Genomic DNA, 65,517 nt, shown 5'->3' with positions numbered 1-65,517 from the left:
TTATTCACTCATAAAAGGAAGAAATTTGGGGCCGGGGTTGTGGCTCAGTGGTAGAGCATTCGCCTAGCATGTGTGAGGCCCTGGGTTCAAACCTCAGCACCACACAAAAGTAAATAAATAAAATAAAGATGATATTGTCTCCAACTAAAAAATAAATATTTTTTTTAAAAGAAGAAATTTTGTCTTTTGCAGAAAATTGAATGGAATTTGTGAAGGAAAATAAATTCAACTCAGAAAGTCAGTGGTCATGGATATGGGAATAGAACAGACAGTAGAATGAATTGGATATAACTTTCCTATGTTCATATATGAATACACGACCGGTGAAAATCTACATCATGAATAATCACAAGAATTTATATATATATAAATTGTTATTGATATATATATATAAATACCAAATTTTAAAAAGTAAAATAGTATGTGTAAGCTAGAGAGTAAAAGGGGAAAAAGAGGGAAATCTCATGGAAATAGAAGAGAGATCACTATGGTATAGGAAAGGAACCAAGGGGAGGAAGGAGGGAAGGACAAGAGGAGGTTTTGGGGAAATACGAATGACTAAATCATATTTTTCTACTTTGTGCATGTTCACATATGTAACAACAATTTCTACTATTATGCATATAATGCATGAATAAAATGTTTAAAAGAAAAAAAAAGCGTATTTTTCCTTTCTGAAATTCTCTTCCTCCTCTACGATGTTTGTGAGTGGCATCTGCATTCAGAACCCTGGGCACTCTCTGCCTCATTTCTCTCCTTCAGTCATCCTCACATTCAGTGAGGATGCTCACATTCAGTCATCCTCAGACACTGCTAAGTAAATGTGCAGAGGTGGCAAGTGTTGACCCTTCTAGAGCTGGACATGTGACAACACAGTTAAACAACATTTCCCAGCTGCTGTGGTGTTCAGGTATGGCCCTGGAATTGCTGTCTCTGTTGTGGAATTATAAACAGAGGCAACACTTGACTTATTTTCTCCAGGCTCTTCATCTTCCTGCCTGTTGCAACCTTGGCATGCCACCAGCCTCACGTTGACAGTGAGCATAATGACAACATCCTGGAACAGGGGGTTCCCAAAACTTCTTTGTAACATGGACACCTTTGGTCATGCTGTGAAGCCTTTGACTATCTCCTAAAGTAAAGGTTTATAATATGTATATGCAACATATGGAGTCATAACAAACCCGATTTCATTGAGATATAATAATCAACATTTTAAGTAACTCCATTTGTTACGAGCTCTTATAACAGTTCTTTATTAACACATAAAAATACAAAACTTAGCAGCAGGCTTACATGTACAATAATTCCAAAGCTGTGATATGTATGGATGATATTTCTAGATTCTTTAATAATTGTGTCATATGCTACATGTATTTCTAAAACTCCTGTGATTTGGTGTTAGTATTCATAACTGAGAATGATAAACTTGATGTAGAGGCTAGTGACAATAAAAATTTAATTTTTTCCATTCGAGATCATAAACCTCTTACATTCTATCTACGTACCCATCTGAGGGTAACCCAACCTCAGATTGAGACCAACCAGAGGATGGCAGAGCTTCCAGAATACCTGGCTTCCTGGATGACCTCTATGGGCTGAACCTGCCTGCATAGTCCTAGGAGAGAAAAATGAACACCTGTCTTGTTTTCTTGTTTGTCACTGTCATTTCTTTTTCTTTTCTGTCTTTACAGTGGTACAGCCCATTTACGATCTGCCTAGTTAATATGTCTTCAATTGGTGGACCTCCTTCTATCATCACTATTGCTTCTGGCTACAGGTCTTTCAACATATGCTTACAAATGTCTTTGGTTAAAACAAAACAAATGTCACTGAGCAAGAGTCTACATGCATAAAAATACATGCATTTCGAGTGCACAATTTAGTGAGTGTTGAAAAAGTACATACCTAATGTTACCATTGCCCTCCCAAAGTTCCATTTAACAGTCGATTTACCAGAGTATGAGGGTTGGAGCAGCTGATGTCCTCCTCCATTAGTCTACTCTGCTTCTTGGTCCTTGGCAATCACAGACCTGGTTTCCAGTGCTACAGATGAGATTTGTTTTCCTGGGGTTACATGTAAATGGAATTATATAGAATGTACTTTTTTATCTGTCTCCTTAGATTCAATGTCTATTTTTGAGGATTCATCTGTGTTGTTGCACTTTTTGCTCCTCTGATTCTTTTCATCTTTGAATAGTATTCCATTTTATGAATGTACCATAACATTTGTGTCTTTTTATCATTTTATGAACATTTATTTCCTATTTGGGCTTTTGTGAATAAACTGCTATGAATGTTTACATATAGTTCTCTATGTTGCAGACAGATTTTCATTTCCTTTTGGTAAATATCCAAGAGTGGAATGACTGATTCACGTGGTAAGTAGATATTTACCTACCAAAAGCCAGTTTGACTTTATTTATCCTTATCTGTAGATATATTTGGGAAGAATTGCTCTACCAACAATATTGAGTATTCCTGATTGTGAACATGGTTTAAAGCTCTCTGTTTGAAGTTGAGAATTCTTGGTTTGATGATCTTCAGTAGATCTTGAGAAGCCTGGGCTTTCTACCAAGTACTCCAGTGACCTCTAATTACAGACTCTTCCCTGCTTAGCAACAGATGAGAGCCCTACTCAGTCATTTCAGGCTTCCTAGCTGCAGCTTTCTGCTATGCTTTGTGGAGTCTCCCTTGTGCACATGCAGCTCAGGGCTCAGTCAAGGATTTGAGTGGATTATACCTGGATCTGGGGGATCTTTCTCTCTGTGGCTTTCTCCTTCCTGCTGAATCCACAGCCACTCTCTGCTCTGAACTCTATCATGAAGCCTGGGTTGCAAGTGTGCAGTTCTCTGCTTGAATTCAAATTGTCCTAGATAATGACACTGAGGCTCCTTGGCTGGCAAAATCCCAAAAAGTCTAGCTTCCACCAGGCATGATTTCCTTCTTTCAAGGACCAGATGTCTTCCATTGTTTTTAGTTTTTGACCTTCTTTTTAGTGCTTTCACGTAATTATTTTAAACATATTTTTTTCCAGAGTATAATGTTGTTACATGGGAAATGTTTGTCTTAGATGAGCAACTTGCCAAACATTTCAGACTTTCATTGTAATTTTATCTCACTGTTTTATTTTTATTTGTAAGTTCTACCTGTTGTGTTTTCAATTTCTCTTCTCTTTTGTCTCTTTTTGCATCAATTAAAAATTTATAACTATTTAATTTCTTCCTCTCAGTGGGTTGTCAGGCTTACAGAATGCTTTAGTCATTTGTTTTATATTAGAAATTTCAGCCTCTGTCTTTGACTTAATGATGTCTAAATATGACTTTTAATTTTTCCTACAAATAAAGAAACTTACAAAATTATGCTCCATTGGCATTTACTTTCATCACCATTTTGTCATTTGTATTGTGAGGTGTTTAAATCTAGATACAGGAATGGTAGCAAATATACTATATTTTCTTTAATATTTATTCATTTAGATTTGTACCCTTAGTGGCTCTTCCTTTCATTCTACCAGTCATACCTGTCATTTAGAGGCATTTTTCTTCTGCTTGAGGAATTGTCTTTGTTATTCTGTAAGTCTAGATCTTCTAGTGACAAATTTTGAAAATATTCCTTTTATTGCTATATTTGAGGGATACTTTGCTGAGTATAAATCTATATTTTAAAGTGTTTTTGTTTGTATTTTTGTTGGTAGAGAAGGGGAGCATCAGCAGTTAAAATATTTTACTCCGTTTTTCTTTTATTTCTGTAAATTACTCTTTGCCTGTCTCTTATTTTCTCAAGCCTTTGCTGTCTTGGTAGCTCATTGATGCTTCTTAAGGAGTAAAAATAAAATATTTCAGTTTTTTTAATTGTTCTTAAAAGGAGGCTAAAGACTAGTCTGTTATTTTTAGAAACATATGTAATATATATGTATAAAGATATATTATGAACATATATGTGTTTTTGTACATTCATTATCTGTAGAGTATTTTAAAAAAACCTATGTGGCTAGTATATAGAAATACAAGTACTATTTTTATAGTTTTAGTTTTTATATTTTTTATAGTTCCTTCATATCAACACACATCCAAAACAAATATGATTAGAAGTGGCCATGTTAGGCACCTTTGTTTTGTTTCCTTGAAGAAATCACAGAATATTTTTCAGGTCCATAAAAACATGCACAACATTTTATTTTCATTGATTGAATATTTTTGTGTGTAGTTGTTGGGAATTAGATAGACTTTAATATGTGCTACAATAAAGTGGTTAAGAAAGATGTGCTGGATGTGTATTGAGAGATAGTCCTCAGAATTTAGAAGCAATTCATTATGTTTACATATAATATGGTGTGCTGCTGTCAAGTGCCATGTGAAGAAAGTAACAAGCATGATAAATGTTTATCAACAATTATTTATGTGAATTAAAATATATATTTAAGGCATTTTATATTCTCATACATATTTTAAAAACACAAATTAAAAAATAATCTTGCTTTTCTGGCTTTATGAGATCCTGCTGCCTACCTGGACTGGGTTGCTTCTGAACCAATCCAAACTCAATGTTCTGTCCTGAAGTTAGAACCCCCCTCTCCAGAAAGCTTTCCAGAACAATTCTAGACAACTCTGATGTCTGCCATATTCTGAAATCCTGTGGCACATTTGTACATTTTCCACCTGGACAGTGTCAAACATGATACAAGGCAAAGAAACAATATCAGCTATAAACAGGATTTCTTGGCATATTTTCTCTCTCCCCAATTAGATGTTACCTGAGTGACTTTGGATGGCTCACTCCCCAGAGAGCTCTGGATACTACTACAGGTTGGATCTTAGGAAAATACTTTATCTTCAAGCTGTGTCATACTCAAGATCAGCCTGTCCTTGTTAGAAGACAGGCTGTTGCTTCAAGATTGCTTTTCCACACTTTTCTTCTAAACTTTCCCCCTTTCTTCTGTTTCTCCTACTTGACAGAAGACCTTGGCAGAGACATGATCTTTCTAATTTCTTTTCATTCTCATATGCTCTAATGGCCGGCAGGACTAGAGATAGAGAATGACAGACTCTCCATAGTTTTCCTACTCACCTATAATGGTGATCTCCCCACCTGGTTAGTTGGAAAAGTCCTGTGAGTTCTTAACCTACCCTTATAGCCGTGTAAAATGCGTTAACTTTCTCTTTGTGAGCACATCAGCCGGTATCAATGTCAAATGGCTTACTATTATCTTAGGGTGTGGATATTAGTAAGCAATAAAAATCATACAATTACAGGTACAAAGTTTCAGTTTCACGATTAGATCAGATTATAAATTTCTGGTTTTGTATGGCACAGCATAGTGACGGTAGTCAATAATAATACATATTTTAAAATAGCTAAATGGATGAAAAGTGTTCTCACCACAAGGAAACGATGATGATAGATATGCTAATTAACTTGATTTGATCATCCCACCATGCATACATCAATCAAAAATACCCATGTTAAACCAGGAAGACATAGAAAATTTAAGCAGATCAATTTCAAGCAATGAAATTGAAGATGTTTTCAAAAGCTTACCAATGAAGAAAATCTCAGGACCAAATGGAGTCTTTGCCAAGTTCTTCCAGACCTTCAAAAAACAAACAAACAAACAAACAAACAAACAAATAACAAAAAAAAACCTCACACTATGAAGCTCATGTCACCCTGATAGCAAAACCAGACAAAGACACATCAAGGAAAGAAAGTTCAGACCAGTATTTCTCCTGAACATAGATGCAAAAATTGTCAATTAAATTCTGGCAAATCGGGCTGGAGATAAAGCTCAGTTGGTAGAGTTCTTGCCGAGCATGCATAAGGCCCTGGGTTCAATCAACACCAAAGGAAAAAAAAAGTAAATTCTGGCAATTTGCATACAAACACATATTGAAAAGATAGTGTACCATGATCAAGTGGGTTTCATTCAAGGGATGCAAAGTTGGTTGAACATATGGAAATCAATAAATTTAATTCAGCACATCAAGAGACCTAAACACAAGAACCACATGATTATCTCACTAGGTGCAGAAAGATTCAGTTCCATTCATACTCGAACACTAGAAAAACTAGGGATAATAGAAACATTAATCAATGTTGTAAAAGCTATATGTGCTAAATGAAAGGCCAACATCATTCTAAATGGGAAAAAAATTGTAAGCATTTGTTATAAAAACTGGAAAAAGACAGGGATGCCCTCTTTCACCACTTCTATTCAAAATACTCTTTGGAATCCTAGACTGAGCATTTAAACAAAAGAAAGAAATTAAAGAGATTTAATAGGAAAAGAACTCAAACTGTCCCTATTTGCTGACAATTTCATTCTATATTTAGAAAACCCAACTGCTTCAGAATGCTTCTTGAATTCATAAACTAATCCAGCAAATTATTAGGATATACAACTAACATCCATAATTTATTGCATTTCTATACAGAAAAATTGGGAAAATTAATCCATTCACAGTAGCCTCAAGCAAACAAACAAAAATCTTGGGAATCAATCTAACAAAAGAGGTGAAAATTTTCTATAATGAAAACTACAGAACACTAAGGAAAGAAATTGAAGAAAATGTTATAAAATGGAAAAACCTCCAATTTTCTTAGATAGGCAGAATAAATATTTTCAAAATGGCCAGACTACAAAAACCCTATAAAGATTTAATGCATCTTGGAAGGATCCAAGATGGTGGGCCAGGGGGAGGCAGCATTTTGTGTTGCCCTGTAACCCAGGTCTCAACTAGTGGGAATACTGCTTTTCTGAGAGTGATAGAGGACCCCTCCACAGCTGCTCTCTCACAGGAATCAGGGACGCAGTGCTATGCAGGGCACAGGGCCTCAGCGTTAGAAAAAGACTCCTGACTTGTTGTCCATGCAGGTCTTGCGGCTGCCTTAGCAGGACCATTGGCATCAGCCCTGGTGCAGAATTTTCAGACACTGCTCCCACGAAGGACACTCAGCTGCTACCCACATGCAGGAACTCTAGCTGTCACTTCCATGTGAACTCCCACCTATGAATGTGGGACTCCCCTGGTCACCTCTATCTTGGGACTCAGCAGCTACTGCCCATAGTTCTCTACTAACGGTAGCCTGCCTTCACCTGGGACATTACAGGCTCTGACAGCTGCAACACTGCTTGCCACAGAGCTCATCTCTGAAGGCATTGCACAGTGCCATCGCCTGACTTCTCCAACCTGACCCGACACCCCATCGCTGGAAGCAGCTGCCTCCTTCTTGGGTTACCTCCATCACCTTCCAGTTTGAAACATCAGATAGCCAGGTACCCATAGTTTTCCAATCCCCGCCAATCCCCTGCAGCCGCTAACATGATAGAGTGACTGCCCAATACAAAACAGCCCTCGTGACAGGTGTGCAGCCACCAGAGTGCAACACACAAGACCCCGGAGAGAAAGGTTCCTGATTAGGGAGTAGAAAGGGAGAGGATGAGGGAGATACCCTTTAAAGACTAATTTAGAGGGAAGAAACTGTGAGGTCTATAGGCAAGATGAGGAGATAAGACCTGGTACCCACATCACAGGAGCAGACCCCAAAGGAGATCCTTGAGGTGCAATCTTCCAACAGGACTGGTGGATTCCATACCCCACCAAGACCAACCCTCATACTCTGGTAACCTCCATCATCCTGAGGGCTGAGATACCAACTAAGAACAGAGAACACCACCTATTGGATGAGAAGGGAAGCAGGAAGGATACTGATCTCTGTCTAAAATAATCTTGTTTCTTCCTTCAAGATTTTTTCCTTTCTTCTCCCTCTTTATTTTCTCTACCCTCACATCCCCAACATATGTGAAACCAAGTACTTTGCATGAATTAGGATTGAGGACTGAGATGACTGAATTGTATATTACAGTTTTGTTGTATATTCTTTTTTATCTCCAATTTTTACTATTTAACATTTTTAAAAATATGTGTTTGTTTTATGTAATCTACTGTCTTTCCTCTTACTTGTCTACCCAAAATTACTACCTCTCTATTCTCCTGCTACTAGCCTTCTTCTTTAGATTTCTCTTTCACACTTCCTAAGATATAATAACTCTATACCTTCATCGCATACCTCCTCAGCATATCTTCCTATACCTCACTCCCAGGTCTTTGTCCACCATCAGAAACTGTAAACCCTTTTACAAACCTACTGATTATATTGTAAATAACAATTGGATTCACCATTTCTGTACATTGTGACCAAACTGTAAACATCTGGATAACAACTATTTATTTTTTGGTGATATGTTGTTTATATTGGGATCTGTTAACATTGTCCTTCCCCTCAAAGGAGAGGTATTGGAACCCTATAGGGGTACTAATAAGTCTATAGGGTACAAAAGGTAATGCCTCAGATTCATAAAGGTAGAAAGGAAGACACATGAGCAACTTGAAAAGACAAGGGAAGAAAGTGCCCCAAATAAATGAAGATACCACATTATTAGAAGCCATGGCCAGCACAGAAGATTTAATTACAGAGAAGGTGTTCAGGATATACATGATTAAAATATTCTGTGAATTAAAGGATGATATAAAAGAGCAAATACAGGTAGCAAAAGATCATTTCAAAAAAGAACTACATAAGCAAATACAGGAAGTAAAAGATTACTTCAATAGGGAGATAGAGGTTCTAAAACAAAACAAAACAACAACATCAACAACAATAAAAAACAACATACAGAAATCCTTGAAATGAAAGAAACAATAAACCAAACTAAAAGTTCAATTGAAAGCATCACCAACATATTAGACCACTTGGAAGACAGGACCTCAGACACTGAAGACAAAATATATAATCTTGAAAAGAATGTAGACAACAGTGAAACCATGAACAGAATATTCAATAAGTTTGGGGTAGCATAAAAAGACCAAATTTAAGAGTTATTGGGATAGAGAAAGGCATAGAGTTCCAAACCAAAGGAATGAACAATCTATTCAATGAAATAATATCAGAAAATTTTCCAAACCTGAAGAACAAATTGGAAAACCAAATTCAAGAGGTTTACAGGACACCAAATGTACAAAATCACAACAGATCTACACCGAGGCACAATATAATGAAAATGCCTAACATTCTCATAAGAATGAGGAGAGAATATGGGGATCATGGGAGGATTAAATGAACTCTATATAGGGCAAAGTGGTGGGAAGGGAAAGGAGGTGGTATGGGGGTATAAAAGATGGTAAAATGAGATGGACATCATTACCCTAAGTACGTGTATGAAGACACAAATGTTGAGTATATTTTCTATACAACCAGAGATATATACTCATATGAATGATGACCCTCTGAGGGTCATATAAATATAAAATCCTGATCAACATTTTAGATAACTCAATTTTTTACAGTCACATAAGAATTCATTATTATTACATACACTGAAAGCCAAAATTTATCAGTAATTCTTTTTTGCAGTGAAAATTTCCAAGCAGTGATAAGAATGGATGATATTTCAAGATTCTTTAAAAACACTGTCTTGTTATGAAGGTATCTCTCATTTCAATCTGTAGACCAAGCCGCAGGTACTGCTAAAACTGCTGTGATTCATTGTTACTATTCATAACCCAGGAGACTGCAAAGCTTCATTTAGAAACTAGTGAAAAATAAAGATGTAATGTTCCCTCTTCAAGTCACAGACATCCCAAATTGTATTGATGGTGTCCATCAACCCCAGCTTTAGACCATACATAGAGGACAGTAGAGGTTTCAGGATACCTGGCTTCCTGGATGACCTCAAGGGGATGAACCCAAGAGAACAGTCACAGGAGAGAGAAATAGACACCTAACTTTTCTTCTAACCATTGCATTTTGGTTTTTTTTTTCTTCTAAGTAATTCAGCCTGTTTATATATGTCGAGTCGATATGTCTTCAGTGATTGGTCCTCTTTCTATTATCACTATTGCTGGCTGGCACATGTGTCTCCAACATGTTGCTTACATTTCCTTTGCTTAAAGCAAACAAAGGGAAACCTTCACAAGCCTGGTGACCTGGAAGGCTGAAGTAGGAGAATTGCAAGTTGAAAGTCAGTCTGTCTCAGCAACTTAGGCCCTAAGCAACTGAGACTCTGTCTCAGAATAAAAAGTAAAAATGGTTCCGCAAGTAGCTTAATGGTAAACCTCCCTTGGGTTCAATCCACAGTACCAAACCAAACCAAACAAAACATTAGACATACAATAGAAATAAATGCATTTTAAGTGCACAATTTACTAATGTTGTCAAATGTACACACACCTCTATAGCCATCAAACATACATAATATAACCACTACCCCAAAAAGTTCACTGTGCACTTTCCCTGTGAATAGTCCCCACCCTTCTGCTACTCTTCTTCTTTGTCCCTGGCTATCAAAGATCTGTTTTTTGGTACTACAATGAGATTTGCATTGCTAGGGTTTCACATAAATGGAAGTATGCGGAATCTACTCTTCTGTGTCTGGCTTATTTGAGTCAGGGTCATGTTTTTGAGAACTCATCTGTGTTGGTTCACTGATCACTGTTCTATTTCTTTTCCTTATTGGATAGTATTCTATTTTATAGTTGTGTCATAACATCTTTATCTTTTATCATTTCATGAACATTTGAGTGATTTCAAGTGTGGGCTAATGTGAATAGAGATGCTATAAATATTAATTTGTAATCCTATGTGCACATAAAGATTTTCATTTCCTCTTAGTAATTACCCAGGAGTGGAATGATTGATTCACATGGTAAGTATATGTTTCAGTTTTGGTACATCTACCAAAAGTCTGCTGAACTTTATTGCAGTTAATCTGTAGATACGTTGGAAGAGAATTGCTCTAGTAGCAATATTAAGACTTCTAATTTGTGATGATAATTTAAAGTTCTCTGAATTTGTGAAGATTTTGTTTTATGCATCTTAATGGGGGACTTGAGAAGTCTAGGCTTTGTAGTCAAATCTCTCTACTTTTTTCCAAGTTGGTTGGGAATCAAACCCTGAACCTAGTGCATGCTTGACAAACACTCCAACCACTCCTTAGCCCCCATCCCTCCTTGATTAGAACTTAAGTTTAGACTGTCCCTGCTTGGCAACAGATAAGAGCCCTACTCAGTCATTTCAGGCTTCTTAGCTACTGCTTTCTGCTAGGCTCTGTGGAGTCTTCCTTGTGCATATGCAGCTCAGGGCTCAGTCAAGGATTTGAAGGTGGATTATACCTGGATCTGGGGGATCTTTCTCTCTGTGGCTTTCTCCTTCCTGCTGAACCTACAGCCACTCTCTGCTCTGAACTCTATCATCATTCCTAGGTCACAAAACTATAGATCTTTGCTTGAATTCAAATTGCCTTACACAGTGGACCCTGAGGCTCCTTGACTGGCAAAAGCCTTTAAAGCATAGCTCCCACCTTGCATGAGTTCCTGTCAAGAACCAAATTGCCTCCAGTGGGTGAAGTTTTTATCCTTTTAAATAACTCTTAAACACATGCTTTCCCCCACATTTTAATACTGAATGTCAGTCCCATATGAGCAACTTTGCCATTTTTTCACAACCAGAACTTCCTAGTGAGTTTGTGTTTCACACTGTCATTGATATATCTATGTAATTTTACCTTCTGTTTTTTATTTTCCTGTTTACCTGTTCTCTGTTTCATTCTCTTCCTCTTTGTCTCCATTCTATTATTTACAATATTTTAAATTATTCTGTTCCTGTCCTCAGTTAGCTTGCCATGTATAGTGAATGTTTTATTAATTTCTATGGTATTTTAGTTATTTTCAGCGGGTACCTTTGACTTTATAATGTCTAATATAATTCTGCACTTGCAATAATTCCTACAAATAAAGGACCCTACAAACATATAATCTGTCTACATTTATCTTCCTTACACTTTTTTGTCAGGCATCTTAATTCTAGAATGATATAATAATTATTAGTAGTATATAATATGTAATTATGTTATTTGTATAACCCTTATTCCTTTAGATTTGTACATTTTCTTTTTTCTCCCCTGTCTTTCTATAATGTCACTGGGGACATTTTTCTTGTTGGAGAAGTATTCCTCGTATGCTGAAGATCTAAATCTGCTGGTGGCAAATTCTCAAAATTACATTTGCATCTATTATTTTACTTTTCATTTTTGCTGAGTATGATTGTGTTTTGCTAGGTGTTTTCTGTTCCACTTGTTCATTTGTGTTTTGGTAGGAGAGACCATCAGCACTTTGAATATTTTACTTATTTTCTTCTTCCTTCCCTGATTACTCTTTGTTCCTCTCTTACTTTCTCTTGGGTTCTAGTAGTTCAATTTCTCATTGTCTTGGGAGTTCTGAGTGCTTCAAGTAGATTAAAACTCAGTTATTCAGCTTTTCTAGATTTGAAAAGGATGTCACAAGCTAATCTATTATTTTTGGACACAAATTATTATATATGTATAAATATATGCTACATAAATATGTGGATATAGTCACACTATGGAAATTTTTATTTCATAATGTTTTATTTAATTTTCTAAATAAATTTTTGTGGCCAATATATAGAAATACCAATGCTCTATTTATATGGTGCTTTTATATCAATGCATATCCAGAACAAAGATGATTAGAAGTGACCATACTGGACTCCTTTTTTTGTTTCCCATGTTAGTTTCAGTATTTTGTGATGTTTGATTAAATATGTGACATTGTGGTACATGATATTTATTTTTGGTTCTTTCTATTTGGTTGAAGTTCTCTTCTGAAAAACTGTTCACAAAGGGTTTTTCTTATCAATGGAAAGAAATTATGTTACTGTCAAAGTCCTCTTTTCCTGATTCACGGAGATAGCTGTCTGATTTCTTTTACTTTTATCTTTAAGCGTCATACATTGCATTAATGTATTTTCTAAAGTGAACAGATGGCTGAAAATCAAGCTGGGTCCTAATGTAGGTAGCAGTTTCAACACAATTCTGTTGCACTGTTGGTAAGAGTACAAAAATGGTCATTTTTAAAGCAGTTGGTCTATGTTCTGTTTGTTTTAAGTTCTGTCTGCCTATGCCTTTGTTGAAGCAATCTGATTTGAGTGTGTAACAGAGGATATGTTGGTCGGATCCATAAATAATCATATGAAAATTTTATTTCTGTTGACTGTGTATCTGTGTGTAGCTGCAGGGAATGGTAGACTTCAGTATGCATTAGCATGAAATGGTGGAGAAAAATGCAGTGGACATGCACTGGGAGACACTGCCCAGCAGTAGAAGCACCTCAGTGGGTTTACTTACAACATGGAGTGCTGTGGTATGGAAGGGAAGAAGGCAATAAGCATGAGAAATCTTTATTACAACATTATCCATGTGAACTGAAATACCATATAAAGCATACTAAAGGGTACACACATATTCAAAAACAGAGATCTTGTTTTTCAGACTTTATGAGATTCTGGGGCCCACCTGAGTTGGGTTGCCCCTGCACCAATTCAAACTCAATGATCTATCCCCAGATTAGAACCCATCTCTCTAGAAAGCATTCAAAAACAATCCTAGATCACTCTAATGCCTCCCATATTCTGAAATCCTGTGGCACATTTGTACATTTTCCACCCGTGTCCCACATGACCCAAGGCAAAGAAATTTAAAAAAAAATGTATCTGTTTATCAGGAGTAAACAGATATATTTTTTAAAACCTATTCTCTCTTTCCCCAACTAGATGTTAGCTGAGTGACTGTTCATGCTCTCTCCCCATGGAGCTCATGGAGCTCTAATGCTGGTTTGTTCTTAGGAAAATACTTTATCTTCAAGCCGTGTCATGCTTAAAACCATCCTGTCCTTGATAGAGGACAGCTTATTACTTCATGTTTGTTTTCCATGCTTTTCTTCTAAACTGTCCCCCTTTATTTTCTTTCTCTTACTTGACAGAGAACTTGGAGAGATGTGGTCTTTCTAATTTCTTTTCATTACTCTATGCTCTGATGCCTGGCAGGACTATAGATAGAGAATGGCAGAGTCTCCATAGTTTTCCTACTCAACTGTTGTGGTGATCTCCCTACTAGGGTAATTGGAAAAATCTTGTGAATTCTACACTCATTCTTGTAACTATTTAAAGCTTGTTTTATGCCTTGCTTAAAACACTTTGGTTTCTATCAGCCTGTATTCAATGTTATCTGGCTTGTTATTATCTTAGGGCATGGATTTGAATAATCAATACAAATCATATAATTACAGGTACAATGTTTCAGTTTGATGACTGGATCCAAGTATAATGTGCTGGTGTTCTATAGCCACGGCACTGCGACCTTAGTCAATAATAATGTATATTTCAAAATAAGTCAAAAGAATAAAAGGATATTTAATGTTTCCCCAGAGGGAGATGATAAATATTGTAGTGATAGATATGCCAATTAAGCCTGATTTAGTGATTTCACAATATATACATGTATCCAAAATCACACTCTTAACACTTTATTCAATTGTGTGTCAAAAAAATAAAATAAAGTTTTTAAAATAAGAACAGCAAAATTAGATGATGATGTAATTCCACTAGAAGTTTGTGAGATGTTCCATGAGATTTCTGCTTCTTATCCCATATGATACCCGAGTCCCTTAGAAATGTAAACCTTAGTTCTAACATAGCTATGGTGCTCGAGGTCATAGTGTGAACTTACCTCAGCGGGCTACCTTATGTGTGCTGAGTCTCCTTTGAAAACCTGGAGTCTCAGGACAGCTTAAAATAGGAGGAAGTAGTGCCATTGAACATGTGCAGAGAGCAGATGGGCAGATGAGAGAGTGCTATCAGCCTGGACAGGATCCCTAATCAGGGGGGAAGGCTTATTTATTTGGTGGGGCAGGGAAATGGGGTGTGGCTCATTTTCCTGCTGAGAAAAATCTTCTATGGTTTATGTTCTTCCTTCTAGTACCTTCCATTTGGTCAGGCAACTCTAACTTCTGCTCCAACTTCTTTTTTCATTTGTTTCACGGTTCCCTCCTTTCCATCTTTGCTTTTCCTTCCTTTATTTTATTTTCTTTCTTTTCTTCCCCACCTTTTCCTTCTTTTCTTCTCTCCCACAATCCCTCCCTCCATCCCTCCCTACCTACCTTCTTTGCTTGCTTGGTCCCTTCCTTCCTTCCTTCATCTTTCTTTATATCTTTCTTTTTTTCTTAATTCTTCTTCTTCACCAGTGATTGTATCAAGGGGAACTCTATCACTGGGCTGTATCTCCATTAATTTTTATTTTGTATTTAGAGACAGGGTCTCAGTGAGTTGATGAGACTGGCCTTACTTTTAATCCTTCTTCCTGATCTTCTGGAGCAGCTGAGATTACAGGTGTGCACCACCACAACTGACCTGTCTGTCAGATTTGTCCCATTTGTATTGCTTTTTTTTTGTCACACTCTTTTACTATAAATTTTGTAATTATACTATAACAATTATTATAGTATTATTTTATATCTTTTCTTATTGGTCATTATCTTTTACTTTTAAAAGAAATATTAAGACTTTTTTTTTAAAATTTTTTATTGTTGGCTGTTCAAAACATTACATAGTTCTTGATATATCATATTTCACAATTTGATTCAAGTGGGTTATGAGCTCCCATTTTTACCCCATATACAGATTGCAGAATCACATCAGTTACACATCCATTGATTTACATATTGCCATACTAGTGTCTGTTGTATTCTGCTGCCTTTCCTATCCTCTACTATCCCCCCTCCCCTCCCCTCCCCTCCCCTCTTCTCTCTCTGCTCCCTCTACTGACATTCGTTTGTCCCCCTTATATTATTTTTCCCCTTCCCCTCACTTCCTCTTGTATGTACTTTTGTATAACTCTGAGGGTCTCCTTCCATTTCCATGCATTTTCCCTTCTCTCTCCCTTTCCCTCCCACCTCTCATCCCTGTTTAATGTTAATCTTCTTCTCATGCTCTTCGACCCTACTCTGTTCTTAGTTACTCTCCTTATATCAAAGAAGACATTTGGCATTTGTTTTTTAGGGATTGGCTAGCTTCACTTAGCATAATCTGCTCTAATGCCATCCATTTCCCTGTAAATTCTATGATTTTGTCACTTTTTAATGCAGAGTAATACTCCATTGTGTATAAATGCCACATTTTTTTTATCCATTCATCCATTGAAGGGCATCTAGGTTGGTTCCACAGTCTAGCTATTGTGAATTGTGCTGCTATGAACATCGATGTAGCAGTGTCCCTGTAGCATGCTCTTTTTAGGTCTTTAGGGAATAGACCGAGAAGGGGAATAGCTGGGTCAAATGGTGGCTCCATTCCCAGCTTTCCAAGAAATCTCCATACTGCTTTCCAAATTGGCTGCACCAATTTGCAGTCCCACCAGCAATGTACAAGTGTACCCTTTTCCCCACATCCTCGCCAGCACTTGTTGTTGTTTGACTTCATAATGGCTGCCAATCTAACTGGAGTGAGATGGTATCTTAGGGTGGTTTTGATTTGCATTTCTCTGACTGCTAGAGATGGTGAGCATTTTTTCATGTACTTGTTGATTGATTGTATGTCCTCCTCTGAGAAGTGTCTGTTCAGGTCCTTGGCCCATTTGTTGATTGGGCTGTTTGTTCTCTTATTGTCTAATTTTTTGAGTTCTTTGTATACTCTGGATATTAGGGCTCTATCTGAAGTGTGAGGAGTAAAGATTTGTTCCCAGGATTTAGGCTCTCTATTTACCTCTCTTATTGTATCTTTTGCTGAGAAAAAACTTTTTAGTTTGAGGAAGTCCCATTTGTTGATTCTAGTTATTAACTTTTGTGCTATGGGTGTCCTATTGAGGAATTTGGAGCCCGACCCCACCGACTGTAGATCGTAGCCAACTTTTTCTTCTATCAGACGGCGTGTCTCTGATTTGATATCAAGCTCCTTGATCCATTTTGAATTCACTTTTGTGCATGGCGAGAGAAAGGGATTCAGTTTCATTTTGTTGCATATGGATTTCCAGTTTTCCCAGCACCATTTGTTGAAGATGCTATCCTTCCTCCATTGCATGCTTTTAGCCCCTTTATCAAATATAAGGTAGTTGTAGTTTTGTGGATTGGTTTCTGTGTCCTCTATTCTGTACCATTGGTCCACCCGCCTGTTTTGGTACCAGTACCATGCTGTTTTTGTTACTATTGCTCTGTAGTATAGTTTGAAGTCTGGTATCGCTATACCGCCTGATTCACACTTCCTGCTTAGCATTGTTTTTGCTATTCTGGGTCTTTTGTTTTTCCATATGAATTTCATGATTGCTTTCTCTATTTCTACAAGAAATGCCATTGGGATTTTGATTGGCATTGCATTAAACCTATAGAGAACTTTTGGTAATATCGCCATTTTGATGATGTTAGTTCTGCCTATCCATGAACAGGGTATATTTTTCCATCTTCTAATATCTTCTTCTATTTCTCTCTTTAGGGTTCTGTAGTTTTCATTGTATAAGTCTTTCACCTCTTTTGTTAGGTTGATTCACAAGTATTTTATTTTTTTTGAAGATATTGTGAATGGAGTGGTTGTCCTCATTTCCATTTCAGAGGATTTGTCGCTGATATACAGGAATGCCTTTGATTTATGCGTGTTGATTTTATATCCTGCCACTTTGCTGAATTCATTTATTAGCTCTAATAGTTTCTTTGTAGACCCTTTTGGGTCTGCTAGGTATAGAATCATGTCATCAGCAAATAGTGATAATTTAAGTTCTTCTTTTCCTATTTTGATGCCTTTAATTTCTTTCGTCTGTCTAATTGCTCTGGCCAGTGTTTCGAGAACTATGTTGAACAGAAGTGGTGAGAGAGGGCATCCCTGTCTTGTTCCAGATTTTAGAGGGAATGCCTTCAATTTTTCTCCATTCAGAATGATGCTAGCCTGAGGCTTAGCATAGATTGCTTTTACAATATTGAGGTATGTTCCTGTTATCCCTAGTTTTTCTAGAGTTTTGAACAAAAAGGGATGCTTTACTTTGTCGAATGCTTTTTCCGCATCTATCGAGATGATCATATGATTCTTATTTTTAAGTCTATTGATGTGGTGAATAACATTTATTGATTTCCGTATATTGAACCAGCCTTGCATCCCAGGGATGAATCCTACTTGATCATGGTGCACAATTTTTTTGATAAGTTTTTGTAACCGAATGGCCAGAATTTTATTGAGGATTTTTGCATCTAGGTTCATTAGAGATATTGGTCTGTAGTTTTCTTTCTTTGAAGTGTCTTTGTCTGGTTTAGGTATCAGGGTGATGTTGGCCTCGTAGAATGAATTTGGAAGTTCTCCCTCTTTTTCTATTTCCCGAAGTAGCTTGAAAAGTATTGGTATTAGTTCCTCCTTAAAGGTTTTGGAAAACTCTGCTGTATACCCATCCGGTCCTGGGCTTTTCTTAGTTGGTAGTCTTTTGATGATTTCTTCTATTTCCTCAATTGATATTGGTCTGTTTAGGTTGTCTATATCCTCCTGACTCAATCTGGGCAGATCATATGACTTAAGAAATTTATCTATGCCTTCACTATCTTCTAATTTATTGGAGTATAAGGATTCAAAATAATTTTTGATTATCTTCTGTATTTCTGAAGTGTCTGTTGTGATATTGCCTCTTTCATCCTGTATGTTAGTAATTTGAGTTCTCTCTCTTCTTCTCTTCGCTAGCATGGCTAAGGGTCTGTCGATTTTGTTTATTTTTTCAAAGAACCAACTTTTAGTTTTGTCAATTTTTTCAATTGTTTCTTTTGTTTTGATTTCATTAATTTCAGCTCTGATTTTAATTATTTTTTGCCTTCTACTTCTTTTGCTGTTGTTTTGCTCTTCTTTTTCAAGGATTTTGAGATGAAGTATGAGATCATTTATTTGTTGGTTTTTTCTTTTTTTAAGGAATGAACTCCAAGCAATGAATTTTCCTCTTAGAACTGCTTTCAATGTGTCCCATAGATTCCGATATGTTGTGTCTGTGTTTTCATTAATCTCTAAGAATTTTTTAATTTCTTCCTTGATGTCTTCTATAACCCATTGATCATTCAGTAACCTATTGTTCATTCTCCAAGTGATGTATTCTTTTCCCTTCCTTCTTTTATCGTTGATTTTCAGTTCCATTCCATTATGATCAGATAGGATGCATGGTATTATCTTGACTCCTTTATATTGTCTAAGAGTTGCCCTGTGACATAATATATGATCTATTTTTGAGAAGGATCCATGTGCTGCTGAGAAAAAAGTGTAACTGCTTGATGTTGGGTGGTATATTCTATATATGTCAATTAAGTCTAGGTTATTAATTGTGTTATTGAGTTCTATAGTTTCCTTATTCAACTTTTGTTTGGAAGATCTGTCCAGTGGTGATAGAGGTGTGTTGAAGTCTCCCATGATTATTGTATGGTGGTCTATTAGACTCTTGAACTTGAGAAGAGTTTGTTTGATGAACATAGCTGCACCATTGTTTGGGGCATATATATTTATGATTGTTATGTCTTGTTGGTGTATGGTTCCCTTGAGCAGTATGTAGTGTCCCTCTTTATCCCTTTTGATTAACTTTGGCTTGAAATCTATTTTATTTGATATGAGTATGGATACTCCTGCTTGTTTCCGAAGTCCATATGAGTGATATGATTTTTCCCAACCTTTCACCTTCAGCCTATGTATGTCTTTTCCTATCAAATGCATCTCCTGTAGGCAGCATATTGTTGGGTCTTGTTTTGTGATCCATTCTACTAGCCTGTGTCTCTTGATTGGTGAGTTTAAGCCATTAACATTTAGGGTTATTATTGAGATATGGGTTGTTCTTCCAGCCATATTTGTTTATTTCTGTTACTAAACATGGTTTGTTTTCCTCTTTGATTATTTCCCCCCCTTTAGTGTCCTACCTCCCACTGTTGGTTTTCATTGTTATTTTCCATTTCCTCTTCCTGTAATGTTTTGCCAAGGATGTTTTGAAGAGATGGTTTTCTAGCTGCAAATCCTTTTAACTGTTGTTTATCGTGGAAGGTTTTAATTTCATCCTCCATCCTGAAGCTTAATTTCGCTGGAAACACAATTCTTGGTTGGAACCCATTTTCTTTCAGTGTTTGAAATATGTTATTCCAGGATCTTCTAGCTTTCAGAGTCTGTGTTGAAAGATCAGCTGTTATCCTGATTGGCTTACCCCTAAATGTGATCTGCTTCCTTTCTCTTGTAGCTTTTAAAATTCTCTCCTTATTCTGTATGTTGGGCATCTTCATTATAATGTGTCTAGGTGTGGGTCTCTTATGATTTTGCACTTTCGGCGTCCTGTAGGCTTCTAGGATTTGGGGTTCTGTCTCATTCTTCAAGTCTGGGAAGTTTTCTTGTATTATTTCATTGAATAGATTGCTCATCCTTTGGTTTGAAACTCTGTCCCTTCCTGTATCCCAATGACTCTTAAATTTGGTCTCTTGATGTTATCCCATATTTCTTGGATGTTCTGCTCATGGTTTCTTAACAGTCTTGCTGAGCTGTCTATGTTCTTTTCAAGTTGAAATACTTTATCTTCATTGTCTGATGTTCTGTCTTCTAAGTGTTCTACTCTGCTGGTAGTATTCTCAATTGAGTTTTTAAGTTGGCTTATTGCTTCCTGCATTTCTAGGATTTCTGTTTGTTTGTTTTTTATAACCTCTATTTCCCTGTATAGTTGATCTTTTGCTTCTTGGATTTGTTTATGTAATTCATTGTTGAAGTGATCTTTCATTGTCTGATTTTGCTGTCTGATGTCTTCCTTGAGACTCCAGATCATCTGAAGCATGTATATCCTGAATTCTTTATCTGACATTCCATCTGCTGCAGCTATTACCTCTTCTAAAGTTGAGTTGACCTGCAATGCTTGTGGTCCTTTCTTTCCTTGTCTCTTCATACTGTTCGCGTTCCTTTCTACTTGGTGAAACTGTTGTGCTATTGAATTTTCCCCCTATATATTTATATTGGTCTTGTATAGTTGCAAAGTCTCCCTCGCAGGCGCGGGCGGTGGCTCTGTCCCTCTGCGGGCTGCTAGGCTTGTTCTGTCGGTGGTCACAGTTCTGTCTACTTTGCAGGCACAGGCAGCGGCACTGCCCCTCTGCAGGCCTCTGGGGCTGTACTGCCAGTGGGTCGCAGGTCCGCCTACCTTGCAGGCGCGGGGGGGGGGGCGGCTCTACTCTTCCTGAGGCCACTGGGCCTGTTCTGTCTCTCGGTTGCAGGTCTGGCCTGTTCTGATGGTGGTCACAGTTCCGTCTACCTTGCAGGCGCGGGGGGGAGGGGGCGGCTCTGCCTCTCAGCACGCCGCTGCTCCTCTTCTGCCGGTGGGTCACAGGCCCGCCTACCTTGCCGGAGTGATTGGAAGCTCTGCCCCTCCGCGGGCCACTGGGCCTTTTCTGTCAGTGGTCACAGTTCCGCCTACCTGACAGGCGCGGGGGGTGGGGGGCAGCTCTGCCCCTCAGCAGGCCGCTGGGCCTGTTCTGTGGGTGGTCACAGTTCCCTCTACCTTGCCAGCGCAGGGGGAGGGGGCGGCTCAGCCTCTCAGCAGGCCGCTGCTCCTCTTCTGCCGGTGGGTCGCAGGCCCGCCTACCTTGCAGGAGTGATTGGAAGCTCTGTCCCGCTGCGGGCCACTGGGCCTTTTCTGTCGGTGGTCACAGTTCCCCTACCTGGCAGGCGCAGGGGGTGTGGGGTGGCTCTGCCCCTCAGCAGGCCGCTGGGCCTGCTCTGTGCATGGTCACAGTTCCCTCTACTTTGCTGGCACAGGGGGAGGGGGCGGCTCAGCCTCTCAGCAGGCCGCTGCTCCTCTTCTGCCGGTGGGTCGCAGGCCCGCCTACCTTGCAGGAGTGATTGGAAGCTCTGTCCCGCCGCGGGCCACTGGGCCTTTTCTGTCGGTGGTCACCATTCCCCCTACCTGGCAGGCGCGGGGGGTGGGGGGCGGCTCTGCCCCTCAACAGGCCGCTGGGCCTGCTCTGTGCGTGGTCACAATTCCCTCTACCTTGCCGGTGCAGGGGGAGGGGGCGGCTCTCAATATTAAGCTTTTTATGGCTGATATTTCAAATGACTTCTTGACCACTGCAAGCCTGAAGCTAAAATGGTATCTGGCACTGATAGGGACCCCCTAAGTATTTCTGATGGTCTGAATGTACACTGGGTACTGAACTGAAAACTGCGGTTCACTGACAAGTGAAAAGAAAATGTATTATCCCTATCCAAAAGGAAATTGGATGGATAGGTTTAGGATGTCTCATTATATCTCTTTTTCCCCAGATATAGCAAGAGTAGATGGAGCCATTTGATTAAAAAAAGTAAGGAAGAATATGTTGCCAAATTATTTTATGATAGTTACATTGTTGTCCTATTAAACTGACATTCTCATATCAGTCACTCCTTTTGGTCACATTTTGGGATGGCCTATTAAAATGGAAATGCATAATTAAAATGCTAACTTTTGCTGTTGATTATGTACAGAATGGTTTATCAAATATGTTTTGAGTAGTGGAGCTTTTTCCTAAAGCAGAAGCTCACTGTGAAGTGCAATATACACATAGGTAAGAGTGGCTGATACTGGGAATGAAGCAGTGGGCATAGAACCTGTTTCCACCACCAGTCACCTCTCCTGACTGCTGTTTCATAATCACACTGGTATTAAGATCATAAATGTTAGACTCACCCTTTCAATTGGGAAATTGCTGTTCAGAGCTGAACTGAATATCCAGAGTCTTAAAATGACTTGGCAGCAATGGCACTACAAGCCAGGTCCTTGAGTTCTCATACACTGTGCCTTCACCTGTGATATCCTAGTATTCCTGGATGCTTAACTCTATAATCAGATTAGAGCCTTGCTGTGGGAGTTCCTATAAGAAGAGGCAAGTCAGACATTTCTGGGAGTCAGTAGGCTTGCTTTGAATTCTGCTTCTCCCCTCAGGCTGTGGGACAATTGCTTTATAAGACTTCTCATTTGGAAATCAGCTCACATCTGTCTATGGTGGTAGAAGTAAGAAATGAGACATATTTCTCCAAGTATTTATTTTACAATTACTTAATAGCTGTCAATTTCCATGCAACAGAGAGAAATTTCACCAATATGTGTCTTAACTTCCCATTTTTGGAAAGCGGCATGACTGTGATCAAGGAGGGTAGGACCTTTTCATGACTATTCTTGGTTTTATTTGTAAGTCAAAGTCCAGAGTAGCAATAGCTTACTTGGCTGAACTGGTGGAACAATATCAGTAATAGTTATCTTCTCAGGCTAAAGGAAGTGGGGAGAGAATATGAAATGAAACCAATCAGAACTGTGGAAATTAAAGACACAATTAATCATATTAAAAATTCACTTTCTGTTTACAATTTATTTTGCTTAACATGATAACCTACAATTCTACTCATTTTCCTAAAAGGCATGAGATCATTCTTTATGCCACTTTTTGTACATATATGCCACATTTTAATAATACTTTCATCTGTTGACTGGAGCCTAGACTGATTCTATATATTGCCTATCATGAAAAGTGCCACAATAAATATGGGTATGCAAGTATCTTTTGTATGCTGACTGCATTTCTTTTGGATACATTCCCAGTAGTGGTATAGCTGGATCAGATATTAGTTCCATTTTTTCATTTTTATCTGGGAGGAACCTCCATACTGTTTTGCATATTAATATTTATTATCAGTCCTACCAATAGTGTGTGTGGTTCCCTTACTTCTCATCTTCTCTAGCATTTTTTATCTTTTTATTATTTCATCATAACCATTGTAATTGGGACAAAATGGAATCTCAACATAGATTTGATTTGCTTTTCCATGATGGTTAAAGATGTTGAGTATTATTTCCTATATGTATTGGTCATTTGTACTTCTTCTGAGATGTGTTTTTTAAATTTTTTTTATAATTGTAGATGGACAGCATACCTTTATTTCATTAATATTTTATGTGGTGCTGAAGATCAAATCCAGTGCAGGAAGTTATCTGCCCCTGAGCTATAGCCCCAGCTTGTTAGAAATGTTTATGTGTTCTAGAAACTCTCAGTAGAATTTTTTTGCATCTTCTAAATATAAAATTATGTCGGTGGCAAATAGGGACAGTTTGAGTTCTTTTCCTTTCATATACCTTTAATTTCTTTCTGTTATTTAATTTCTCTGGCTAGGCTTTCAAATACTATGTTGAATGTGAGTGGTGAAAGATAGCATCTATGTCTTGTTCCAGTTTTTAGAGGTAATACTTTCAATTTTTCTCCATTTTGAATGATGTTAGTCTTGGTTTTAGTGTATATAACTTTTACAATACTGAGGTATATTCCCACTATACCTAGTTTTTCTAGTATTTTGAGCATGAATGGATGCTGAATTTTGTCAAATGCTTTTTCTGCATCCATTGAGATAATCATATTATTCTTATATTTAAATTTTGGTAGCAGAGATTAGAACCACGGGCAATTTACCACTGAGCCACATCCCCAGCCCTTTGTTTTATTTAACTTAGATACAAGGTCTCATTGAGTTGCACAGGCAGGGCCTCACTAAGTTGCTGAATGTGGCTTTGAACTTGTGATCCTCTTGACTCAATCTTCTCATTACTGGGATTATAGGCATGTATATTGTTTTTGGTAGTTGCCATTTTGACAATATTGAAAAGAAGATAGGATGTCTTTTCATCTTCTAAGGTCTTCTTCAGTTACTTTATTTAGTGTTCTATAATTTTTATTGTAGAGATATTTCATTTCCTTGGTTAAATTAATTCCCAAGTATTTTATGTTTTTGAGGTTATTGCGAATGAGATGGTTTTCCTGATTTCTTCCTGAGCTGAGTGACTTTGGAATATAAGAAAGCTATTGATTTGTGAGTTTTCATCTTGTATCCTCCTACTTTGCTGAATTGTTTTATCAGCTCTAGAAGTCTTCTGGTGAAGTTTCTTTGAGTTTTCTCGATACAGGATCATATCATCAACCCAAAGAGATGATTGATTTCTTTTCCTATTTGTATCCCTTTAATTTCCTTTACTTGCCTGATTGTTCTGTCTAGTATTTTGAGAACTGTGTTGAAAAAAAATGTTGAGAGTGAACATCCTTGTCTTGGTCCTGATTTTAGATGATATGTTTTCAATTTATGTTATTCAACATAATGGTGGCTTTGGGTTTGTCATAGATAGCCTTCACAATGTTGAGGTAAGTTCCTTTGATCCCTAGCTTCTCCAGCATTTTTAACATAATGGGTACTGGATTTTTATCAAAGGTCTTTTCTGCATCTATTGAAAAATCATGTGATTCTCATGTCCTTAATTCTGTCTAAGTGGTGATTAACATCTATTGATTTGTGTATATTGAACAAAGTTTTCAGCCCTGCCTGGAATGAAATCCACTTGATCATGGTATATGATGGGTATATGATCTTCTTGATGTATTTTTCAATAAGGTTTGCTAATATCTTGTTAAGAATTTTTGCATCTATGTTCATCAGTTACATTGGCCTTTGTCTGGTTTTGGTATCAGGATTATACTGGCTTCATAGAACTTATGTATTTGAAAAATTTCTTTCCCTTTCAATTTTATGTTATAATTTGAGAGAGACTGGCGTTGCCTTTTCTTTAAAGATCTGGTAGAACTCAGCTGAGAATCCATTTGGTCCTGAATTTTTCTTTGTTGGAACACTTTTAATTGTTGTTTCATTACTTGATATTGGTCTATTTTAAGTTTTCTATATCTTCTGGTTTCAACCTGGGTAGGTCATATGTGTCTAGAAATTTATCAGTGTCTTCTAGATTTTCCAGAAATAGGAGTATAAATTTTCAAAATAGTTTGTAATGATCCTCTAGATATCCGAAGAGTCTGTGGTAGTATCTTCTTTTTCATACCTAATGTTGTGTATTTGGGTCTTCTCTCTTTTTCTTTTTGTCAGTTTGGCTAAAGGCTTATCAATCTTATTTATCTCTTTGAAGAACCAACTATTTGTTGTATTGATCCTATGCATTGTTTTTATTCTCAATTTTATTAATTTCATCTCTAATCTCAATTTTTTGTCTTCTACTGATTTTGGAATTAACTTATTCTTATTTTTCTAAGACTTCAACGTGGAATATAAGCTTACTTGTTTGGGATCTCAATTTTTTTTAAATGTAAGCACTCAATGCTGTAAATTCCATAGATTTGGATGTCATTTGTTTCTATGAATTTCTTAGTTTCTTCCCTCATTTACTCTGTGATACAGTCTTCATTGAAAATAATAATGTTTAATCTCCATGGTTTATCTTATTTTTCTTGCTTTTGACTTCTATTTTTATTTTATTATAATCTAATAGGGCACATGTGATTATATTGATTTTTTAAAATTTGATAAGACATTATGAGCTAGAATATGGTTACATATTCAAAATATACCTAGAATATGTTCTGTTTTGAGAGCATTCCATGAGCTTCTGAGAAGAAAGTAAATTAAACTTTTTTTTTGCCATGAAATATTCTGTAGACGTTTATTAGGTCCATTTGATTATAATATTATTTAAGATAGAAATATCTTTATTAATTATATTTTTGAAGACCTATTGTTGATAAGGGTGTGTTGAAATCACCCAGTATTATTGTATGGGGATATATTGGGATTTAATGTCAAGAAGTATTATTTTTTATATAGTTAGGTGCAACAACATTTGGGCCATGTATATTTACTCTCCTCAAACCTTCTTGTTGGATTGTTTCATTTTCCAGTATGTAGTGGCCTTTTTGGAATCTTCTGATTAGTTTTTTCTTCAAGTCTGTTTTGTCAAATATAAGAATAAATACTCCTTTTTTTCAGACTCTATTCATATGGAAGATTTTCTTTCCATCATTTTACTTTCCACCTGGCAGTGTCTTTTCCTTTGTGATGAGTTTCTTGCAAACAGCATATAGTTGGATCTTGCTTTTTTAATCAATTCTGCTAATCTATGTCTTTTAATCGGGGAGTTGAGTCCATTTGCATTTAGTGTTATTATGTCTATGTGTTTATTGTTTTCTTCTATTTTGGTTTATTTGATATATTTATATATGACTTTATTTTCATTTAATTGGTTTCTTTTCAAGTGATTTTCACATATTTTGTAGTTTTGGGGCTCTTCCTTTTATATTTTATCTATGAATTTCTTTTTTGTAGGGATGACTTAGTTGTCATAAATTCTTTTAGTTTTTTCTTGGCATGGAAATTTTTTATTTCACCATTGATTTTGAAAAAAAAAATTCTGGATAGATCAATGATTGGTAATTGTTTTCTTTTAGAGCTTGAGATATCTCATCCTAGGCCCTCTTTGGATTTAGGATTTACGTTTAGGAGTCCAAGTGTGCTTTTGTTTACCCCATACCTTTATATGTTGTATACTTGTAAATTGCTTTTAATTTTACAGAAGCTCCCAATGTGAGATTGTCTTGAATCTCAGAAAAGAATTTGGACTTAAACTTTGAATTTTGAGCAATCTCAGAACTGTTGAGATTATAGGGACTCTTGGGAATTGACTAAATGTATTTTGCATTGTCAGATGAGTACAAGTTTGGGGGGATCACGGGCAGAATGTTATGGTTTGGATATGATGTGGCCCCCAAAAACTCATGTATAAGACAATACAAGAAGTTTCAGAGGAGAAATGATTGGATTTGAAAGTCTTAACCCAGTCAGTGAATTAATCCCTGATGGGATTAACTAAGTGGTAACTAGAGGCAGGTGGATGTGGCTGGAGGAAGGGGTTAATTGGCATGGCTATGGAGTATATATTTTGTATCTAGAGCTGGAGTTTCTCTCTCTGCTTCATAATCACAGTGATATGAGCTGTTTCCCTCTGCCACACTCTTCCTCCATGATCTTCTGCCTCACCTCAGGCTCCAAGGGATGGAGCCAGCCTTCTCTGAACTAAGACCTCTGAAACTGTGAGCCCTCAAATAAACTTTTCCTGCCCTACAGTTGTGCTGATCATGTCCTTTAGTCACAGCAGCAAAAAAGCCAACTAAAACAGCTTTATTGGTTTACCTCTAAATATATCCTGATGTTTTTCTCTCATAGTTTTTAGTATGTTTCCTTATTTTCTATGTTAGGCATTTTGATTATGATGTGTCTCAGAGAGTCTTAGTTCTGATTTTGTCTATTTGGGGTCCTGTGTGCATTCTGTATGAGGATATCTATGTTATTTCTAATATTGGAAATTTTTTGCTGTTACAACTTCATTGAAAATGTTCTTAATGCCTTTAGACTGTATCTTCATGATCTCTTCTAGCCCACTGACTCTCAGTTTTGTTGTCTGGATGCTGTCCTAGCATTCTTGTATGCTCTGATCATTGGCTTCTATTTTTTCCCCTTTATTGTAAATTGAGTATTCACATATCTTGGCTTTAAGACCTGAAGTTCTCTTTTCTATGCAACCTAATCTGTTGATGATGCTTTCAAATGAATTTTTAATTTAATTAATTGTGTCTTTAATTTCCACAGTTCTGATTGGTTTCATTTCATATTTTCTTCCCTCTTCCTTTCTCTCTTTTTTTTTTGGGGGGGGGTGGATGGGTGGGTGGGTACCAGGGATTGAACTCAGGGGCACATGATCACTGAGCCACATCCCCAGCCCTATTTTGTATTTTATTAGAGACAGGGTCTCACTGAGGTGATTAGTGCCTCAGTTTTGCTGAGGCTGGCTTTATAATTGTGATCCTCCTGCCTCAGCCTTCCAAGCTACTGGGACTACAGATGTGAGCCACTATACCCAGCTTCAATATCTCTGTTTCTTTTTTTTAAATTATTTTTTAATAAAAATTATATGCATGGCAGTAGAATGAATTTATGCACTTTGATATATATAAATGGGATATAATTTCTCATTTCTCTGGTTGTACATATAGAATCACAATGATCATGCAGTCATATATGTACATAACGTAATAATTTGTTTCATTCTATCATTCCTATCCCTGTAGCCCCTCCTGTCCCTTGACTTCCCATTACCTAATATAAAATAACTCTCTTCTTCCCTAGCCCTAACTCCCTTATTGTGAATTACCATATGCATATCAGAGAAAACATTCAGCATTTGTTTTTGGGGGATTGGCTTATTTCACTTAGCAGGATATTCTCCAGCTCCATCCATTTACCTGCAAAGGCCAAAATTTCATTCTTCTTTTAAATGTGTAATATTCTATCAAATATATTTACCACATTTTCTATATCCATTCACCTATTGAAGGGCACCTAGGTTGGTTCCATAGCTTTGTTATTGTGAACTGAGCTGCTATAAACATTGATGTGGCTGTGTATGTAGTATGCTTTTAAGTCCTTTGGGTATAAACCGAGGAGTGGGATAGCTGGGTTAAATGGTAGTTCAATTCCCATTTTTCTGAGGAATCTCCATACTGCTTTCCATAGTGGTTGCACAAATTTCCAGTGCCACCAGCAATGCATGATTGTATCTTTCTCCCTACATCCTTACCAATATTTATTGTTGCCTGTATTCTTGATGATTACCATTCTGACTGGAGGGAGATGAAATCTCAGAGTAGTTTTGATTTGCATTTCTCTAATTGCTAGAGATGTTGAACATTTTTTCATATATTTGTTGGTTGATTGTACTTCTTCTTTTGTGAGGTGTCTATTCAGTTCCTTAACCCATTTATTGATTGGGTTATTTGTTTATTTTTGGTGTTAAGTTTTTTGAGTTCTTTATATATCTTAGAGATTAATGCTTTATCAGAGGTGTATGTGGTAAAGATTTTTTTCCCAATCTGTAGGCTCTCTCTTCACAATAATGATTGTTTCTTTTGTGAGAAGAAGCTTTTTAATTTAAATCCATCCCACTTATTGATTCTTGATTTTACTTCTTGTGCTTTAGAAGTCTTATTAAGGAAATTAGATTCTAGGCTGACATGATGAAGATTAGGGCCTACCTTTTCTTCTATTAGGTTCAGGTTCTCTATTATAGAGCTTAAATCTTTGATCCAATTTGAGTTGAGTTTCATGCAGGGTGAGAGATAGAGTTTTAATTTTATTTTGTTACATGTGGCTTTTAACTTTTCCCAGCACCATTTGTTGAATAGGTCATCTTTTCTCCAATGTAAGTTTTTGGTACCTTTGTCTAGTATGAGATATATATTTGTGTGGGTTTGTCTCTGTATCTTTTATTTTGTACCATTGTACACATGTCTGTATTGCTTCCAAAACCATGCTGCTTTTGTTATTATAGCTCTCTAGTATAGTTTAACTTCTAATATTGTGATGCCTTCTGTTTCACTTTTGTTGACAGGATTGCTTTGTCTATTCTGGGTCTTTTATTTTTCTAATGAATTTCATGATTGCTTTTTCTAGTTCTATGTAGAATGACAATGGGATTTTAATAGACATTTCATTAAATCTGTATAGTGCTTTTGGTAGTCTGGCCATTTTGACAATATTAATTCTGCCCATCCAGTAGCATGGGATATTTTCTATCTTCTAAGGTCTTCTTCAATTTCTTTCTTTAGTATTCTTTAGTTTTCATTGTAGAGGTCTTTCACCTATTTTGTTAGATAGGTTTCCAAGCATTTATTTATTTATTTATTTATTGAGGCTATTGTGATTGGGATAGTTTTCCTAATTTCTCTTTCAGAGGATTCATTGTTGATGTATAGGAATGTGTTTTATTTCTGGGTATTGACTTTATAATCTGCTACTTTGCTGAATTCATTTATTATTTATAGAATGTTTTTGGTGAAACTTTTGAATCTTCTAGGTATAGAATCATCTCATCAGCAAATAGTGATACTTTGAGTTCTTCTTTTCCTATTTATATTTCTTTAATTTCTTTCATCTGTCTGATTGCTCTGGCTAGAGTTTTAAAGTCTATGTTGAATAGAAGTGATGCAAAAGGGCATCCCTCTCTTATTCCAGTTTTTAGAGGGAATGCTTTCATTTTTTTTTCATTTAGAATTATGTTGGCCATGGATTTAGCATGTGTATCTTTTACAATGTTGAGGTATGTTTCTACTATTCCTAGTTTTTCCAGGGTTTTGAACATGAAAGAGTGCTGTATTTTGTCAAATGCTTTTTCTGCATCTATTGAGATGATAATATGATTCTTATTTTAAGTCTATTGATGTGATGAATTACATTTATTGATTTCTGTGTGTTGGACCAACCTTGCATCCCTGAGATGAAACCTACTTGATGGTGGTGCATTCTTTTTAATATGTTTTTGTACTCAATTTGCCAGAATTTTATTGAGAATTTTTGCATATATGTTCATCAGGGATATTGGTCTCGAGTTTTATTTCCTTGATGTGTCTTTTTCTGGTTTTGGGATCAGGGTGATATTAACTTCAATGAGTTTAAAAGCATTCCTTCCTTTTCTATTTCATGGAATACTTTGAGGAGTATTGGTTTTAATTCTACAATTCTTTAAAGATCTTGTATAACTCAGCTGAATTCTTTCTGGTCCTGGGCTTTTCCTAGTTGGTAGTCTTTTGATGGTGTTTTCTATTTTGTCACTTGGAATTGATCCATTTAAATCAGGTATGACTCCTGATTTGGTTTGGGTAGGTCATATTTCTCTATAAATTTGTTGATGTCTTTGATATTTTCTATTTTATTGGAGTATAAATTTTCAAAATAGTTTCTAATTATCTTCTGTTTTTTAGTCATGTCTGTTGTGATATTTCCTTTTTCATCATGTATTTTAATAATTTGAGTTTTCTCTCTTTTTCTCTTCATTAGTATGGCTAGGGGTTTATACATTTTATTTATTTTTTAAAAGAACCAACATTTTATTTTGTCAATTTCTTGAATTCTTTCTTTTGTTTCAGTTTCATTGATTTCAGCTCTGATTTTAATTATTTCCTGTCTTCTACTGTTTTTGGTGTTGATTTGTTCTTTTTCTAGGGCTTTGAAATGCAATGCTAAGTCATTTATTTGTTGACTTTTTATTCTTTTAATAAATGAGCTCAATGCAATAAAATTTGCTCTTAGTATACCTTCGTAATGTACCAGCGATTTTGATATGTTGTATTGGTATTCTCTTGATTTTAAATTTCATCTTTGATTTCTTCTACTATCCATTCATCATTCATTAGTGTATCATTTTTGTCTCCATATGTTAGAGAAGCTTCTATTTTTTTATTTTATCACTGATTTCTAATTTCATTCCATTATGATCTTATAGAATGCAGGGTATTATCACTGTTTTTAAAAAATATTTATAAGAGTTGCTTTGGGTCATAAGATATGGCCTATTTTAAAGAACAATCTTTGTCCTTCTGAGAAGAAAGTGTATTCCCTCATTGATGGATGGAATATTATATATGTCTGCTAAATCTAACTTATTGATTGTATTATTTAATTATATATTTTCTTTGTTTAGTTTTTTTTTTTTTTGTTTTGAAGGTATGTCCAGTAGTGAGAGAGGTGTGTTAAAGTCACCCAGTATCATTGTGTTATGGTCTATTTGATTCTCAAAATTGAGAAGGGTTTGTTTGATGTACATAGGTGCTCCATTAGATGGGGCATAAATATTTACAATTGTTATGTCTTGGTGATATATAATTCCCTTATGTAGTATGAAATGTCCTTCTTTGTCCCTTCTGATTAACTTTGACTTGAAGTCCACTTTATCTGAAATGAGGATAAAACCCCTGCTTGTTTATGCAATGTACATTAGTAATATGTTTTTCCCATCCTTTCACCCTCAGTCTGTGGATGTCTTTGCCTATGAAGTGATTCTCTTGGAGACAGCATATTGTTGGGTCTTATTTTTTAATCCAATCTGTGAGTCTATATTTATTGATTGATGAGTTTAGGTCATTCACATTTAAGGTTATTATTGAGATACGATTTGTATTCTCTGTCATTTTTATTTATTTCTGATTTTTAATTTGACTGAGTTTCTCCTTGATTCACCATTTCTTTAATAGTACCTCCCTTTGTTGGTATTCACTTTTTTTCCCACTTCTTTGTTGGTAATGTTCTGTAGTGCAGGCTTTCTAGTTGTGAATTCTTTTTTTTTTAAATCATAGAAGGTTTTCATTTTATTTTCAAATCTGAAACTTAACTTCAATGAATATAGTATTCTTGACCGGCATCCTTTTTCTTTAAGAGCTTAAAATATATTATTCCAGGACCTCCATGCTTTGAGGGTATGGATTGAGAAATCAGCTGAGATCTTAATTGTTTCCACTACACATAATTTTTTTGTTCTTTCTTGGCCTTTAACATTTTATACTTATTTTGTATTTTAGTCATCTCATTATAATATGTCTTGGTGTGAGTCTGCTCTAATTTTGTCCATTTGGGTTCCTATAAGCCTATTGTATTTGATTTTCCATTTCATTCTTTAGTTTTGGGAAATTTTCTGACATTATGTCATGGAAAAGATTGTACATTCCTTTAGTTTGTATCTCTGTTCCTTTATCTATCCTGATAACTCTTAAGTTTCATCTTTTCATGTTATCCCATAATTCTTGGAAGTTCTGTTCATGGTTTATTCATGGAATATTATATATTAGATATTCTTACCATATCTCTGCTAGGTCAACTTTATTTTCAAGATTATATATTTTGTCTTCATTGGCTGAGGTTCTGTCTTCCAAGTCTGTTGGTGATATTTTCCATTGAATTTATAATTTGGTTTATTGATTTTTCCATTTTGAGAATTTCTGCTTGTTTTTATTTCTGAAATCCCTAATCCTTTATTAAAGGGTTCTTTCATTTCCTGCATTTTCTCTTTGATTTCACTCTTTATATTGTAATCCTTTATTTTTCAGATCAGTTTAAACTATGTACATTCTAAACTGTTTCCCAGACATTTCTTCTACTATGTTGTAAGTGGATTCTGTTATTGGAGCATCTTGGTTTGTTTGGGGTGCTTCGTTCCCTTGTTTTTTCATATTGTTTGTGTGTTTTCCCGTATAGTGGTATGGATATGAGGCAGTACAGATTCTCCCCTGTAGATTTATATTGTTCCTGAAGGTTTCTAGTATCTTGCTTTTTAAGAGGGAGACCAATATCAACAGCACCAAGTGTAAACAATATAAAGTCTTAAACCTAATATGTCCCACTAAGGCATCTACTATATTCTTGCAATAAACAGAAATGATGAGTTCAATCACTGTTTACAATATAAAGAGAAAATTCACTAAAAGGGTTTATATTTTCAAATGATGGACAATGAGAGAACAGAAGTAGTGCAAGATATGATGTTCATGAGGGAGGAAGAGAGGAGCCAGAAGCAAAAATCCACAGGAAGAGTGGAAGAGGAACTGATAGAGGTTGGCTATTGGTTGGAGAAAAGGTAGAAAGAGAATCCAGGAAGACACACAAATGAGAGAAAGAATACATACAAAGAAAAAAATTAAAAAGTATAAGACTACAACAAAACTACAAAACATTATTCATATATCACCGTCCTCAACAACTTGATGCATAAAAAATACCATGCTTCAAACATACCAGAAAAATAAAATACATCTTATTAGAAATTGAACAACTGTCTCTTGCCAGTGTTTGAAAGTTTCTCAGCCCTGTCTCTGAGTTCTCACAGACTTACCAGTCCCAAATTGGCCCTTATAGACCCAATAACTAACCCATGGATCTTGGCTTCAGATACCCCAGGCTCAGCCACACTGCAAACCCAAGATCTCAATGTTGCTTCAATTTGCAGAGAGACCACCAGGGATATGCTCACACAAATGAATGACCCTAAGAAGCAGCAGCAAGATGGAGGCCACCACCACTCCCAGCAAGAAGACCCCAGGTACAGCCAAATCCTAAAGCACCCTGACATTGGACCACCAGATCCTGGCCAGAGTCCCCAGATAGAGGCGGCTGTGCCCCAAGATGGCAGTGGCAGCAAATCTGCTGGCACCAGGACTCCCAGGCCCTGGCTGGTGTTCCAAGATGGATGCAGTCACATGCAACAAAACCTGGAGTCTCGTTGGCAGTTTACTTCTAGGCATTGGTGGCAGCGGTAGTGGTGGGAATCATCAGCAGCCTGTGGTAGGTTAGCGGCAGTTATAGTGGGTCAGTGGCAGTGATTGGTGGCTGCAGCTTCAGGGGTAGCATCACCCAGAAAGAAGATCTCCAGATGACTTCCAGGCAACAGCAGTGCAGAGGAGTGACTCTCCATGCTTATTCCCCATGGAGCTCTGGGTACTTCTGGTTGGTTCTCAGGAAAACACTTTATTTTCAAGTGATTTCATACTCAAAACCAGGCTTATTAGGAACACAGGCTGTCACTTCATGTTTTGTTTTCTATGCTTTTCTTCTAAATTTTCTCCCTTTCTTCTATTTCTCTTACCTGAGAGAAGATCTTGGCTGAGATTATAGGTGTTTACCACCACACTTGGCCTGTTCATAATTTTGATCACACTTCAAATACTTCTCTAATTATCTTGTCACCTCCATCACCACTGTACAGCACCCTATCACATTACACTGCCAAATGTTTTGTTTTGTCATATTGTTTTTGGAATTATTCCATAATAGTTATTACAGAATTATATATTTCTTTATTTTTCTGTTAATTATATTTTCCTTAAAAGAATGTAAAGTCTTTAATGGCAGATATTTCATGTGACTTCTTGACCACCTATGCTCAAACTAGAATGGTATCTGCACCTGATAGGTTTCCATAAATATTTCTGATGATATGACTGTACACTGGGCACTGATCTGCAAACTGTGGTTCATTGACAAATGAATATAAAATGTATTATCCCCTTCTGAAAGGAAACTGGATAAACAGACTTAAGGTGTCTTATTATATTTGCTTTTTCCCAGATAGAGTAAGAGTAGATTGGAGCCCTGTGGTATAAAATTAAGGAAGAATATGGTGCTATATTATTTTATAATAATTAAATTGTCCTATTTAATTGACATTCTTATATCAGTCACTCCTTTTTTGGTCACTTTTTGGGAAGGTCCATTAAAATGCTAATGAGAGTGGTTAAAATGTTAACCTTCCTGTGTAAATTATAGGAGCCAACATTGTTGATTATATACAGAAGAGCTTTCAAACATATTTTAAGTAGTGAAGCTTTTTTTTTTTTTCATAGCAGAAGCTCACCCCTAAGTATAAGGTACACATTGGTAAGAGTGGTTGATACTTGAGTTGAAGTGGTGGAGATTGAAATCTAATCCTGTCCACCAGGTGTCCCTTCTGACTCCTGTCCTTCAAGGTTGTGTCCAAAAGGATGACCTGTGGCACCCAGAGCAGCTACACAGAAAATGGTTTTAGGATCATAAATATTAGTCTCACCTCTTAGTTTTTGAAATGGAGGCCCAAAACCTGTAGTATTTTATTCAACGTCTTGAAATTACTGGCAGCAGTGGTACAAAAATATAGCTCCTTGAATTCCAGTGCAATGTACTTTCACCTGTGTTACCCTATAGGCGTGAATGCTAAATGCTATAGAATCCAAGGGTTTCTATAGCATTTAGACTAAAGCCTAGGAGTGGGAGTTCCTACAGGAAGAGTCAGAATTTTTCAAGATCTGAGGGTCATTGCTTAGAATGCTTCTTCTCCCCTAGGACTATAGAAGAATTTCCTCACAAGAGTTTTCATTTGGAAATCTTTTTATACTTGTCTTAAGAAATAGAAATAAGGAAACTTGATTTCATTCTCCAAAATTATATTTTACAGTGACTGTATGAATTTCCATGCATCAAGGGAGAACTTTTACCCATATAACTTCCTATTGTCTCTGATCAAGATGGGTAAGATGGGTAGGGATATTGGCCCACTTATATGGTTATATTGTGGGCATGTATGACTATATAACAACAAATCTCATCATTGTGTACAATTATAATGCACCAATAAAAATGTGAAAAAGAACATGTTAAAAAAGAAGGGGGGACATTTTAATGACTATTTTTAGTTTATTTGTGACTGAAAACTTGGATTAGAAATAATGTACTTGGCTGAACTGGTGGATTCATATCAGCCAGTGAGGTTACCTTCTCAGCTAACTGGAAGCTCAGAGCCAAACACGATACTTGGTATGCTACCAGAGAGTCAATAGATCATTTCCCTAAATAAACAAATTTCAGAGATATGTGCTATCCAGTAAATATAGTTTATGAATATATTAATTTGATATTTGAATACATATTGAAGTGGATGGACATCATCTGTGCTATATGCAATTATGATATCCCAGGCATCAATGACACCCACACTGAGATCCTGGAAAATGTCCATAATCACAAGATATTGAATGTAACCATGAAAGTCACTTAATCTTTCCACATAATTGTGCCTCTCCCTGATGTTTTCTGTCTTGGTAATGATTGTGGTGTCTGAGCTTCTCAGAAGGAGTCGCTGAACAGCTTTGTGGACACTGAGGGCCCTTCTCATGAAAACATTAATGGGAAAGGGTCTGAAATGCTGGTCCAGAGAAATAACAATGATGGTATGTTTTTCTCTGCAGTCCTGTCAATGGCTCAGGCGATATATTCAATCTCTTTGAATAGGGAGATTATCCAAACAAGGGGTAACCATGTTTTTTTTTTCCATTGCATGTTGATATTTCTATCCAAGTACATAGCTAGTTGATGTTGTAGTTTTCCATACTAATGCAGATCCACTGACTTCATTGCAGAAGACAAATAGGCAATCCCAAAATGAAAGGAGAATAAAGTTAAGAAGATTGACTATTCATAAACACAGGTGAAAAAAAATGGTGTTTAGACATAAATAAGCTAATCATGTTTGATTTCTTACAGGTTTGACTGAGGGGACACTTTTGAAATTTACTTCAACAATAAAAAAATTTATGCAAATATATTATGTATGCCCTTCTGAAGAGCCATGCAGATTGAAATGAACTGGTGATGGTAAGGTACTGAAAATCTTCATTGAAGGATGATGTGGTCTGCTTGTAAGATTATATTTATAAAACTTGTTAGCTGTGAATGAATGTCATTTAAGGCTAGAGGAAGGTGTTAACTGATGTTATTTACATAAAAATAAATTTACAAACTTCACCAACTAATTGGTAAATTCCCTGAAACCTGACACTATATTCTAAATGTCTATGTTTCATTCCATATGCATGGAATGATACTGAATACCTTATCTATAATAATAGTATCACTATTTGTTTGTGAAGTCGTTTATAGTTTATAAAGCATTCATTTACACTGAGGCAGTCACTCATGTCAAAGTCCCTCATTTATGTATTTAATTGTCGTGTCATAAAAAAAAAAACCAAGAGAGAAACTCACCTGTCCGAGATTATAGAGTTTTAAAAGAACCAGCCTTAGCTTGAAGTTCCTACCACTTCTTATGAAACTAGTTTACCTGATCTTGACACTTATGCAAAGAATGATAGCATAAATAGAGTAAGATGATATCCTTGTATTTTTCAGCATATCAATTACACCTTATCTGACTACCAAAGTCAGCTGATTTATAGCAAGTATGTCAGTGAGAAATGTGTATTAAATGATTGCTAGTGCTTTGTAACATGCATTGGAGATAAAGAACTAAATTTGAAGTCTTAAGTCAATGATTGAAAAATAAACATGCTGGATGTTTGATTGCTTTCTTAACTCTTTTTCTAACTTACTTCAGTTTTCTCTTTCAAAACCTATTCTATCTATAGAATTTAATTGTTACCAAAATATACAAGAGACGTTTACCTACAGTGACTGCCAAGATGAGCTGAAGAGGGTAGGTAACTCAGTAATGGAGTACTTTTCATGAGCTTTGTAGAGGTTCTATAAAGAGAACTACTATAGTAGAATGTGAATTTAAAGGTCATCACCACGCCCTTACTTTTTAATTGAGGAGATTGAGGTCCCAAGGAGTTCTATCATTTACTAGATATTGGAATCAAAACTCCTTCTCTGATGGAAGGTTGGAGCTCAGATCCTACTTAAATATTTTCCTTTCTATCAAGAGGATCACTTTCTTGCTAATTTAGAGATCCAAAGAGTGGCCACATCATAGCTACAAGGCCAAGATTGAGCCACCAAAACTGTACTGTCCTCAGTGACAGGAGCTGGACCAAGGATATAGAGTGGACATAGTAATAGTTTTCAAGGTAAGTTTGCTAAGATCTGTTGATAGATTCTGATTTATTATTGACACACTCTTGATTTAGAGACCAGCTGTACTCAATTCTCACACCTAGATTTTCTAGCCCCAATTCTGACATTAACTAATAATAATTGCAATTGCTATTGCCTTTTGGACACTTTCTATGTGCCAGTGCACCCTTCAGTGTGTTAATTACTTCACAACCAGTACCTCATTTCATGTTCAAAACAAATTCCACTCTTGGTTGAAGGATGAGGAAAATGAGACAGAGAAAATCAATAATAGGCCTATGGTCATTGTTTGTAAGTGTCACAATCTAGGTCTGCTAGACTATAAATACATAGTTGTAAACATTGTGACACCAATAATGCAAGGTTATTACCTTTCTCCTGAATTTGTCTTGTTATCAAGTAATGATAATAGTGATGATAGGTTATATCAAAAGAAACTTATTTTCTAACAGACAATACTCTAAATGCATCATATTTATTGCCTTATTTACCAGGAGGAAGTTGCTCTTCTCATCTACAGTTGACAGGTTAAGTAAACTGAGGGACAGAATGTTTGTCACTGCATTTCTTCTCTTTCTCTCCCCACAGTGGTTCAGTCTGGTTACATCTGTCTAACTGGTATGTGCCCATTAGTGCTCCTGTTTTGATCACACCGATTGCTGCCTGGTACAGGCATTTCCAACATATTGCTTACAAACTGCTTTGGTTAAAACAAAACAAAACAAAACAAGACCTATATTGAGGCATAGTTACATGCATTTTGAGGGCACAATTTAAAGATTGTTGACAATTTCACCCACCTGAGCAGCCACCACATTTAACAGACCTAATATTACCATTACCCTCAAAAGTTCCATTTCCAGGTCTGTCAGCCTGCTCTGCTTCTTGGTCCCTGGCAATCACAGACCTGGTTTCCAGTGCTACAGATGAGGTTTATTTTCCTCGGGTTTGAAGTAAATGGAATTATGTAGAATGAACATTTTATCTGGCTCCTTTAAATCAGGGTTAATTTTTGAGGATTCGTCTGTGTTGGTGCACTTACTACTGATCTGTTTCTTTTCAGTTTTAAATAACATCCCATTTTGTGAATGCATCATAACTTTATTATCTTTTGTCATTGTATGATCATTTGAGCTATTTTCAGTTTGGCCTATTGTGTATAAAGCTGATGTGAATATTCTTATACAGTTCTCTATACAAAATTTTCACTTTCTTTTGGTCGATACCCAAGAGTGGAATTACTGATTCAAATGGAAAGTAGATGTTTAACTGTTGGTACATCTACCAAAATCAGCTGGACTTTATTGCTCTTAATCTGTAGATATATTTGGGGAGAACTGCTCTAGTAACAATATTGAGTCTTCAATCTATGAGCATAGTTTTTTTTTTCAGAGGCTAATAATGTGATGTGGGAGATGTTACTCCCAGAGAAGTGGCTCTACCACTTTTTGTTGCTGGAACTTCCTAGTCCTTTGCTTTCACACTATCATTGATATACATAAGTGGTTTTATCTTACTATTTGTTTTTATTTTATTTACCTATTCTCTATTTCATTGTGTCCCTGTTTGTCTCTTTTGCATTAATCAGAAAAATTTAAATTATTCTTTTGCTATCTGAAGTATCCTTTATAGAAATACTAGCAGCTTTATAATTTCTACTCTATTTTAGAAATTTCAGCATGTATCTTGACTTTGTATTGTTTAATATAAATTCGCACTTGCAATAATTCCTAGGAATGAAAGAACTTACAAAACTATAACCAATCTATGTTTAACTCTATCACACTATTTGTTGTTATTTTAATACTAAAATGATATAATTGTTATTAGTTCTACATAATATGTAATTACATTATTTGTATAATCCTTATTCTTTTAGATCTGTGCACTTAGTTTTTTTCCCCATCTTTCTATAACATTGTTTGGAAATTTTTCTTGTTTGGAGAATTGTCTTTAATATTCTGAACATCTAAATCTGCTAGTAGCAAATTCTCAAATCTATATTTGCCCCTCTTCTTTTACTTTCATTTTTTTTTACTTGTAGATGGACAGAATGTCTTTATTTTATTTGTTTACTTTTATGTTGTGCTGAGGATTGAACCCAGTGCCTCACACATGCTAGGCAAGTGCTCTGCCACTGAGCTACAACCCCAGCTTTCACTTTTTAGGAATATTTTTTTGCTGAGTTTAATTCTGTTTTCTAGGTGTTTTGCTTGTTTCTTTTTCATTTGTTCTTTGCGTTTTGGTAGGAGGAGAGCGTCAGCACTTTGAAATGTTATATATATTCTTCTTACTTCCCTAATTAATCTTTGCTCCCCTCTTACTTTCTCTTGGATTCTAGTATCTCAAGTCCTTACTGTCTTCGTAGGTTTCTGATGCTTTAAACAGATTCAAAGTAAAATTATTCAGCTTTTCCAGTTGTTCTTAAAAGGCATTTATAAGCCAATTTCTGATTTTTGGAAACAAATTATGTGTGTGTGTGTATGTGTGTGTGTGTGTGTGTGTGAGAGAGTGTGTACAAATATATACTATACATATGCATGTGTGTATTCACTCTATAAAATATTTTTATTTTATGATATTATATTTTATTTCATTTTTACTTAGTTTCCTAAATAAACTCTTGTGGCTGATATGTAGAAATACCAATGCACTGTTTTTTTACAGAGCTTTCATGTCAGTGCACATCCAGAACAAAGATGATTAGAAGTAGCCATTCTAGACACCATTGTATTGTTTCCACTGTTTCCCCCCTTTTTTCTCTTCTTTCTTTCATTCTTTTTTTGGTATTTTGTGATATTTGATTAAATATGTGACATTGTGGTGCATGATATTTGTTTTTAGTTCCTTCTTTTGGGTTGAAGAAGTTCTCTTCTGAAAAACAGTTCACAAAGTGTTTTCTTATCAATGGAAGGAAATTGGGTTACTGTCAAGTCATCTTTTCCTGATTCACTGAGGAAGCTGTCTGATTTCTTTTACTTATATCTTTAAATGCCATACATTGCATTAATATATTTTCTAAAGCCGAACAATGCTGCCACTGCTGGCCGAAATCCAATTGGTTAGTAATGTAGATTAGAATTTTAACACCATTCTGTTACATTGTTGGTAAAATTGCAAATTAATACAGTCATTTTGAAAGCAGTTGTGCTGGATTTTTTTGTGGTAAGTTCTGCCTGCCTAGGCCTTAGTTGAAGCAATCTGATTTGAGCATGTTACAGAGGATTTGTCAGTCAGATCCATAAAGAATCATATGAAAATTCTATTTATGTTGACTGTTTAATCTGCATGTAGCTGCAGGGAATTGGTAGACTTCAGTATGCATTAGTATAAAATGGTGGAGAAAAATGCAGTGGACATGCACTGGGAGACACTGCCCAGCAGTAGAAGCACCTCAGTGGGTTTACTTACAACATGGAGTGCTGTTGTGTGAAAGGGATAAAGGTAATAAGCATAAGAAATCTTTATTACAACATTCTCCATGTGAATTGAAATAACATATAAAGCATACTATAGGTATACACACATATTGAAAAACAAAAATAGAGATCTTGCTTTTCAGACTTTATGAGATCCTGGCACCCACCTGGGCTGGGTGGCCCCTACACAAATCCAAACTCAATGATCTGTCCCCAGTTTAGAATCCATCTTTCTAGAAAGTTTTCCAGAACAATTCTAGATCACTCTGATGCCTCCCATATTGTGAAATCCTGTGGCACATTTGTACATTTTCTACCCAGACAATGTCACACATGATACAAGGCAAAGAAATAGTATCAGCTGTAAAGAGGTATTTTTGACACATTTTCACTCTTCCCAAGTAGATGTTAGCTGAGTGACTCTCTATGCTTGTTCCTCATGGAGCTCTGGGTATTTCTGCTGGTTGGTTCTTCATAAAAAACTTTATCTTCAAGCCACGTCATATTCAAAAGCAGCCTGTTCTTGTTAGGAACACAGGCTGTCACTTCATCTTTTGTTTTCCATGCTTTTCTTCTAAATTTTTTTCCTCTCTCGAAGACCACCACACCTGGCCTGTTCATTGTTTTGATCTCACTTCAAATGTTTCTCTACTTATTTTGTCACCTCCATCACCACCACACAGCACCCTATCACATTACACTACCAAAAGCTTTGTTTTGTCATATTGTTTTACTATGAATTTTGGAGTTATTCCATAATAATTTTTACAGAATTATGTTTTTCTTTTTCTGTTTATTATCTTTCCCTTAAAGCAATGTAAAGCCTTTGATGGCAGTTATTTCATGTGACTTCTTGACCACTATATGCTCAAAGCTAGATGGTATCTGGAACTTGATAGAGTTTCCATAAATATTTCTGATGATCTGACTGTACAGTGGGCACTGAACTGCAAACTGTGGTTCATTTACAAATGAATATAAAATGTATTATCACCTTCCCAAAGGAAACTTAATGATAAAGAAGCTTAACATGTCTTATTATATATGCTTTTCCCAGATAGAGTAAAAGTAGGTTGGAGCCCTGTAGAATAAAATTAAGTAAGAATATGGGGTTATATTATCTCATGACAATAAAATTGTCCATTCTTATATCAGTCACTCCTTTTTGGTCACTTTATGGGAAGGCCTATTAAAGTGCAAATGAGAGTGATTAATATGATAATTTTACTGTGTACATTAGAGGAACCAATATTGTTCAATATGTATCGAATGGCTTTCAAACATTTTTAAACTTTATTATTTATTTATTTATTATTTATTTGTGGTGCTGAGGATCTAACCCAGGGCTTTGCACATGTGATGCCGTGAGTGCTCTACCACTGAACCACAACCCTAGCCCCTCAAACATTTTAATGGAGCATTTTTCCTAAGCAGAATCTCACCTAGAAGTGTAATACACACATAGGTAGAGTGTCTGGTACTAGGACTGAATTGTTGTGGGTGGAACCTTACCCAGCCCACCAGGCACCTCTCCTGTTTCCTGTCCCAGAATAACATGGAGCAAGGTCTTAATATCATAAAGTTTAGACTAATCTCTCCATTTGAGAAACTGTTGCTCAGAGAACTGAAGTGACTTATTCAGGCTTAAAGTTACTGTACCTAATAGAACTAAGACCCAGGTCCTCCAATTCTAGCACACTGTGCTTTCATCTGTGAAATCCTAATATTCGTGGATGCTAAATGGCGAATAGAGCTTCTCAGTGGGAGTTCTATAAGGAGAGAAAGTTAGATATTTCTGGGATCCAGGGACCTTCTGCTTCTCCACTGTAGCTGTGGGAGAATCACCTCATAAGACTTCTCACTTAGAAATCAGCTTACATCTCTTTATAGTGGTAGACATAATAAAATGAGACTTCTTTCTCCAAGTGTTTATTTTACAATTACTTATATATGTACCAGAGAAAATAGCTTTTACTCATAAGTGTCTTAATTTCCCATTGGTGAAGAGCAGCATGACTCTGATTGGTGGGGATAATATCTTTTCATTTGTAAGTGAAATTTCATAGTAGAAATAGTTTACTTGGCTGAACTGGTGGATCCATACCAGCCACAGTGCAGATTATCTTCTCAGCTAACTGGGAGTTATGAGACAAAAACAACACCTGACATGCTGGCAGACACTCAATAGATCAGAGATATGTACTATCTAGCAAATATAGTTTAAGAATATATTAATTTGATTTCCAACTACATATTGAGGTGGGTGGACATTATTTGTGCCATATGCAATTGTGATATCCCAGGCATCAATGATGCTCACATTGAGATCCTGAAAAATGTCCATCATGACAAGGTTTTGAATGTAACCATGAAAGTCACTTAGTCTTTCTGCATCACTGTGCATCTCCCTGATGTTTTCTGTCTTGATAATGACCATGGTGTCTGGGCTTCTCATAAGGAGCCGTTGAATAGCTTTGTGCACATTGAGGGCCCTTCGGATGAAAACATCAATGGGAAAGGGTCTGAAATGCTGGCCCAGAGAAATAACGACAACAGTGTTTTTTCCTCCTCCAGTTCTGTCAATGACTCGGGCCATGTACTCAATTTCTTTGACTGAATAAGTAAATGATGCAATCAAGGGATAAGCATGTTTTTGCCACTGGATGTTGATATTTCTATCCAAGTCCACAGCTAGTTGGTGTTGCAGTTTTCCATACTCATGCAGATCCATTGACTTGAGTGCTGGATACAAACAAGCAATCCCAAAATGAGAGGAGAATAAAGTTATAAGATTAACAAGTCATGGTGAATGGATATAAATAGAGAACATCATGTTAAGTGAAATAAGCTAGACTCAGACAGTCAAGAGTCAAATGTTTTCCCTCCTCTGTGAAAGCTAGACAAAAATAAGTGGGAAAGGAGGGAAGAGGAGACTCATGAAAATAATAGAGAGGTCAGTGGAGTAGAGGAAAGTGATTGAGTGGAAAGGTGGATGGACTGGAAAAGGAGGAATGGTGGAATGAATCTTACCACACATTCCTATGAACATATACCACAGTGAAGATTACCTTTATAGATCCAAAACACACTAATTTAAAAAACTGTAAATAAATAGAAGATCAGTAGAATAGAGGAAAGCTAACATGGTGAAGGAAGAGAGAAGGAAAAGAGAACTACTAATGAATGAATTGGAGCAAATTACATTCCATACTTATATAATTATGTTAAAACAAACTGAATATTATGTATAATTCTAATTCACTAAAAAGACTGACAGTCATAAATACAAGAGAAAAGATTTGGTGATTAAATGTAAATAAACTAATCATGTTTGATTTATTATAGGCTTGATTGAAGGGACACTTTTGAAATTTAATTGAATGATTAAAAATCTCATAGATTATATATGTCCTTCTGCTGAACCATGCCACTGGATGAATGGTAAGGCACTGAAAAATCTGCACTGGAGGATGATGTGGTTAGGTTTTTAAGTATTATTTTTGTAAAACTTGTTGGCTCTAGATTAAACTTATTTGAAGACAGAGAAAGATACTAACTAATGTTATTTGTATTAAGAAACAAAAATGAATCTATTTTTTCAAATACTTGCAAACACTCTGAAAACTAAGATTATATCTTAAACTTTGGTATTTCCTTCCATAAGCATGGAATTTTGCTGAGTACATCATCTATAATAATAATAATAATAATACTATTTATGAAATCATTTACAGTTTATAAAACATTTATTTAGACTGAAGCAGTCGCTCATGTCAACATCCTTCATTTATGTGTCTAATTGTCATATTATGGGAAGAAAAACTCAAGAGATAAAATACCCTGCTAAAGACTACACAGTTTGTAAACAGTCAGCATTTAACTTGAAGTTTCCACCACTGCTTGTGAAACTAGCCTAACCTGATCTTGACACATCTGGAAATAAACACAGCATGAGTAGAATAAGATGAAGTCCTACCATTTTTCAGCATCTCAATTACATCCTTATCTAAATATTAAGGCCAGCTGATTTATAGCAAAATATCAGTGGGAAATGTGTATTAAATGATTACTAATGCTTTGTCACGTGTGGTACCTTGAAAGTAAATAGATATATTTGAAGTCTTAACCAGTGACTAGAAAACAGACATGTTGGACGATTGGTTGGTGGGAAAATAGCAGAATGATTGTCTTCACTCTGCTTCCAACTTACTTCAGTTTTCTCTTTCAAAGCAGACTCTGGCCACAAAGTTCAACTTTAAACCATACCATACAAGAGATGTTTTCCAACTGCAACATCCAAAATAAGCTAAAGAGGTTAGGTAACTCAGTACTGCAGTACTCTGTAGAACTAAGAACATTGTAGAATGTGATGCTGAAGGTCATCACTAGACCGTTGCTTTTGTAGCTGAGCAAACTGAGGTCCCAAGGAGTTTTGTAATTTCTCAGATGTCAGGATTGAAAACTCCCCCCTTTTATTGGGAATTCTTAAAACTTTAAATCCAAGTCCTACTGATTTCCCCTTTTATTAAGAGAATCATCTTTCTTGCTAAGTTGGAGATCCTGAGTGGCTTCATGTCTGGAAGACCAGGATGGAGCCACCATGAAGGCATAGTCCTAGGTAATAGGAACCAGACCCAGGGACATAGATAGGCAGGTAGTGACAGTTTTCTAGGTAAGATTGCTAAGATCTATACGTGGGTTTTGAGGTATTGTTGGTGTACTCTTGGTTTTGTAAATATAGCAACTGAACAAGGATTCTTCCAGCTGTATCTGAATCCAACTCTAACATTAACTACTGATAATTGTGATTTCTGTAGTTTTATGGGGACCTTTCTGTGTGCGAATGTGCCTTGCAAAGTGTTTAATTCTTTATATACATTATCTGATTTCATCTTCAACACAGGCACCATGTTTATTGGATGTATGAGGAAAAAGTGGAAGAGAAAATAAATATAAGGCCAAAGGTCATTTTTTTCAAATTGTCTCAGTCTAGTTCTGTTAGACTCTAAATACCATGCTTTTAAACACTATGGCAATGTGATATAAGTTTTACCTTCCTCTTGTATCTGTTATACTATCAGGTGATGATAATAGTGAGGAAAATTTAGATAAAACCTCACTTCCTCAAAGATAATATTCAAAATGCAACATCTGTATTACCTCATTTTATAAGGTGGGTATTTTTTTTATCTGTAGGTGACAGATGAGTAAATCACGTCACTGATATAGGATCTGAAGTCAGGTTCTGAACCCAAGACATCTGGATTTAGAATCCATAACCATAATCTTCACACTAACTATAGAAAGTGGATATTTTAATTTCTGAATTCATTTTAGCTCCATTGATAATTTCTATGCTTCCTGTATAAATACTGAAGTATGAATTTCTCATGGGCAGGGAGGTGATAAACATTTTTCTACACTGGCTCCCTTCATTTCAGATCAATGTATTCTTGTAAAGGAAAGATATCTATGTCCTATGAAAAGTTGTGATAAAGAAATACGATAAATATGAGGTATTTCCTACATTTCTTCCTCTCCTTGAAAGGTAAGAGAAGTTTTTGAAGGGAATATGAATAAAACCTTAGACTGAATCATACTGTTGATATTGGATTTGAAGTATTCAATCCATTGGCGGATGGTGGAATCTCCCAATAGGTATATGGATTTTCCTCTCAGGCACTCATTCATTTTGATTGGAGCCAAACTGCAGGAGACAGGATGCCATGTTTCTTTCCAGACATGCCCACTGGGGATTGTGGATATCATTCCAGGCTTGCATTTCTCTTTTATTGGAACTGGGTCTTCTGCAAAAATCAGCAAGAAGGTGCTTTCTAAAACATCAGATTATCCATCAGTATTGCTAAAGAACATTCTGTCTTTTCTAAGTGTCCTCTTAATAGGGTGGGTGAAGATGGTTGTAGTAGAAAAGCCTTACAGAAATATCCTCATATGGAATAGCTGTTTTTCAGGAAAAAAAAGATCTAATTTGAGTTTCCTAATGTGTATCATTAATGTTCATTATAATAGCACATGTTTTCTCCCAGAAGTCAAAATGACACTCTGTTAAACTTTAAGTATTTGTCAGTCTTTCTATAAAAGCAATGTCATCCATTTTTGTAGAGTAATGAAAAATCATGCATAGTATCATTTAAGTCACTTTTTCCTTAAGTTTTTCACACTCTGTAACAGTGGGTTAAAAGCCACCAAAACAATCTATGAATTCATTGAGTTAAATTCAAGATCATAGAAAAAATAATAATAATAAGTTTGGAAACATCCATTCTGTTTGAGCGGTCTGTTGCTAGACAGAGTCCTAGAGGTCCATGAAGGGCCTGGTATTCACCTCCTAGTTGGTTAATGAAGGGTCTGAGGTGGCTACAATAGTGAGGTGACAGGTCTGGGGCACTGATTGTTCATTTTTATTTGGAGGACTTTAGTATTTTAATGACTGGTATAGGCTTATTCATATATGCAGAGTAAAAAATACCATTTCTACATAATTATATTTCAGTGTGGACAAGTATATTAACAATTAGCAAACCTTTAATGTTGCACTGCCAGAGACATAAATGATGTTGCCTTAAATCATTTTAGATAGGGTTTCCTAGGCTATTTTGAATTAAATAAATTAAAGAGAAACTAGTAAAATTAAATGTGGAAATTCTACTTTGTATACCAAAGTTGTTTGAAAGTTGAGAGATCAAGAGGAAATAATGATGGTAACCAGACTCCTAGGTAGCAGATTGGAAACCTCTAGATGGTGATTATTGAACTAGAATTGATGCAGGAAGTGGTAAGGGTGGTAGTGTGGAGAAGGGTGGTGTTGAATGAGGGGGCCTGGTAAAGAGTTAGAAGAGAGTTTCACAGTTTGTAGGATATTGTGTAAGATGGACAGGTGATCTATTACCTGATAAGTAGATCAATGATGAGAGGTACAGTTACTAAAAGAGGTATTTGATATCCTAGGGATTCCAATAATTCACTCACTTAGTACATGATACCTTGGCTCACATTAGGCAAGATAAATGAGCATTGAGCTGATGAAACTAAAACTGAACAAGTCCAACAGAAAGAGGAAAGCCTTTAAGTATGTCTAGTACTAAGCACCCTCCACAAACACAGGAGCACTTACTGTTGCATTTGGAGACACTAATCACATTGAAGTTTTCCATAATCTCCACACCCACATTTGACCTTCAAAAGACAAGTATAGAAATTAACCTGCTGGTGGCCTCAAATCAGGAAAGGGTCAATAATTAAGATCATCTAGTTATTTTTTAATGAATACCAATTATGGTGCCCTTAATTCAGAGCAGTAAGGGAATTTCCATTTCTTTGCTTATAATTCTATGAGATCCAGGTACCCAGAAGGAGTGAAAAGTCTTAGCAAGATGCAAAAAAAATATATTATAGTACTGACACATATTTCTCATTCTCTTCTGGTTTTAATTTGTCTTGCATTTTTCAATTCAGTATGTGTCTCAAAGATTAAAAAAGCTTGGGGCTTCTGAAGAATGAGCCCTGTCCCCCAGATGAATTCACAGCTCCTCTTTCAAATGGATCTTTAGAAACAGTGCCTAAGTTGATTTGCTTGTAGGACTTTCCTTTGGACCAACATGTAGGATAAATTAAGTAAATCATCGCCCTGGTATTTCTATATATATATATATATATATATATATATATATATATATATATATATATATATATATATATATTACCTTAGAAAGATGGTCCTTTCTTGTTTGCTAAGATAGGAAACTTCCTTGTTCTTGGAATGCATGTGGGTGAGTGCTGCACAGGGAACATGCTGAGGCCTCACGCAGTAGAAGGCTTCTTGGTCTTGAGCATCTAGGTACTGGCATAGTTCAGTGCTTGAGTTTAAAATCAGGGCACAATCAGTATTGATCTGTGTGGACCCATTGATGAACTGGCCTATGAAGATTACCCTATCATAGCCTTGGTTCCTTGCCCTCCAGAGAGCTGAGGTCCCTTCACTGGGGTGGATGAGCAAGAGGGACAGGGAGACCTGACCCTCCCAGAACAGTGTGAATCTAATGAGGTAAGTGCCATTGTTGAAGTCTGTCACCTTTCCTGAGGCACCTGCTTTCAGAGCTGGGGAGGACATCCTTGCCCTGAGGAAGTCACCTCCATATTCCTTCCTGCGTCCCAGGTGGTCCCTTGCTTCCAGAAGAATGTCCAGCTGGTCCCCCCTGCAGTATGTGTCTCTAGGGTTGAGGATGGTGACTGTGCTGTGTTTGGCACTGGTGGTACTGTTCACATGGGTGAAGGGTCTGGGTGGGATCATTTGGTCTACTTTGTTCCGGATCTCACTTATTCTCAGCTCAGTCTCTGTTGGTGAAGCTGCTGGATTCAGAGATGCTCCAGGGCTTGAAGACTCTGTGATCACGTTCCATCGATGGAGGGCGATAGGCAACTTGAGAGCAGTTCATATCTCGAATGACAATAAAGAGAATAGAGAACATAAAAAATGTTCCCTTTTAATGTCATTTTTATCTTTTATGGAATAATGAGAAGTACTAAAATTAAATGACACTGAGATTTTGTGTTCACATGTGTGTCACAGTCAATACACAAGGTACATAATTATATTTCAGTGTGGGCAAGTATATTAACAATTAACAAATACAGGAAAATTAAATATATGTTCATGAACAACCAATAGGTCAAAGAAGTAATTTAAAAACAGAGAAGGGCTGGAAATTAGCTCAGTGGTAGAGCATCTGTTTAGCATGTATGAGGTTCAAGATTCAAACCCTAGCACCATAGGAAAAAAAAAAGAAATTAAAAATATATTTTGAGACAAATCACAATGTACCCATACCATAGTATACGAAAACTTAGGGATACAGCAAAAACAATTCTAATCAGGAATTTTATAGCAATAAACATATCAAATAACCAACCTAATATTACACTTCAAGGAACTAGAAAAAGAACAGAATAAGCCAAAGTTATAAGAAGAAGGACACAATAAAGATCAGAGCAGAAAAATGAAATAGAGACTAGAGAGTCAATAGAAATGATCACTAAGACTAAGGTTTTTTTTTTTTTAACAAAATACAAACTATTAGGTAGACTAGGAAAAATAAGGGTGAAGGTCTAAATTAAAAAATTCAGAAATGAGAAAGTATACATTACAGCTGATAGCACAGAAATACAAAGATCATAAAAGACCACTATGAACAACTACATGCCAGCAAACTGGGTAGCCTAGAAGAGATGGATAAGTTCCTATACACATAACATTTACCAAGACTGAATCATGAAGAAATAAAAGCTATAAATGGGCCAATAAAGACTAAGAAGATTGAATCACTACTAAAATGTCTCACATCAAAGAAAAGCCTAGGATGTGAAGACTTCACTGCTAAATTCTAGCAAACATATAAAGAAGAACTAATATCAATCTGTATCAAGGTATTCCAAAAAATTGAAGAGGAGAGAATACTTTTAAATTCTTTTTATGAGGCCATCCTTACACTGAAATCAAAGACATATAAAGACACCAGAATAAAGAAAATTACACACAGTAGGCCCCAGTCTATCCTACCAGCAGCAGACACCTACTGGAGCTCAGGATCCAGCATAGGACTGCCTCTTCCAACCAGCAGACCACCAGGGGAGCTCAGGTCTGGCCCAGATGATCTGCCCACACCTACATATGTAGGACCCAGGCCTGGGGTGGGGTAGGTCCAAATTTGCCACCCCCCACAACCTGGGAGCCCAAGCCTAACCCATTTCCATTTTGGGACACTGCAGACATCACCATAGCCTTCTCCACACAGTGGAGAAGGGCAGGGCCTAGAAGCAGCTACATCTCAGAGCAAGCATCCCAAAGACAGTGTAAGGCCCACCCTTTCAGCCCCATCTCTGTAAGACATTGCTTCTATCTTGGGGCACCTCCACTATTATCTCGAGTTAACTTGGTTATTTCCACCACCACCTTTAGTTGTAGTTGCATACATTGAGGGACACTAGCAGGGTCTGGAACCCCAACATCAAAGTGAGGTACAGAAAATATGCATGGTTACCACAAGAATATAGGGAAGAAACTGTAATATCTCACATCCACACTGCAAGAAAGGAAGACACATAGACAACATAAAAAAACAAGGGAGGAAAGCACCCCAAACAAACCAGGATACTACAATAACAGAACCTATGGACAGCGAAGTAGATGAAATATCAGAGAAGGAGTTCAGAAGGTTCATAATTAAAATGACCTGTGAATTAAAGAATGGCCTAAATGAGCAAATACAGGGAAAAATTGATCACTCCAACAAAGACATAAGAGAGCAAAATAGGCAGCAAAAGATTACTTCAAGAAAGAGATAGAGACTCTGAAAAAAAACCCAGAAATCATTGAAATGAAAGAAACAATAAACCAAATAAAAAACTCAATAGAAAGCATAACCAACAGACTAGGCCACTTGGAAGAAAGAACATCAGATAATTAAGACGAAGTATACAGTCTGGAAAATAAAGTAGACCACACAGTGAAAACAGTGAAGATAGTAAGAAACCATGAACAGAACATCCAAAAATTATGGGACAGCATCCAAAGGCCAAATATAACAGTTTTGGGGATAGAGGAAGGCACAGAGTTTCAAACCAAAGGAATGCACCATCTCTTCAATGAGATAATAGAAAATTTCCCAAGCATTAAGAATGAATTGGAAAACCAAATACAAGAGGCTTACAGGACACCAAACGTACAGAATGACAACAGATCTATACCAGGGCACGTTATAATGAAAATGCCTAGCATACAGAATAAGGATAGAATCTTAAAAGCTGCAAGAGAGAGGAATGAGATCATAGGGGAAACCCAATTTGTATCTCAGCAGATTTTTCAACCCAGACCCTCAAAGCCAGGAGATAGTGGAACAACATATACCAATCCTTGAAAGGAAATGGATGCCAACCAAGAATCTTATATCCAGCAAACCTAAGCTTTCGATTTGATGTTGAAATAAAAACCTTCCATGATAAACAAAAGTTAAAAGAATTTACAACTAGAAAGCCTGCACTACAGAACATCCTTGGCAAATATTACACAAAGAGAAAATGAAAAACAATGATGACAATCAGCACAGGGAGGTATTGCACTAAAGGAGAAACTAATCAGAGGAGGAAACCAAGTTAAATACCAAAAATAAACAAAAATGGATGGGAATACAAATTATGTCTCAATAATAACCCTGAATGTTAATGGCCTAAATTCACCAATCAAAACACATAAACTAGCATATTTATGAATATGAATATTGAATCCCCCGTCCCCCCAAAAAGACCCAACAATATGCTGCCTCCAAACAATGGAACATCTATGTTCATTCGAACAAACTCTTCTCAAGTTCAAGACTCAAATATACCAAAACACAATAATTTTGGGTGACTTTAACACACCTCTTTCACCACTGGATATATATTTCAAACAAAATCTGAAGAAACTATAGAAGTCAATAATCAATCAATAAGTTAGACTTAATTGACATATATAATATTTCATCCTTCAATGAATGAATACACTTTCTTCTTAGCAGCAAATGGATCCTTCTCTAAAATGGACCATATATTATGCCACAAAGCAAATCTTAGGAAATATAAAAAAGTGGAGATATTACACTGCATTCTATCAGATCATAGTGGAAAGAGATTAGAAATCAATAATAAAATAAGAAGTAAAAGCTACTCCAATATCTGGACACTAAATAATATGCTACTGAATGAACAATGGGTTGCAGAAGACATAAAGAAGGAGATTTAAAAATTTTTTAGAGGTGAATGAGAACACAGTCACAACATATTGAAATCCCTGAGACACTATGAAAGCAGTTCTAAGAGAAAAGTTCATTGCATGGAGTTCATTCCTTAAAAGAAGAAAAAGTCAACAAATAAGTGGCTTAACATTACATCTCAAAGTCCAAGAAGAAGAAGAAGAAGAAGAAGAAGAAGAAGAAGAAGAAGAAGAAGAAGAAGTCAACACCAAAAGTAGTAGAAGAAATGAAATAATTAAAATCAGAACTGAAATCAATGAAATTGAAACAAAAGAAACAATTGAAAAAAAATGACAGAACAAAATGTTGGTTCTTTGAAAAAATAAATTAAGTTGACAGACCCTTAGCCATGCTAACAAAGAGAAGGAGAGGGAAAACTCAAATCACTAACATATGTGATGAAAATGGAAATATCAAAACAGACAGTACAGAAATACAGAAGATAATTAGAAATTATCTTGAGAACTTGTACTCCAATAAAATAGAAAATATTAAAGGCATCAACAAATTTCTAGAGTCATATAACTTGCCCAAGTTGAATCAGGATGATATACACAATTTAAACAGATGAATTTCAAGTGATGAAACAGAAGATGCCATCAGAAGCCTACCAACCAAAAAAAGGCCAGGACCAGATGGATACACAGCTGAGTTTTACAAGACAGTTCAAGAAAAACTAATACCAATAGTATTCAATGTATTTCAGGAAATAGAAAATGAGGTAGCACTTCCAAACTCATTCTATGAGGCAAATATCACCCTGATTCCAAAACCAGGCAAAGACAGATCAAAAAAGAAAACTTCAGACCAATATCTCTAAAGAACATAGATGCAAAAGTTCTCAATAAAATTCTTGTAAATCGAATACAAAAGCATATCAAAAAGACAGTGCACCACGATCAAGTGGCATTCATCTCAGGGATGCAAGGTTGGTTCAACACATGGAAATCAATAAATGTAATTCATCACATCAATAGACTTAAAGATAAAAACCATATGATTATCTCAATAGATGCAGAAAAAGCATTTGACAAGATACATCACCCCTTCCTGTTCAAAACTAGTGATAACAGGAACATATCTCAAAATTGTAAAAGTTATCTGTCCTAAGCCCCAGACCAACATAATTCTAAATGGAGGAAAAATTGAAAGCATTACCTGTAATAACTGGAACAAGACAGTGATGCCCTCTTTCACCACTTCTATTTATCATAGCTTTTGAAACACTAGCCAGAGCAATTAGACACATGAAAGAAATTAGAGGAATATGGATATGTAAAAAAAACTCAAATTAGCACCATTTGCTGACAATATGATTTTATACCTAGAAGACCCAAAAAAATTCCACTAGAAAACTTCTAGAACTAGTAAGTGAATTCAGCATGGGAGCAGTATACAAAATCAACATCCATAAATCAAAGGCATTTTTGTATATCACTGATAAATTTGCTGAAATGTAATTGAGGAAAACTACCCCATTTACAATAGCATTAAAAAAACTAAAGAAGTGAAAGACCTCTACAATAAAATTGTAGAATGCTAAAGAAAGAAATTAAAGAAGATCTTAGAAGATGGAAAAATCTACCTTGTTCTTGGATAGGCAGAATTAATATTGTCAAAATGACCATACTACCAAAAGCACTATACAGATTTAATGCAATTTCAATCAAAACCCCAATGGCATTCACTATAGAAAGAAAAAGCAGTCATGAAATTTATCTGGAAAAATAAGAGACCCAGAATAGCTAAAGCAATCCTTAGCAAGAAGAATGAAACATCTCTATACTAGACCTTAAATTATACTACAGAACAATAGTAACAAAAAACAGCATGGTATTGGCACCAAAAAAGATGGGTAGACCAAAGGTACTGAATAGAGGACACAGAGACTAACCCACATAATTCCAGTTATCTTATATTTGACAAAGGCACCAAAAATGTACATTGGAGAAGATTAGCCTCTTCAACAAATGGTGCTGGGAAAAATGGAAATCCATATTCAACAAAATGAAATTAAACCCCGATCTCTCACCATGCACAAAACTCAACTCAAAAGTGGATCAACTCAAGGATCTAGGAATTAAACCAGAGATACTGAGTCTATTATAATAAGAAGTAGGCTCATATATCCATCATGTCGGATTAATTCCCAACTTCCTTAATAAGACTCCTATAGTGCAAGAATTAAAACCACAAATCAAGAAATGGGATGGATTCAAACTAAAAAGCTTCTTCTCAGCAAAAGAAACAATCAGTGAAGCGAATAGAGAGCCCACATCTTAGGATCAAATTTTTACCACTCGCACATTAGATAGAGCACTAATCTGTAGGGTATACAAAGAACTCAAAAAGCTAAGTGTGTGTGCGCACGTGCTCACACACACACACACACACACACAAATCCAAACAATAAATGGGCCAAGGAACTGAACAGACACTTCTCAGAAGAGGATATATAATCAACCAACAAATATACGAAAAAATGTTCAACATCTCTAGGAATTAGAGAAATGCAAATTAAAACTACTTTTAATATTTCATCTCACTCCAGTCAGAATGGCAGCTATTAAGAATACAAATAATAAATGTTGGCAATGATGTAGGGAAAAAGGTACACTTATACATTGCTGGTGGGACTGCAAATTGGTGCTGCCAACATGGAAAGCAGTATGGATAATCATTGGAAAACTGGGGATGGATGCACCATTTGACCCAGCTATCCCACTCCTTCGTCTATACCCAAAGGACTTAAAACAGCTTAATACAGAGACACAGCCATGTCAATGTTTATAGCAGCATAATTCACAGTAGCTAAACTGTGGAACTAGCCTAGATGCCCTTCAGTAGATGAATGGATAAAGAAAATGTGGTATATATACACAATAGAATAGTATTCAGCATTAAAAGAGAGTAAAATCATGGGATTTTCAGGTAAATAGATGGAGCTGGAGAATATAATGCTAAGTATTAGCATTATTAGCCAATCCCAAAAACCCAAATGCTGAATGATTTCTCTGATTGAAGAATGCTGATTCATAATATCCTGTGGAGGGTCAGATAGGAGGATTAAATGACCTCTAGATAAGGCAAAGGGGAAAAGGTGAGGGAGAGGAAGGAAGGGACATAGGGGAATAAAAGACAGTGGAATTCGAGGAAGATGGCGGCGAGGGGAGTGCATTGCCCCCGTGTGCTGCTTCACTGTGTGGGAGTATGACAAGTCAGGATGGCTAAAGGATATCTTGTTAGGAATTTACAGCAATAGTGGGGTGCTCCGGAACCTGGAGGAAGGATTTCCATCGCACGAGGATCGGCTACGGGGACTCAAACGCGAGAGGTTTGTCGCACGGAGGGTAACACTGCTTATTCAGCAAATCGCCCCACGGCTAGAGTCTGCAGCGCGCACTGGGATAGAGACGCAGGGTTACAGCGCTGCAGTTTCTGCCAGCCGCGCAAGCACCGTACTCAGGGATGAATTCTGGGTTCGAGACGGGGGAAGGAAGCGGTCCATCTCGGTTCTCCACACCGGTCAGACCACAGAGGAGGCCAGCAGCCACCATGTTGGTAAACTGATGTCACCTTCCCTGTTTTCGACTGACCGCAGCTCATTCAGCCATAGAACAGGTAATTTCAGGCTGCAATTCGCCTGCAGCTTGCAGACAGATTGCTAGGGTTCGGCGCCTGGGTGCTTCTTAGAATCTGATCTTATCGGAGCGAACACCGAGCGCGGGGCGGCCGAGTTCCGGCTCCCGGAACCGTCCCGGAATCGCCCTGGCCCAGGGCTGCGGAGCCTGCGGAGGCTGCTTCTTGGACCCTGCTCCTATCAGAGCATACACCAAGCACTAAGCAGCCGAATTCCGGCTCCCGGAACTGAGCCCGCGGGGACTGCTTCTTGGAGCTTACACTTATAGGAGCTTACACCGAGCACGGAGCGGCCGAGTTCCGGCTCCCGGAACTTCCCTGGACCGGGGCTAGGAGCCCGCGGAAACTGCGTCTCGGTCCGGGTCCTGCTGAGGGCCGGTCAGGACTCACCCGTTGCTTTGGTTGCCCGGCAAGGGGAACGAAATGCTGCCATTCGCATAGGATACCAACATGGCAGAGATCTGATGTCAGCAGAAAGCGGCGGAGGAGAGAACTTCATCAATACCAGCAGTGACATAAGCAGTTGGTCTCCTGGTAGGGAGGGTGAGGCACAGTCACCCGAGTCTCCTCAATTTGTCCTCGAGCCAGAGGGGAGGAGCCGGGCCGCCGCCAGCGCCAGGAGCAGGCCCAGCGGCTCGCCAGCGTGGTGACCGCGTGACCCCAATTGGAGAGGGGGCGGAGCGGAGCCGCCACCCGCACCCGCAAGGTGGGCAGACCCGCGACCCAGTGGTACATGGGCGTGGTAGGAGGGGCAGGGCAGAGCCGCCCTTTGCGCTTGCAAGGTAAACAGACCTGTGACAGCCTGGCGGGTCAGGCCCAGTGGCCTGCCAGTGTGGTACACACGTCACCCCAACTGGAGTAGGGGCAGAGCAGATCCTTCTCCCACGCCCGGATCAGGCCCTGCCGGTGTGGTGGTCACGTGACCCCAATTGGAGTGGGGGCGGAGCGGAACTGCCACCCATGCCCGCAGGGTGAGCAGACCAGTGATCAACCTGCAGATCAGGCCCAGGGGTCCGCAGGCATGGTAGGAGGGGCAGGGCAGATCCGCCACCCGCGCCTCCAAGGTAGGCAGACCTACAACAGACCGGCGGATCAGGCCCAGGAGCCTGCCGGCGTGGTACAAACACCACCCTAATTGGAGTAGTGGTAGAGCAGAGTCGCCGCCCGTGCCAGGAACAGGCCCAGTGTCCTGCAGGCGGGGTAGTCACAACACCCCAATTGGAGTAGGGGCAGAGCAGAGTCGCCGCCCGTGCCCAAAAGGTGGGCAGATCTGCGACCGACCAGCAGGACAGGCCCAGTGGCCTGCCGGTACGACAGACACGTCACCCCATTTGGAGTAGGGGCAGAGTAGAGCCGCCGCCCGCGCCTGCAGGGTAGGCAAACCTGCAACCGACCGGCGGATCAGGCCCGGTGGCCTGCCGGCGTGGTACACTTGTCACCCCAATTGGAGTAGGGGCAGAATAGAGCCGCCGCCAGCTCCCAGAACAGGCCCAGTGACCTGCCGGCATGGTAGCCACGAAACCCCAATTGGAATAAGGAGAGAGCAGAGCCGCCGCCCGCACCTGCAGGAAAGATACGCAAGCAGTATGAAAAGACAAGGAAAGAAAGGACCACAAGCAATGCAGGTCAACGCAACTTTAGAAGAGGTAACAGCTGCAGCAGATGGAATGTCAGATAAAGAATTCAGGATATACATGCTTCAGATGATCTGGAGTATCAAGGAAGACATTAAACAGCAAAATCAGACAATGAAAGATCACTTTGACAATGAATTACGCAAACAAATCCAGGAAGCAAAGGATCAACTATACAGGGAGATAGAGGTTATAAAAAACAAGCAATCAGAAATCCTAGAAATGCAGGAAGCAATAAACCAACTTAAAAACTCAATGGAGAATACTACCAGGAGAGTAGAACACTTAGAAGATAGAACATGAGACAATAAAGACAAAGTATTTCAACTGGAAAAGAACATAGACAGCTCAGCAAGACTGTTAAGAAACCATGAGCAGAACATCCAAGAAATATGGGATAACATCAAGAGACCAAACTTAAGAGTCATTGGGATACAGGAAGGTACAGAGCTCCAAACCAAAGGAATGAGCAGTCTATTCAATGAAATAATACAAGAAAACTTCCCAGACTTGAAGAATGAGACAGAATCCCAAATCCTAGAAGCCTACAGAACGCCGAATGTGCAAAATCATAAGAGATCCACACCTAGACACATTATAATGAAGATGACCAACATACAGAATAAGGAGAGAATTTTAAAAGCTACAAGAGAAAGGAAGCAGATTACATTTAGGGGTAAGCCAATCAGGATAACAGCTGATCTTTCAACACAGACTCTGAAAGCTAGAAGATCCTGGAATAACATATTTCAAACACTGAAAGAAAATGGGTTCCAACCAAGAATTGTGTATCCAGCGAAATTAAGCTTCAGGATGGAGGATGAAATTAAAACCTTCCACGATAAACAAAAGTTAAAAGAATTCGCAGCTAGAAAACCATCTCTTCAAAACATCCTCGCCAAAGCATTACAGGAAGAGGAAATGGAAAATAACAATGAAAACCAACAGTGGGAGGTAGGACAGTAAAGGGGGGGGGATAATCAAAGAGGAAAACAAACCATGTTTAGTAACAGAAATAAACAAATATGGCTGGAAGAACAACCCATATCTCAATAATAACCCTAAATGTTAATGGCTTAAACTCACCAATTAAGAGACACAGGCTAGTAGAATGGATCACAAAACAAGACCCAACAATATGCTGCCTACAGGAGACGCATTTGATAGGAAAAGACATACATAGGCTGAAGGTGAAAGGTTGGGAAAAATCATATCACTCATATGGACTTCGGAAACAAGCAGGAGTGTCCATACTCATATCAAATAAAATAGATTTCAAGCCAAAGTTAATCAAAAGGGATAAAGAGGGACACTACATACTGCTTAAGGGAACCATACACCAACAAGACATAACAATCATAAATATTTATGCCCCAAACAATGGTGCAGCTATGTTCCTCAAACAAACTCTTCTCAAGTTCAAGAGTCTAATAGACCACCACACCATAATCATGGGAGACTTCAACACACCTCTCTCGCCACTGGACAGATCTTCCAAACAAAAGTTGAATAAGGAAACTATAGAACTCAATCACACAATTAATAACCTAGACTTAATTGACATATATAGAATATACCACCCAACATCAAGCAGTTACACTTTTTTCTCAGCAGCACATGGATCCTTCTCAAAAATAGATCATATATTATGTCACAGGGCAACTCTTAGACAATATAAAGGAGTCGAGATAATACCATGCATCTTATCTGATCATAATGGAATGAAACTGAAAATCAACGATAAAAGAAGGAAGGAAAAAGCATACATCACTTGGAGAATGAACAATAGGTTACTGAATGATCAATGGGTTATAGAAGACATCAAGAAGGAAATTAAAAAATTCTTAGAGATAAATGAAAACACAGACACAACATATCGGAATCTATGGGACACATTGAAAGCAGTCCTAAGAGGAAAATTCATTGCTTGGAGTTCATTCCTTAAAAAAAGAAAAAAACCAACAAATAAATGATCTCATACTTCATCTCAAAATCCTTGAAAAAGAAGAGCAAAACAACAGCAAAAGAAGTAGAAGGCAAGAAATAATTAAAATCAGAGCTGAAATTAATGAAATCGAAACAAAAGAAACAATTGGAAAAAATTGACAAAACTAAAAGTTGGTTCTTCGAAAAAATAAACAAAATCGACAGACCCTTAGCGATGCTAGCGAAGAGAAGAAGAGAGAGAACTCAAATTACTAGCATACGGGATGAAAAAGGCAATATCACAATAGACACTTCAGAAATACAGAAGATAATCAAAAACTATTTTGAATCCTTATACTCCAATAAATTAGAAGATAGTGAAGGCATAGATAAATTTCTTAAGTCATATGATCTGCCCAGATTGAGTCAGGAGGATATAGACAACCTAAACAGACCAATATCAATTGAGGAAATAGAAGAAACCATCAAAAGACTACCAACTAAGAAAAGCCCAGGACCGGATGGGTATACAGCAGAATTTTACAAAACCTTTAAAGAAGAACTAATACCAATACTTTTCAAGCTACTTCAGGAAATAGAAAAAGAGGGAGAACTTCCAAATTCATTCTATGAGGCCAACATCACCCTGATACCTAAACCAGACAAAGACACTTCAAAGAAAGAAAACTACAGACCAATATCTCTAATGAACCTAGATGCAAAAATCCTCAATAAAATTCTGGCGAATCGGATACAAATACATATCAAAAAAATTGTACACCATGATCAAGTAGGATTCATCCCTGGGATGCAAGGCTGGTTCAATATACGGAAATCAATAAATGTTATTCACCACATCAATAGACTTAAAAATAAGAACCATATGATCATCTCGATAGATGCAGAAAAAGCATTCGACAAAGTACAGCATCCCTTTATGTTCAAAACTCTAGAAAAACTAGGGATAACAGGAACATACCTCAATATTGTAAAAGCAATCTATGCTAAGCCTCAGGCTAGCATCATTCTGAATGGAGAAAAACTGAAGGCATTCCCTCTAAAATCTGGAACAAGACAGGATGCCCTCTCTCTCCACTTCTCTTCAACATAGTTCTCGAAACACTTGCCAGAGCAATTAGACAGACGAAAGAAATTAAAGGCATCAAAATAGGAAAAGAAGAACTTAAATTATCACTGTTTGCAGATGATATGATTCTATACCTAGCAGACCCAAAAGGCTCTACAAAGAAACTCTTAGAGCTAATAAATGAATTCAGCAAAGTGGCAGGATATAAAATCAACACGCATAAATCAAAGGCATTCCTGTATATCAGCGACAAATCCTCTGAAATGGAAATGAGGACAACCACTCCATTCAAAATATCTTCAAAAAAAATAAAATACTTGGGAATCAACCTAACAAAAGAGGTGAAAGACTTATACAATGAAAACTACAGAACCCTAAAGAGAGAAATAGAAGAAGATCTTAGAAGATGGAAAAATATACCCTGTTCATGGATAGGCAGAACTAACATCATCAAAATGGCGATATTACCAAAAGTTCTCTATAGGTTTAATGCAATGCCAATCAAAATCCCAACGACATTTCTTGTAGAAATAGAGAAAGCAATCATGAAATTCATATGGAAAAATAAAAGACCCAGAATAGCAAAAACAATGCTAAGCAAGAAGGGTGAATCAGGCGGTATAGCGATACCAGACTTCAAACTATACTACAGAGCAATAGTAACAAAAACAGCATGGTACTGGTACCAAAACAGGCGGGTGGACCAATGGTACAGAATAGAGGACACAGAAACCAATCCACAAAACTACAACTATCTTATATTTGATAAAGGGGCTAAAAGCATGCAATGGAGGAAGGATAGCATCTTCAACAAATGGTGCTGGGAAAATTGGAAATCCATATGCAACAAAATGAAACTGAATCCCTTTCTCTCGCCATGCACAAAAGTTAATTAAAAATGGATCAAGGAGCTTGATATCAAATCAGAGACGCGCCGTCTGATAGAAGAAAAAGTTGGCTACGATCTACAGTCGGTGGGGTCGGGCTCCAAATTCCTCCATAGGACACCCATAGCACAAAAGTTAATAACTAGAATCAACAAATGGGACTTACTCAAACTAAAAAGTTTTTTCTCAGCAAAAGAAACAATAAGAGAGGTAAATAGGGAGCCTACACCCTGGGAACAAATCTTTACTCCTCACACTTCAGATAGAGCCCTAATATCCAGAGTATACAAAGAACTCAAAAAATTAGACAATAAGAGAACAAACAACCCAATCAACAAATGGGCCAAGGACCTGAACAGACACTTCTCAGAGGAGGACATACAGTCAATCAACAAGTACATGAAAAAATGCTCAACATCTCTAGCTGTCAGAGAAATGCAAATCAAAACCACCCTAAGATACCATCTCACTCCAGTAAGATTGGCAGCAATTAGGAAGTCAAACAACAACAAGTGCTGGTGAGGATGTGGGGAAAAGGGTACACTTGTACATTGCTGGTGGGACTGCAGATTGGTGCAGCCAATTTGGAAAGCAGTATGGAGATTTCTTGGAAAGCTGGGAATGGAACCACCATTTGACCCAGCTATTCCCCTTCTCAGTCTATTCCCTAAAGACCTAAAAAGAGCATGCTACAGGGACACTGCTACATCGATGTTCATAGCAGCACAATTCACAATAGCAAGACTGTGGAACTAACCTAGATGCCCTTCAATAGACGAATGGATAAAAAAAAATGTGGCATGTATACACAATGGAGTATTACTCTGCATTAAAAAATGACAAAATCATAGAATTTGCAGGGAAATGGATGGCATTAGAGCAGATTATGCTAAGTGAAGCTAGCCAATCCCTAAAAAACAAATGCCAAATATCTTCTTTGATATAAGGAGAGTAACTAAGAACAGAGTAGGGACAAAGAGCAGGAGAAGAAGATTAACATTTAACAGGGATGAGAGGTGGGAGGGAAAGGGAGAGAGAAGGGAAATTGCATAGTAATGGAAGGAGACCCTCAGGGTTATACAGTGGAGGAGGTAGAGAGAGAGGAGGGGAGGGGAGGGGAGAGGTGGGGAGGGGGGAGGGTGGAGGATGGGAAAGGCAGCGGAGCACAACAGACACTAGTATGGCAATTTGTAAATCAATGGATGTGTAACTGATGTGATTCTGCAATCTGTGTATGGGGTGAAGGTGGGAGTTCATAACCCACTTGAATCAAGGTGTGGAATATGATATGTCAAGAAATTTGTAATGTTTTGAACAACCCACAATAAAAAATTGAAAAAAAAAAAGACAGTGGAATTCGATGGTAATCATTACCCTACATACATATATGAAGACATGAAGGATATGGACTCTATATTGTGTACAACCAGAGATATGAAAAATTTTGCTCTGTATGTGTAATATGAATTCTAATGTATTCTGTGGTCATATATAACAAATTAAAATTAAAAAAATTAAAAATTGCCAAAAATATCAGTTAAAATAAAAAGAAAATTACAGGCCAATATTCCTAATAAACATAAATGCAAATATCCTTAACCTATAATAGTAAACTGAATTCACCAGAACTTTTAAAATATTACTCACTAGGATCTATTGGTATCACTTCCAGGGATTCAAGGATGATTCAAAAGGCAAATGTATAAATGTGATTAACACAATGAAGGGCAAAAACCACAGGACCATCTCCATAGATGCAGAAAAATCATTTAACATTTTTGTGTGTGTTGAGGATTGAACCTAGGGGGTGCTACCACTAAGCTGCATTCCTATTCCTTTTTTTTTAAAAATTGCGTCTTGCTATATGGCTGAGGCTTGCCTCCAACTTGTACTCCTTCTTCCTCCATCTCCTGATTTTCTGGGATATAACATCTTTTCAAGACAAAAGTCTCAGTGAGTTAGGAATAGAAGTAATGTACCTCAACACAATAAAGGCTATATATGACAAATCCACAGCTAACACACTCTCTACTGAATAGTTGAAAGTTTTTTCTCTAACATCAGGGAACACTTTTACCTCTTCTGGTCAACATGGTACTGGAAGGTGTAGTCAAAACATTAGGCAAGAGAAAGACACACAAAGCATCCAAGTTAGAAGGGAGGAAGTTATGTCATCCCTGTTTGCAATAACATAATCTTTTAAATAGAAAATCCTAAAGATTCTGCCAACAA

General features: G+C 37.0%; 1 protein-coding gene and 1 pseudogene across 1 annotated transcript; both read right to left on the bottom strand.

The window, feature by feature from the left end:
- Positions 1–36,847: 36,847 nt before the first annotated feature.
- Positions 36,848–37,428, bottom strand: LOC124096824 (NXPE family member 4-like; annotated as a pseudogene).
- A 7,083-nt stretch (positions 37,429–44,511) lies between these two features.
- On the bottom strand, positions 44,512–51,156 carry LOC124096826 (NXPE family member 4-like). The gene is made up of 5 exons (XM_046450834.1): positions 51,148–51,156; positions 50,030–50,745; positions 49,441–49,502; positions 47,906–48,112; positions 44,512–45,047 (listed from the first exon to the last, which is right to left on the bottom strand). The coding sequence occupies exons 1-5, from the start codon at positions 51,154–51,156 to the stop codon at positions 44,512–44,514; spliced, it is 1,530 nt and encodes a 509-aa protein (XP_046306790.1).
- Between the last annotated feature and the right edge of the window lie 14,361 nt (positions 51,157–65,517).

Source organism: Marmota monax, unplaced genomic scaffold, assembly GCF_021218885.2.
Source record: "Marmota monax isolate L192 unplaced genomic scaffold, Marmota_monax_Labrador192_F-V1.1 WCK01_AAM20220418_F8-fsc00602, whole genome shotgun sequence".
NCBI classification, from domain to species: domain Eukaryota; kingdom Metazoa; phylum Chordata; class Mammalia; order Rodentia; family Sciuridae; genus Marmota; species Marmota monax.
The sequence above is the reverse complement of the archived record's forward strand: the minus strand, read 5'-3'. Positions and strand labels throughout refer to the sequence as shown.

Bases quoted from the DNA above. Each gene is read 5' to 3' on its own strand.
- LOC124096826 (XM_046450834.1), bottom strand. The intron at 49,503-50,029 runs GTAATATATATA...TGTCTTTTGAAG, and splicing joins GAAAGGACCATCTTTCTAAG to GTCAAATGTGGGTGTGGAGA. The intron at 45,048-47,905 runs GTATGATTCAGT...GTTTGTATCCAG, and splicing joins CTTCAAATCCAATATCAACA to CACTCAAGTCAATGGATCTG.